The sequence below is a fragment of the Oryzias latipes genome, chromosome 6 (assembly GCF_002234675.1).
Source record: "Oryzias latipes chromosome 6, ASM223467v1".
NCBI lineage: Eukaryota > Metazoa > Chordata > Actinopteri > Beloniformes > Adrianichthyidae > Oryzias > Oryzias latipes.
In genome coordinates this window covers 13,450,838-13,520,329 of record NC_019864.2, presented here as the reverse complement: position 1 = coordinate 13,520,329, position 69,492 = coordinate 13,450,838, and the positions used below count along the sequence as shown (strand labels likewise).

Here is a 69,492-nt window from a genome sequence, read left to right as displayed (position 1 = left end):
TTGTTTTGCCGTCAAGGACCTAAGGCGTTTGTACGGATGCGTGTCCCGGAGCAGAGCTTCCTTTCCCAGAATACGTTCTTCTGAAGTGTGTCAGCTGACCACACAGTGACTCGCTTCATCACCTCCTTTCATCTGCCCGCTCTGAAGATGCCAAGAGGGAAGGCTGTGAAAGCTGAGTCATCTCAGCTCCTGAGCTCCACACCAAACTCCTCCTCTGGAGGATACTGGAAGTCTTTTCTGGGTTTGGACATTTTGCAGCTTTTCTAATAAAAATTAAAAAAATTTCAAGTTTGTCAACTTTTCTAAAAGTTTGAATTTTGCTTCATAACGAATAACAATTAACTGAGCTTCAATGTTTGTTTCTGGTTGAAAGACTATTTGTTTTTACTGGAATTAATGCAAGTCACACCAGGAAAAGGAACTTTCAGATTTTTAACTAAAATTTATGAGACAGAAAGACTGAAATGTCACAGTGAGGCAGCACCTTTTAACTACTACTGCTTCATGACAAAGCTAGATCACATTTCTTGCCAAAGCTTGTTGGACCACCAGATCTGTGCAAGCAACAAGAATTAAAAAAAGGGATGCAGTCAATTCACTCTTTGTAACTTAACCGACTGTGAAATGTGCAGCAAACAAGCTTCACAAATGTCAAACCCTGCCAACATAGAGGTTTAAGACAACAATCAGAACCACTGAAATCATTTGTAAAGCTGCTGGAGTCGTCTTTGTTTTTGTTCTCCGTCTAAAGACTATAACACACAAATTTATTGCTCAAAGAAACAGAGTGCTGTATCCTGATCATCATTCTGACATTAAAAGATGAAGATAGAAAAACTGATGTAAAAAGATCTAAATGAAGATGAAGATGTAAGATGTAAAAGAAACTAGAAATTGGAATTAAATTGAAAGATTTTAGGGAGATTCACAAGGAATGATTTGCAGCTGGAGACACAGATGTATTCAGGACATTGACTTTAACGCCCCCAAGGTTTATGTAAGCCACATTTCATTTAGAGACGCGGTCAGTAGCATTTTACCTGAACTGGAGACAAAGCAGTTCAACTGCTGATCTGTGGTCTGAATCGTAGACTCTGGAGGAGAAGCGTGCACACTCACTCAATCGCAAAAGGCAAACAAGAAAGTGCACACACGCACACACAAAGCGCTGTTATGTAACAACCACACTCCAGGACTATGAAGACTCAGATTTGTCCTTGGTGACGCTTTGTTATAGCAGAATCAATGAAAGGATTGATTGCATAACATCAAACGCATTGCCGTCCAAGTGCAGCTAAACTCGCATCATTCAGCACTGATGATATTCAGGGAACATGCAAATCTGCTTTGGAGGACAAGGATGCTCAACAAAACTGTCCTCTAAGAGGAAAATTCAAACTGTTTTTCTTTCAGGAGAAAAAAAAGAGACTTGAGTTTGTAACTTATATCAGCGGTGTGACGGTGTGGGATTTTTGATCACCGCGGTGATGAACCAGCAGGGGGCACGGTGTTCCCCCCCACCAAACAAAAACTCCCTCGTAGGCCACGTCATAAATGAATACAATTACAACGCAGTATTCTTTATTATCAAATAACAGTAAAAACTACCTATCTAACTAATGAACTAACAATATAGGTGTTGTAGAATGACTATGTGAATGTGTGTCAGCCGCTGCATGTGAAGGAGGAAGGAGCACACACAAGTGTGTTGGGGGTGCGTGTTGATTCTTCTGCAGCGGACCGCTCTGGAGCTGCACGTGAGTATCACCTGTGCTCTCTGGTACAGACATCTTCTCAGAATATTATATATTGCCCAGTAATAAACGAGACTACAGACACTTTGTCACCTTTCCGGTAGCCATGAAGCCTGACACCCATGAAGAACACGGGGCAGGAGGCTCCGCCTTTGTTTATACAGATACGTATCTTTGCGCTGCACAAAATAGTTCCCAAACAAAACATGTAGTGATATTCATCGAAATCTAACAGTGCGCATTCATGTTTGGTGTTATGAAGTGAAGGTGAACAGAAAATAAACAACTCCCCACAACACAAAATCCTCCGGCGGGCAGCCGTGTCGCGCACTCAAGAACGCACACAGCTTGTAATGGAAATGAATACAATGGAAATGAATACTTAGAACACAGTATTTCCTCGCGAGACGGAAACTTCTGTTGTAGAATGAGGATGTGTGTGTGTGTGTGTGTGCTTCTGAAACCGCGCACGTGCAGCGTAGAGGGTGTGAGAGCCGCGTGCAGGGAGTGAAGGAGAACAGTAATAAAAGGTTTACCCCAGAAACCCTAGACATCTGAACACAGGACTAGCAGAAAAAGTAAATTATCAGCAAAGATGAATGTGTTTCATGTGTTGATTATAGTTCCAATCACGCACCATATGCAGAACTTTCAACAACAATGAAAAACTTTCAACAAAAAAAATGTGCAGTGATGCGGTCATCGTCACATGCCTAGGTGTTTCTACTAGAGAATTCAAAGCAGATCCAATTGTTTGGGTGTTCAATGTAAAGCTATGTACAAAGCGCCCTCAGTAACTGGCGCTCAGGTGAGCACTTTGAATGACAAGTCTGTGTAAGGACCCGTAAACCTCAGTTTCAGGCCCCTGCGTTCATAACTCTTGTGTCCACTTAACGCTACGCAATTTTTAAAGTCTGCTCTATGCACAAACCGGGTATGAAAGCACAACTGGTTGAACTTCTGACTGCTTAACCCTTGTGACCCCACCTATGACCCTATGACCCCACTCTTACATTGACGTGTTCTCCCTACCATGACAAAGGTGGATAAAGGTGGAAAGATTTCATGTAATCCATGGACACCAGTGAAGATCACAAATCATTGAAGAAAAAAGGTTCAGAGCACTGTCTAGTGGGTCTAGATGACCCAACTCCCAATGGTAAAGTGCCTAGGATAGCACAAGGGTTACACGCCAAACAGCTATACCTTGATCAATCAGAGACTCCGTTTTGGTAGTGACATATGAGAAGCATGCTTTTTAAAACACGGAACTATCTGGCTCCAAAGTGTACGGCTGGATGGCTCCAATATTGCTACCATTTCTGTTGTTGTGTCTGTAATGTTTGTTTGAGGTTGTAAGGGACTGTAAGCTACCGGGAGAGCATGTAAACAGATGGATGATGGGAAGGGTCGCTCCACACCAACAGTTTCACCAACAACTCAGAGATGCAGAAACTATGTCCAAGAAAACAACACAGGTTTTTGGGTTTTGATAAAAAACGGCATTAACAGAATTAAAAGACCACTGGCAACACTTTGAAAATAGATAAAAGAAGATCATTGTAAATCTTTAAAGCTGTTTGGATAGACTTTCTATAATCATTTTTTCCTTTTTGTTGCTTCTTTTAATTGTCGGTTGATTCACTATAATTCTATCTGCTTTGATTCTATTTGATTCTAAATTCACCTAATTGAAAAAGGAGAATTTTCTTGAGCATTTCATTTGACTCGGGTAAAGTGTGAATCCTGACAAAAAAACCAACTCTATAAGTAAAAATAAAACCAAAACAGAAGTAAAAATTGTGGCTGTTCCTCTAAGCCACAAATGTGTACTCTGAGTTTGTTAGAAAGGAAAAAGCCACACAAAGTCAGGTCAAGTGGGGACTAATTCCTGTGTGGCTGACTGACGTTAGCTTTGGTCTGCCAAGTTCAGCTTCACTTCTGTTTTTCCTCGTCTAGGTTTTTCTGTCAGAGACTGCGCCTGCACTAACAGCACATATGCAGAAACAGACGAGTCCTTCTGAGACAAAGCAGAACACGGTGGACGAGAAATCACATGACAGCTACATTCACACTTCATCTGATGAAGCACTGCTGCGGTTTCAGTTAGCACAGTTTTAAGCATTTCTACTTTTGCAGTTTTCAAATTCAATTAAAAGTGCCCGGCAACAGTTAAAAGACAAAAGAAAGAAGGAACGTAGTGGAGATTTGAGCTTGTAGGGTCCAATTCGAGGACTTCCAAGGTCTGTCTTTTAGCAGGCGTTGCAAACTTTATAAAGCCGGTGGAGCCTGGACTACATGAAAATGTCGGTGGAGGAGAACTCAGGAGACATGAATAAGAACAGCCACCATCTGCACCTCCTCATATTAGAGGAGCTCTTTCAGTGACGGGCATCCGAAATGCAAGTGCTCCCCCAAGAGACTAAAAAACACACATTATTTCCATCAAGCAGTCCAGTAATTGTCAAAATAACATTTATTGATGTTTTCCATATGTGTCAAAACCTTTACACATATTTATGTTAACACTCAGGTGCCATTAAAGCATGTAAAATGTATTAAACAAATCTATGACAACCTTTATAGTGATCAATACGTAGTGTAACTATAACTTGAAGCTTTGTGACTCTAGCCATCCCCTTTACTACACCTACAATTAACTCTGGAAATATGGCACATTTTCAGGTATATCCCAGGTTAGATGTGACTCCTGGTTTTATTTCTTTAAAGTTGTGGCTCTCATCAAGCGGTCCACATTAGCCTCCAGGGACAAGTTTATCCTGCATTAGAGAAAAAAAACAGAATGGAATTCTTTTCTTACTGGTTAAGAGGAATGATGTACCATTACTGCTAAAAAAGTGAATTTTGTACCTTTTTGGCTTTGTTCACACACTGCATGTAGGCTGATGCGATGCTCGAACACATCAGGGTTCTTCCAGCGTTCTCCTTGTAGCACTTCAGTATCTGACTCTGCAGATCCCCACACACTGGCTGGATGTTGAAACGCCTAATGACAAAAGCCGAAAAACAAAACATAAAATAGATATAAATTTTTATTATAGCATTCAGTTTTTATTCTATTGTTTGTCAGTTGGAGTGTGCAGCATTCCAAGTCCTGTTTTTAAATCAATTATGTAAAATCACTTACAAAAAACGGCTTTCAGTCTCCTCTTTGCCTTTCTGGAAGCTCTCAGCTGACACTCTGTAAAACTGTGCACACTACCCGGAGGAAAACAATACAGATGAGATCAATATAACATCCAATTTGCCTCACAGGAATTCAGTGTGTGTTGCTGGCCTCTGGCGGCCAGAAATGGCAACAGCATTAGAAATTATGTTTTATTTCCTCCTGTTGCTGCTGGAGTGTAGCAAAAAAAATAAACAAATCAACAATTTTACATACATTACAAATAATAAATCAAATAAAAACTTGGGTTTTAAAGCGAAAAGATCCATCTTTAAACGTTAACTCACCTTTGCTTCAAGCTTTGCGACTTGTTTCTTTCGAAGCTCCTCCCTCTTCTTCAGCTCCTCCTCTTTCTCCTCAAGCTGGCGAGCCTGCATGCATTGGACATTTAGAGATTTGAGCACGGCTGCAAAACTCCATGTACTGCAGTGTAACCCACTTTTTAATGTGCTTCTGAGACCCCATTTTTGCCTTTCTTTAAAAAGAACTGAGAAGTGGTGATTGACACAAGTTTATGTGATTAGAAGAACAGTTAGACATGCACGGGAGGGAGAAATAAATCTGTTCAGACTCACCTTCAGCTCCATCCACTGAAACAAGGTAAGTGTAAGAAATGCAAAGAACAATAAGAGGATGAAACAATCCAGTCTACAGAGGAGAACGTGACACAAAAGCTGCATTTTTGTGTGTTTCTGCTCACATAAAGCTGTGCTGCCAGCTTCTCATCTTCGGACTTGATGCGCTCTTTTGCGATGGACTCTGTCAGCTTTTCCACATAGGCCGCCTTCTCCTCCTCCAGAGTCTTCTTCACCTGCTCCTCTACCCGAGCCCGGGATGCGGCCTTTGCCTCAGCTTCAGCTCGAGCCCTCATCTCCTCCAGCCTGCATGAAGAGCACAGAAGTGAGTTTATCGGCAGATGATTGTTACCAAATACGACTGTAACGTTAGCGTTCCTGCAGAGCTTTGAAAAAGACAAGAGCGCTTTTTCAAGACAGAGTCTACGGGATAATAAAGAGAATAATCAGATTCATAAATGCTGCAGGTGAAACAAACTATTACTGGCATACAAGTTAAACTAAATAAAGATCCACTTAAATAAAGATTGTGTTTAACATTTTTGGTGGCATTTTTCTAATGATTGATGACACATATAAAGAAAATTCAACTTAAAGTTGCATATCTGAGTATTTCTTTCTTCAAATCGTTGTGAATCGGGAGCAGATGAAAAAATGCCACGAGCAATGGGGAAGGGACGGGCGGTGGGCTTACTCCACACCAACAGTCCCACCCACAACTCAGAGGCAAATTTCTAATGTACTGCTGCTGCTCTGCAGAAAGTATGACCTAGAAAACCACTGATTCTTTTATTTTTTTTTGGACTAAAAATGGTAAAATCATAATTAAAAGAGCACTGGGAATGCTTTTATAATAGATCAAAAGATGACCAGAGTGGGACTTTCACCTATTTTAAATTTTAATGACAGTTGATGCTTAAATAAACAGCCTAATCAATTATCTATCACCAAACAGTCATGGCAGTATGTAGCGGATTCCCATAGCTGTGGTTTTCTGTCCTTACTGTCGCTCCAGTTCCTGCCTCCTCTGGTTCATCTCCTGCTGCAGATCTTTCTCCATCTCTGCCTTGATCCTTCGCCTCAGATCTTCTTCTACCTCTTCAGGAGAAATGGGCAGAGCTGCGTATGAAAATACATGTTTTAGATGAATTAATGAGGTGAATCATACAAATAGAATTTGTTTGTAATCATTTCTGTTAAAACTAGTTGCTTGATAAAGTTGGGGGGGAAAAATTCCTCTTCAGAGAAGTTTCTTACATAGTTTTTGTGTCCCTCATTCTGACTGAACGAACTGTCTTTAGATCAGCATCTTTTATCTCACAGCCACAGTAATATATGCATCAAAACTCCATGTCAAATTCAGAAATAGAGGTTAATAATCCCTTTGCCACCTGCAAAGTGACCCGACAGACTCTTTTTGGACCTGCTTGGGCTTAAATAGAGAGTCAAGTAGAAATTAAATGAATAAAACACTAAAAAAGGGAGTTGTGCATTGATGAAATGCTCAACGTTCACAAATGAAAGTGTATCCTATTGCATCTTCTTAAGTTTTCTAGTTATGAATTACTGATGAATCCAAGGGCCACCGTCCCACAAGTCTTCCGGATATCTCTGCTGTTCTGATTTCAAATGTATCAAGTGATGTGAGAGTAAAAAGCTGCAACATGGAGAGGAGCGGCTGGAAAATAATGAGGGCTTTGGCAGGTTCGGCACTGCTCCGGTTAAGAGCATTAGAGTCAACCAACCTGCTGTAGGAGGAGAAACTGGGCAAAAAGGTTCCTCATCCTCATCCTGAGGAGGCCCAGATGTGCTCATGGTGGATCCCCCAGCTGGAAGGGTTGGATCAGGAAGAGGTGATGCTGTAAACTTTCCAAAAGACTCTTCTGTGGGAACAGCAGATGGCTCATCATGGCAGGGAGGAGAGGTTTCCTCTAAAGAAGCAGGCGGTTGTGATGCAGGTCCAGCCGGTGGTTCCAGAACCGAAGGCACGTCTGTGACCACAGCAGGGGGGGCTGCACATGGAGTCGTCTCTGCAGCTTCACTGGGAGCCGAGGGAAGTAGGGATTCAACTTGTGCAGATTCAAGAGTGGGAGACAGAGAAGCTGGTTCTGCGGGTGACGGGGCAGCAGATTCCAGAGGCTCAGCAGCAGCAGCAGGTTGGATTGTCACAGCAGGGGTTTGGGACGAAGGCTCAAATGCAGGGGGGGTTTCCTCACCAGGAGAACGGTTAAGGAGTTCAGCCGTTTGCTCAAGCACCGGGGCAGGAGTTTGGGCCTCTAGCTTTGAATGAGTTGGTGTCACCGACTCCACAACAGAAACCGGATATTCAGGCACTGCTGGTGTTTTACTCTGTGCAGAAGAAACAAAAGGGCAAGTTTGGGCCTCTGCAGGTGAGGTGGACTCCACAGGCTCCACTGAAGAAGGAGGAAGGGAGTGAAACTTCACTGGAGGAGGGGCCAGTTTGGTAAGGAGAGGCTGTGAGGGTGGTGAGGCTTCCTGAGGAAGAGGAGGTGACAAACTTTGCACGGGCGATGCAGGACCTGGAGTGGTAGCTGATGTTTGAGGCTCAGAGAGGATCAGAGGAGTGGAACCTTTGGGGGAAAGCTTCATCCGGTTGATGACGTTGTCCGAGAGCTGACAAGAAAAATCCAGATTAATACCACTTTTGATCAAAATATTTGTATCTTTATCTTGGTGTTTGTTGTGTTGTTTCCCCAAAGACAGATCAACTTAAAAAAGTTATTTTAGGTTAGAAATACTGTTAAAAACCTGTATTATTAATCTTAAACCAGGTTAAATAAGATAACAGTTTAGATACTGTGTAAAAGTTTATTTAAATAAACCATACTTTTTTTTTACATCAGAACAAAAAATATTCAAAACTTTATTTGCTTGCTTTAAATATAAGAAAAAGTAATGCATATAATCTAAAAATTGATTTATAACATTAACTAATATCATGAAAAATGAATAACTTTTAGGTAGTTAATATTTTTTGCGATAAAATAAATAGAATTGCAGAAAAAAATAACCCTCTAGTAAAATTATACATTTTTATTATATATATATATTTTGTGAAATATTTACATAATTTAGTCACCGTTGGGATTTTGGAATCTGTCTACTTAAACAAACAATATTTTTTCCCCTTTTCTTTTCTTTTTCCTTTTTCTCTAGAACCAAACAGAATATTAAAACTTTATTTATACAGCCTTTAATATAAGAAAAACTAATGGAAATAAAAAAACATGGATTAAAAAGTAAAAGAAATAAATAAAAATTTAAAATAAAAAAAAACTTTAAGGTTGTTAAGAATTTTTTTTAAAGAAAATGATTATCTTACAAAGAAAATAGGGGAGTAATTGAAATAATGATCCTCTAATAAATTAATGCAAATGGCATAAAGATATTTAGTAACTTTTTTATTTGTGGATTAGCTTAATTGTACATTTTGTCTAAAAAAAATACTGGGCTACTAATTATTGAAAACACACGACATAAACTAGTTTATGAATCAAAAATTGTGAATTTGACTTGCTAAAAGACAAGCACAAAATAAACCACAAATCCTAGCTTGAAGTGTAAAATAACACCAGAAGTGACATGCTACTCCACGTTGTTGTGACATTTCACTCACCCGAATGCCCTTCACAAAAGTTACCCCCCTGCCTCTATTCTCTTCGGGGAGGTGGCTCGGGCTGTTGCCCCCCATCCCCTCTTGCAGCCGTGCAGCTCAGACGGGACAGCCGCGAAGACGGGACCACTTCGGTCCAGATTCACACGCTTGGATAGAACCTTAGGCGCATCAGCTCCACAAGCCACAACAAGCGGTCCCTCCCACCTCCTCCCTGAACCAACTCCAGCTGTGATTGGTTGAAGCTGAACAACGGCCCACCTGATTGGTCCGCTGGCTCAGCAACGCAGTAAACCGGATGAGAACAGGGCGTCCCAAAACGGTCATGCATTTGTTACACGAGGATTTATATGTAACGTGGATATAAATATTTTTTACTTATACTCGTCAATATTTATTGATATTTACTGGTGCCACACTTGAAAGACTAGGAGGGTGCAGTGCTGTTATCTCTACAAATGAGGCTTTTATAAAGGAAACAAGATCAAAACTCGGAGATTATTACATTATTTTCACGAGACCCACATGAAAATAATAGACCAAATATAAACAAACATATTACAATATTAATTTAAAGACCAATGCAAGTAATCCTGTGTATTAGTTGGGATGACAGGAAGTTAAGCAAATAAGTATATAAAAAAAAGCTGAATTGTTATATAAACTAAACACACCAACATTTAAAAAGAATATTGGCATTGTATAAATTCAACCAGGTGCAGTCCAACAAATACGGCTTAAAAAAGATCATATTTTTTATGTAGAAAATGTGCTGGGGGGTCCAAAAGCTCTGTGCTCTGCTCCATACTGATGCATCCACTTGCAGACAAATAGGTCCATGTACGTCTTTGTCCTGTCCGTGCTGGTATCTGGCACAAAAATGTACGGCTGGATAGCTCTGATATTGCTTGCCATTTCATTGCACCGATAAAGTTAGGTTGTGGGTATGAATGGCTGTAAGCCAGTGGGAGATTGTGTAAAGGGGAGCAGGGTTGCTCTTCACCAACGCCCCTGCTCACAACTTTGGGACAAATTTGCAACAAACTGCTACTTCTCTCCAGAAACTATGTAAATTACAGTTTTTTTATTTAAATTTTGACTAAAAACAGCATGATCATAATTAAAAGACTATTGGGAACGCTCAGACAGAAAAACAACAAACATGGCTGAAATTGTTTATACAGTTGGTTTGGTGAAATCCATATTGCACACAGTCATTTAAAAACTTTTTTTAAGATTTGGACTCAGGACAAACTGTCCACCTCTTTCATATCAGACACAGAGCTAAACAACACATACTTGAGCACATCTATTTTTATAAGGTTACAGAGGCACAGTAAAGGTCAAGAAATCCTTTTGCAAATGAAATAATACATAATTTACAGATACTTATGTACTTTTTGAGTTGGAGTGTCGACCACACAAAGAACATCCTAACACGTTCAGAATTATGAAAACTACAAACATGATTCAATCCATATTTATAAATGGAAAATATGACAATTTGTTTTTAGTGAAACCTTTTGACTGACTTGATTGAAGAACCACAGCAAAATAACTAATTTTATAAAAATAGCTGTGGGTGTATTAAAAAGCCCAACATGGGGAACATTTTCCCATCCTCCAGGCTTGCTGTATTACTCCGCCTTCTTCGTTCCGGTTCCCCGGAGAGCTGCCTGGATGCTGCTCAGCACCTCGGTGTAAAGCAGAGTCCCCACAAAGACCACGAACGTGCCCAACCAGTGCCACGCAGTGAAGGGGTTTTGGAAGTAAATGATGGAGAAAATGAGGCTGAGGAACTTTCGTAGCGTCACCACTAAGGTGACCGTCAGCGACGTGCACTCTGTGGTCAAGACAAAAACTCCCCGAATACAGACATATCTGGAGAAACGGTTAAAGTCTTTAGCAGTCATACGGAAGGAGAAAAAAGGATGGAAAATATGCAAAGATTGTATGTCATTATGTTTGTCTAGCGCGGGGTCTTTAATTTAAAATAAAGAGCTGACGATAAAAAATTAATAGAACTCTTAAGAGAAAGCCGTCATGATGTTTAAAGATTGAAATATTTTCCCCCAATCTAAAATTAAGTTGTTTTTAAAGAAAATTAAGAGGCAACAAACTACAAAATACATACATCTATGTATCTTTAAATAAGTTTTTTTTTTTTTTTTAGATGAAGTGAAGACAAAAACTTTATTTAAAGTGACTTTGTTCTTAGGACGTTTTAGTTGGGGCAGAAATACTCTATCAACCAAAAATACATACCGGTAAGTGAAATTATTATTATTTGCATTACCTATACATATACGGCAACTTCAAAGAAAATGTTTTACTGCGTGTACTTACAGACGCCTAAATAAATAATAAATAGGATGAACATTTCAACTTCAGTAAGGTATACAAACAAGGTTGAAAAAAGTACTTTTTTTGTTTTTCTGACGGATACTGTGTGATAACGTTGATTAGAAGGTAGATCCACATGATTGGTACGGTCAGTCCCACCACAGGAACGAGTACAGGAGCTGTCAGGAAACAATCACCACCAATTACATCTGATATAGTCCAAACCAAAAGCTCATCTGAACGGCTCAAAACACTCACTGCTCTGGCTAAAATGGTTGCAATAGTTGTAGATGTCTGTAGAAAGAAGCAGGAACCCCGGCAGGGGCAGGCAGTGCTGCAAACAGAAATGCAGATTTCTCCTGAATAAAGTTGTGTGGTCATTGTTACCTCGATGGTGGAAGGGAAAACTCACGTTATAGAAGAGGGCCTCTTTGGGGTGTTTTCCATATTGTTTGTACAGCGTCTCCTGGAAAATGCCCATCCGAGCCGACATCAGCAGAGCAAAGGTCAACATGGCGATGCCTGAAAGGAGAGCGGGCGCAAGTGTCAAGCGTTCATGAAGCTGCCATCATAGCCCAATTTGACAAATACAAGAGGCAGGTTGGGCATGGTTGCTAAAGTGAGTCAAGGCCCTTCTGTCCGAATTTGTAAGGCATTTTATATCATGTAAAATAGGACCCAATGTGGTAAAAGACAAAGCTACATAAAGTCATCCATCCTTGCAGTAGCTTTTTATTCTAGAGCAGAAAAATGACAGTAGAAAAGTATAAAGCCCCCTAAAACCTTAAAAAACACAAACTATGATCCCTTTTCCAGCAAAAATATGTAGCTAAAGGATGAGAGTAACAGTCTCCTGGCAAAAAAAACACAGACATGTTGACTGCCTGTCCACATAAGCCTGCGAAACAATGGCTATGTGCTTAAAATCAGTTTGGACATGAGGTTACACCGCCATCTGCATGGTGCGTTCAAGTGACCACTTCCCATGAAACTCTGTGTAAATGTCTGTTTTGGACTTCTGCGTTCAAAACTCTAACGTTCACGCGTAGCTACGCAAGTTTTTACAACCGTTTTCAGGATCTATGTACAAAACACGTGGTCACTGAACGTAAACCAGGTCAAACTGTGACCAATCAGGAATTCTGATTTGGTAGCGACTACTCAATACTCAAAATTTATGGTGTCAAAATAGAGCCTAAAGTATTGCGCATCAAAACAGTAAATTGACACCATATATTCCGCTAGAATTGCATTTCTCAAATTGTCTGATAGCAAAAAAAACAAAAAAAAAAGTAATCCCACCCCCTTTACTATGCATGAAGTGAGGGGGTTCTTCAAGCGAATGCATTTCTGTCATTCACTTTACTCTGGCCCGGTACTCACCTATCAACCAGTGCACAAAGACAGAAAAGCTTTCCTCCTCTGATCCCTCACTGGATGCACTCTGCAGAAGTAAACCGGTAGTTACTACAGCTGACATACGATCAACTTCACGACAACCACCAAAATAAAAATGTCCGACAGCTGCTCACCACTTGCTTGGCGGACATGATGGTGCAGATGAAGATGCCTGCTGAAACTAGAGCTATTGACAAATATTTCCCAGTTGAATACCTGAAATAACAGACAGTTAGAAGCCATCAATGAGCACAGAGATTAAGTAATAAGTGGAGGACGAGTTACCTCTTCTTGAGGATGATCACGCCTAAGATCATGTTGGCGATCAGCGACCCCTGCAGAGACATTGGACTGGTATGAACCCACACAGGTGCAGGAAATGTTATCATGCTTTCAGGAGCACTTACTGATCTGAAGATCATGTGCAACGGCATAGCTATGTTGAAGTTGAGAGCGTAATTATTGACCACACTAACGGTGAAGAACATGGTCACCATGATCATATAGTTCCTTTGGGGGGGGGGGGGGGGGGGGGGGGGTAGGGAGAGACGTAAGTTTAGCCTATTATCAGAATGTTAAGAGGGAAACTTCAGGTGGAAGACCTACCTGATGGGGATCACAGCTTTCTTCCTGCCAAAGTTCGTCTCGAAGATGAACCCTTCCAAGGCGATGAACAAAAACTGGGCAAACGTAACCAGGTTGCCACATCCTGGAAACTCTCTGACAAAGAAAAGGACACATCCAAATTAAACTTAAAAAAGAGGATAAAACAACAACAACAAAAATCTTACAACTTACAGTTAGAAAGACTTATATATATCAAAATGATAGGTTTTTTGCACATACATTTACACACATACAAACAGACAAAACAGAGGGTTTTCACGTGTTCTTAGCTATTTCAAGAAGATGAATTAATGCAGATATAATTGAAATATAAACATTCACCTCAAATCTAAATAAAATGCTAGATATTTTATTGGCTTTGCACTTGAATATATACCTCAGTGTCACACATACAAAAATAGTAAATATAGGAGTAAAAAGTGTTCTAACATATCTGATTACACAGCAGCAACATTTCATATTTTGATTTTCTACCTTGTTCAAAATAATTACTAATATTTTGATTCACTCCTGGGTGTTCTTTTTGAAATATTTATAAAAATGTCACCCTGTGAAAGTAAGGGAGCAGTTTTCCAATGAAAATTATCAATGAGAGAGCTTATTGTTGTGATTATGTGCTTTATAAATAGGCTTTTTTCAAAATTTTATATAATTCAATCGGTCTCCGTTTATGCAGGTACAATAAGGGACTCTAAGCACTAATTTGCTTTGCACGTCCACGTCATGAATGACATACGATCTTTATACCTCAGCATTTGAGATGAACACAGTGTACAAAGAAAACTGAGCTTCTCATTGCAAACTTCAGTCTAAACAAAGAAAACTGCGAGTGTTATTTTTTTGACAAATAATAACACTGTCGTCCTCTTTGGTTTGAACGGATTAAAAGCGAGTGGTGACAGAACAATTTCGCTGGTATTATTATCAGAACCTCCGCTCCAGTCCAACTAGCAGCAAAGTCCTCCGTCTCATACTGGAGTCTAAGTTTGTCACTGACCGTACAAGCAGCTCCAGAGTCACCACGTTACTACAACACCCGACAAAAACCAGGATGATGGCAAACGCGGTCCCCATGTTGTTCTGCAGTCAAACCAAAGCGCCACTATTTAAAACGAGTTAAGAAACGATGCATGTTTGGGAATGAGCCGGGCTGCGTTTCGGAGCCTGATTCTAAAATGTCACACTTCCTGTTCGCACAGCCTTGTGGGAGTTGCAGTTTGGTAATACTATGACAAAGATGGCATGAAGTTTGTTTGCCGTTGCTGGCCGAAAAAAAAAAAAAAAAAAAAGATAATAATAATGTTGACACAAAAATGAAACACTTATACTATATGTTTATGAGGTGGAAAAGGATGATTCGCTGTGGCGACCCCTGATGGGAAAAGCCAAAAGAGAAAGAAAATACTATATGTTTATGAATTATTTTCCTGTGGGTAAAAAAAAAAGTTTGGGATGCTTCAACTTCGACCACACTAAAGCTGACCTAAACAGTAACTATTTCCTCACACCCACACACACTTAGCTGTGAATGTGAGTGTGCATGGGTGTGTGATTGTGGCCCTGCGACAAACTGGCAACATGGACATCTAGGACGTCCCTTTCCTTTCCACGAGTGGACGGGATAGGCTCCAGCAGCCCCGTTTCCCCAAAAGGGACCAAACGGGTTTGGAAGATGAATAAATAAATGAATGAATGTTTGTTAAAGACCTAGCTGAATGAAAATGGCTTTCTTATTGTAAAAATAAATATGCACACATTTAAGCAAATGTAAAAAAAGAAAAAAAGCATGAAACAAATCTGCAGAAGTGTAACAAAATTCGTTCATATATATTTTTCATGGTTTGCTATAATCATACTGTTTTTATATTGTCAGTGGCTTGTTTAGCATAAAACTCTGATTTTTTCCATGTATAATTTTTTAGTTTTTTTTATAGTTATAATTATATAAAGTATATAAAAGTACAATTTGCATAGGTCAATGAAAAGCAAAGAAATGTAAAACTCAGGACATAGCTGTTCTAAACCACAAAGACTCATAAAAGGCAATACTTATACTAAACATGCAGCTTTTTTGACCAATGTTGTTTACACACAAATAGTGGTAAATAGGAAATATAGCTAAAAAAGTTAAAAATATTGCAAAAATGTGTGTTAAACTGCCTAAATCTAAAATGATCCAAGTAATGATCAGTGTAACGACTCATTTTATAGACGATCCTTGATGGATTGCGTGCCGACGTGGCTTCAGTTGACGTAGCGTCGTACACCGTACCGCTAGCGCAGCTTCCGCCGGTGCCACAGCTGCCTATTTGGCATCAGTTTTTCTGGTATTTTCTTATTCTGTTAGTTTGTAAGTGAACGGTGTTTTCAACGTCGTGTCAGCAGATTTATTTCAAAGCAGCTGTCAATATGATCTCCCTCACGGATTCACAAAGTAAGAACTATTTCTGTTTTTTGCCGCTGTTTATCATGGGGACATCAAATCTGGTTTAGCTAGTAGATGTATGAAGCTAACAGCTTTAACGTGATTGGATGGAAATAAATGTACGTCACTGTAGACATGTTTTTCCAAACAGGGTTTTTATTCAAAAAGAAAGAACAGCTTTTATTACACTGTATGCTATTTAAAAAAATTAATACAAAACTTCCACTAACTAAGTTTCAAGAATTCTATCTTTCTGTCTTCAGTAGGGAGTTCCTAAACGCACTTGACCATTTTTGACTTGGATTGATTGAGATTTTAATTAAATTTATTTTTTATAAGCAAAATTGTGCTTCAAGATATTAAAGTGCCTCCATTTGGGGCATAAAATCTCCACCTTCCAGGAGAGGTTTAAGCACGTATAATGACATTTTCATTCTTTGTATAATCTGTGTGCCGTTTAAATGATTTTCTAGGAATTGAAAGTGTATAAGTTGATTATTTGATTTAAACGTTTAAACTATAATTTTATTTCAAATTTTTGGTTCAGGCATTCACATTTTCGTTTTGTCTCCTTTTCTCTAAGTTCATAAACTCTCTTATGGCCATGATCATAGCTTTTTTTGTCAATGAAACTCAACAGAAATTGGAATGGGGCTGACGGGCTTTGGGGTGTTTTTCCTCTTCTTTGGAATGGTGCTGTTCTTCGATAAAGCGCTCCTTGCTATTGGCAACGTGAGTCATACAGCTGCAACACTTACTTATTTATAATTTTTTAACTCCATTGGATTAAAACAAAAAACTGTTCAGCCTTAAGCCTTCTGTGTCCCAATGCAGATCCTGTTTGTCTCAGGCCTGTCGTTTGTCATCGGCCTGGAGCGCACCTTCAGATTCTTCTTCCAGAGACACAAAGTAAAAGCCACCAGTTTCTTCCTTGGTGGAGTCCTTGTGGTTCTGATTGGCTGGCCCATCATCGGAGTTATCCTAGAAATTTACGGTTTCTTCCTTTTGTTTAGGTAACCTGAAAAAGATGGAAACACTGTTTTATCATCGTTAGAATTTGTGTTACTTAAGTAAGTCTCACTTTTCTCCTTTTCTCTGTTATTAGGGGCTTCTTCCCAGTGGCGGTCGGATTTATAAGACGGGTTCCTGTCCTCGGATCTTTGCTCCGTTTACCAGGGATTAGTGCAGTAAGTCAATGAGCCTCAAGCTCCAAAAGCATAAAGACCCACTCAAATCATCTTCTGATCTAGTGTTTAAGCGTTCCCAGTGTTCTTTTAATTATGATTATGCCATATTTAGCCAAAAAATTAATTTTGTCATTATCGAGGACATAGTTTTTGCAGAGCACTAGTAGTATATTAGAAATTCGCCTTTAAGTTGTGGACAGAATTGTTGGTGTGGAGCAACTCTGCCCCCCCTTCCCGTCACCTATTGCTAAACTATCTGTTTACGTGCTCTCTCGCCAACTTGCAGCCCGTCACTCCCCCAATCTAACATTAATTTTGTTACTTGTGTAACAAAAATTGGAGCTATTCAGCCGTGCAGTTTTGAGCCAGATGCCAGCTCAGACGAGGAAGACTTAGACGTACATGGATCTATTTGTCTGCAAGTGGATACATCAGAATGGATTGGAGCAGGGATTTTGTGTCCGACCCAGGAATTTTAAGCTTAATTTTTTCTTAATATTTGCCCTCCACCATGAGAAAAATGCTACAATAACAAGTTAAGAACACCCCAAACACCATTTTCATTTAACTAGATCTTTAAACAAAACATGGGGAAAAATGAAAAAATGTAACAAAAACGTTTGTGTGTGTGTGTGTGTGTGGGGGGGGGGGGCATTGTGGGTGGGTGTGTGTTAGGGTTGGGCGATGTCCCCTAATTTGGCCGTTGACGATGTTTGCTGTCAACCATCGGGATGGACGATGACATCGGCGGGGGGAGGGGGGGGGGTATTTTTACATTTTTCGTTCTTATATAACTGCTATTCGTTATTTTGCTTTTTTCATTTTATTTCCCAACTAATGGTTAATCCGCGATGATCCAGTATAAACTGAGGGAAGTGACTTTAACAAAAAAAGTAACAAGCAAGATAGAAAAGAAGTGTAGTCGCTCCCGCACTTAATTAGTGAAGTGTACCGGCGGAGCGCAGACTTAAAGCTTTGTGTTTGATGGGAAGGGGGGGGGGGGGTACATGAGCGGTATGTGTGGGAGATTTAAGACTGCGATCCGTCCCGCAGCTCTAGGGGTACAAGCAACCGAACTCAGAACCGGGTCTAAAAGTGTGTCTGAGCACAGCTCGGATCGTCAGCACACACAGCGGTTTGAGCTTCAAAGCAGAAATGTCGCTCAGTCCTTAGAAAACATTCAAACAATCACGCGGATTTGTGTTTCCAGTCGTGTCCCGACTAAATAAAGGCTGATGTTATTCTTTCACGTTTACGTGCAGCGCCACCCAAAGCTAATGTTGTTAGCCCGTGTTAGCATACTGCTAATCCTGGCTCCGTTCAGAAAAAGCACTGACCACACGGATTAAAATTCAAATGATGAGCGAACAGGTGTTTGATAATAACCGTAACATTATTAAAAGCACGCTTAGAAGATCGTCTCGTATTTTACCGAGCTTACATGTCAATATATATAGCCGCTCGGTGCTGTTATCGTTTTGTATTGAATTGTTACATTCAATAAAGTTTGGAAAAAAAGCCGCTCGGCGGAAGTTGTATCCCCTTCCGGTTTTCAAACTGCGCATGTGCGAATACTGCGCATGTGCGAATGATTTATTCCGACCGAAATTGTGACCTTAGTGAACGTTTTTATATTCTGAAAACATTTTTCTGGGCCCATGTACACGGTTGGATTCTAATCCGACCATTGATCCCATCAAGATATTTTGTACATGTAACCGCGGCTTATGGTGTTGACGCGCAACGTGGCGGGGGCGTGGCATCACGATGGTGGTCTCTCCATCGGGATGTCAGTCACCCATCACGATGGACGATGATATCGTCCATCGGCACAACCCTAGTGTGTGTGTGTAGGTATGTGATGAAATAGTTACTGTGTAGGTTAGCGTAATGTTTTCAAAGGTGCAACATCCCAAACTTAAAACCAAGATATTTTTTTAGGGAGCTAGAAAAGGTTACAGATGATTTAAGGAAGACACTAATGCAGGATTTTAGATCAAACTAAGTTTATTCTTACACATTTATGTCCTTTATTTATGCTTACTAATTGAACATGTATTTTTAAACGATCTTGTTAGTGGACTCAATTTAGCCTGGATGACTCAAATACTTCACTGGAAGATGAAAAAACCCGACTACCTAGATATTTTCCAGAAGAACTCTGGTGTTAGAAACTTACTTTTTATTTAAGTGGAGTTTCGTTTATTTAAAATGATTTTTCTTTTGCTCTGTTTCAGCTGGTGGACAAAATCGGTGAGAGCAACACGATGGTATAACTTGGAGCGGTTTCTGCTGCTAAGGACAGATTTGGTTACTGATCAACACTCCTGACAGTGACTGTGTTTGGGTCAGTGACACGTCACAAATTCCCCGAAAAAGCCACAAATGGAAGCTTGGAGGCTCCACTGACATCCTGGGGATTTTTCTGTCTGAATGCCATCAGACAGGAGATGATTGTTTATGTTTTCTCTTTTGATTTTTAAAAAAAATCTTTTATGTGTGATATTTATGAACTGAATTCCTGGGACCACTGGACCAAATCAGAAGATCATGTTCTGTCGACAGCATCGTCCTCTCCAGACTGAGATCTGGACAGTGTTTTTTTTTTTTTTTACTGTAACTAAAAAAATGAATCATTTAAATACATTTAAGAAAGCATCTGAATGAAACTTGACCTGTTTGTAAAAAACGTTTTGGATAAGTTTAACATACTTTTTTAAAGTGCATATGAGAAAATGTGTTTTTTTTTAAAAATCAAATACTCTGATATTTTTTGCTTTTCCAGTGAATTGATCTCTTGATTCTGACAGAAGGAAGTTTTCAAAATAAGGAGCAAAATCCTCCACGGCTGCACTGATGTGCAACACCTAAAGTTACACCGATGCCTTTATGGTTGTAATGTTACAATGGATGTGCGTAAATATGTCTTTTCAAATTTGTACTTAATGTTTCTAGTGGCTAAAACAAAAAAAAGTATTTGTTACATTTTCAAAAAGACTATTACAGGTAAATCTTTTCTATTGTTGACCTTTGAAAAAAAGTTTAGGTTTCAAAGTCTGTTTTGTGTCAGTTATAACATGTCTTTCATAGTTGGCGTTGAGTTGGGTTTAAAAAAACTGCCAACGCAGACGGCGATGTTACAGGAGACTCACCATGACTTTTGTTCTTTTTTTTTTAGCTATATATCTTGCTACAATGTTATATATTTACAATAAACATGGACTAAAGAACCAACAAGTTTGCTGTTTGTGAGAATGACTTTGCAACAGTTATTTTCAGCTTCACCGCCCTGGTAACCCAGTTTAATTGGCCACAATTCCTCCAAAGGTGCTTGAACGCCTTGGGTGGCTGTAGTGGAGCGATCGACCTCCGATCAAAAGGTTGCAGGTTCGGTTCAAAGCTTCACAGCTTGACTGGTGAAAATAAAGTTTTTGTTTTTTCTGAATTTGCTTTTTATTTTTATTTAGTTGCCTTTTTTTTATTTTTTTAAGGGTGTGAATGGTAGTGTGTGAGCAAGTTCAGCCCTGCAACAGACTGGCAACCTGTTCAGTGTACCATCCCTTTCAACAGTAGCAGGGATAGCCTTGTGATCCCAAAAGGGATCTAGTGTATTTGGGAAAATGGATGGGTTTGTCATAAATCCACAGATTTTGTGTTTTTGACTTTGAATGACAGCAGGGACATTTTTCTGTAGTAAATAACTTTTTTTTTTTTAAACAATGCAGCAGTGGATGCAGTTCATGTTTTCCTGCTCAGAAACTCAGCTGTTGATGTTTCTCTGTTCTCTGTGAAACCGGGTGGAAAGCAGAAGAAATCTTCATCTGAAATCTGCAGGGAACATTTCTATCAGTCAAGGATCGGCAGAAAACCCCCAAAACACTTTAATATGTGGAACAACAGAAAACAAAAAAAGAATAAAATCAACTTTTGTTTTCTAAATAAAAAAATGTATGATTCATTTTTGGCGTAGTGGTCAGCGCTCTTGCCTCACAGCAAAAAAGGACCCAGTTCAAGTCCTGGCTGGGGAACCTGAAACAGCAAACTCACCATTCTGTTTGGAGTTTCATGTTCTCCAGCTTTGAGAAAAAACTATCAAATGGTAAATTGAAGATTAAAAATATGAGTCACGGGGTCATGCAGCTTTTTCTGGAGCCATCATCACAAGGATGCCCACACTCCGGCCTCATGGAGGTGTCTGCACCCACACACCCACTCACGCGCTGTCATAACATGACACTCATTGATAAAAGCTCAGTGGCATAGTCATTCTGAGGTGATCTCTCTGAAGACGTCGCTGCTTATGAATCGGGTAAAAGTTGAAACTTCTGCCGCTGGCGCCTATGATTGATGTGCAGCGACGGCTACAGCAGCACCTGTCACTCTGTCATGGTCTAAGGTGTGAAGGAACTCAACTACTTTACAGCACTGAGGCTTTATAAATGACACGCGCGTGATGACACAGGCTGTGAACTGACCTGGCATCTACACAAGTCTGAACCACTGACAAAACGGTAAGACACTCTTAGTATTAGTATTTTTGCCAAAATTATAATAATGCAGTTGTGTGAGGTGAAATAATTCATAAAAACCTCAAAATGATCGGAACAATGTTTTTTTTTTAAAAGAAATCTATAGCTGACAGATCTTTCTGTTAGCTATAGAACGCCTCATAGACACTGGACAATAATTATTGTTATTATTTATTTAATAGTTGTTATTTATTTAAGTCTATTTTTACTGTTATTTCTTATCTAGCTGCTGTTTTTGATAGAACAATGGTAACAAGGTTTTCTCCTTTGTGTGATCAAAAAGCTTCTGTTCCATTCTAGTCTAGTCTAATCCAATTCTGTCGTTTAGAGGAAACAGTTTCCCATTAAAATGTTATAAAAACCCTGATGTCTCTCAGAGCTTTTATTAGAACATTTTGGTGCATTTGTTCTGTTTCTGTGTTGGTCTGTTTGAAGACATTAAAAGATGAATTGTGGTCTGTTGTATTTGTAGAATTCAACGATGTCTCTAACGGTAACTCTGCTTGTGGTGACTTTGGTATCTCAGTGTTGGACTGCCCCACAGGTGAGGGCAATCTTTTATTTTTAATTAATTCATTTTTTTATGTTTTTGTATTTCTTGCTTCCAAATTTAACCAAATCTTTCCGTTCGCTTTTTCCAGAGAAGAAACTGGACTCCTCAGGCAATTTTATACCTGAAAGGAGCACGTAAGAGCATGATCATAGGAGCAGAAAACTCATTTTAGGCTGCTTTGTTTTAAAGCTAAAATAAATGCTGTTCTATGTTGATGCAGAGGGACACCGCTCTCTGTTGGAACATAGCAGCAGAGAAGAGAGAGGCATCTCACGCTCAGGTTTGTCTTCATTTTTTCCCAGCTAATAGATGTAATATTTATTAGAACTATTTATAAGGTTAAGTAAATTCTCAGCACTGCTCGTAATTTTTATCAAGTTTATTTCCTGTCTCTATAAATTGTGATATTAAGTCTAGGATACCCAAAGACGTGTTTAGATCTGTTGGTCAGAGCAGGATGATCATTTGGTTTGTTAAAAAAAAACAAAAACAAGATTACCCTATGGAGACTTTGCTCTTTGTACATTTTTTTTTTTTTACAGCTTTTGCACTTTGCATTTTTTTGTTTTTTTTTCTTTCTAAAGAAAATGAGGAGATATAGTGGGTGCTCAGTATTATAAAGAGCATAAAATCGTTGCAGATCAAATCATTCAATTATTAAAAGTTTTTTTCCAAAATCAGTTTTACAAAAGTAACAGTTTGTCAGCAGAGTGAGCAGATTTTTCTTTGAGTGTGTTTTTTTTAAATGTTTAACTTTTTTATGCATCTCACAGCCATTCTTTTTCTGTTCTTCTACACAAAAGGGAATAAATGCACATAGGCGAGCACATACAAGTAAACATGGCTATTGAAATTAGGAACAAAATCACTATGGTCAGGATGAACAATTCATCCTGTCTTTCTATAGTGACCATTTAGATTTCACAACAACAGTTTTAAATTGCAAATTAAGATTTTATCACTACTTTTCTGTTTTATGCACTTTATTTTCAATATCATTTATGTCAATACACATCAGGCTAAAGTCCAGTATTATCATACAATCTCATAAAATCTACAATTATTTTGTTTTTGTAACTTTTCAAAAATATAACCATAAATCACGTGGAACCCTTTTTGTTCATGCAAGTTGTTCATGCATCAGGCTGAAAACATTGATTTCAGCAGTCAGTCTTCAGATGGGTTTATTATGTTGCAGCTGATGTGAAAAAGTCCGGCTTCATCTTAAATATTCCACGTCACATTTCACCTTGCGAATGATTGGCGAGCTGTTCAGGGTGTGGCGCCCCTTCGCCCTGAAGTGGGTGGAATAGGCTCCAGCAACTCCTGTGAGCCTGCACAGGAAGAAGCAGGAACAGACGCAGACGATGGATGGAAGTCTCTTTCTGGGTGCTCTTTGCTTGCTTTCAGGTATTTTTGCTCTTTTTTTTTAGTAAACTTCAAGCAGATCAGTGATGAACGGGGATCATTCTTACCCTCGGTCATGTTTCTGGGGCTTCTGCGGCGAGCTATGGAAGAAGGCAAGTCTGGAAAAGTCATCAATGTCAACATCTTTTAAAGTGACACCTGAACTTATCTTCCCCCCCCCCTCCCCTCCCCTCCCCAGGTGGACAGAAATGGGGTCACAGCAAACAACAGGAAGATATCAAAAGGAACAAGTTGTGATGAACGTCATTCCAAAGTTGACGCCCCCCCCCCCCCACATTATAGTTGGAATACTCTGTTTTGTATATTTTTTGTCATACTTGAAAAATAATAAAGATCTAGAGTAGAAAGTACATTGTAAAAACGTGTTCTTCTAATTATGGTTGCCCAAATCCAGGCCTGGAGGGCCGGTGTCCTAGACGTTTTCCAACCAAGCTCCCATTGAAGCTTCTTATTGGCTAAACACACCTGAGCCAGGTAATCAGCAGCAGATCAGAGAGGACCTCTGGAAAACAGGCAGTGGGGCGGCCCTCGAGGCCTAGATTTAGGCACCCCTGGGGTGACAAAGTAGGAAAAAATAGAAAAAGGTGGGGAAAAAAAAAAAGACACCTCCGAGCAACAATTATCCTTGACTCATTTGCACCATCCGGTGATTGACACAATCAAGGAAAACAGAGTTTTGACACGGTGGGTTTCATTTTTATTTTATTGTGACATTTTTGCTTAAACTGCCAGTAGAACTGATTCTTTTGCAGAGCTGGACAGACGTAATTAAAATGAGCCAGAGCTTATCACCCACTTCCTGTCATTTATGCCCATCCTTGAAAAAAAGGAGAAAAAAAAAGCAGCAAACTGATGTCTACACCTAAACCAAGATGGGATTAAAGTCCCAACATCATCGATCTACAGGAGGGATGCGGGTGAGGGGGTGAAAGATGATCGGATGTTTGGTGGTTGCATTGTGGCGATGCTGAAAAAAAAGAACAAGTAGAAGCGTCCCTCTGGTGGTCAGTTAGATGTCCTGCAGGTCTTTTTGGATGTCCCACAGAGTGTTTGCACTGGCCTGGAGCTGGGCCACCTCGTCGTCCGTTAGAGTCATGTTGATCACGCTGGCCACGCCCCCTCCATTCAACACGCAAGGTAGACTCAGGTAGACCTCCTCACTGATCCCATACATACCCTGTTGATGCAGAAGCAGGTAGGCAGCGGGGGAAACACTGAGTCATGTGAATCAGAAGAAAAGTCACTTTTTCTCATTAAGTTACCGGGAAACATTTTATACAGTAAAAATTGTCCAATGGCCTTCAAATGTTTGCGAGTTAAATACAAATCACTTTGTACTAAAATTCATCAAATATGTGGCATTGTTACAGGAAATTGCAAGAGTTGAACTTGAGAAAATAAAGTCAAAAACCTTAAATTTAAAATCCAATTTTAATTTTCATTGAATTCACTAAAGTGTCATACTTATGGCATTTGGTTTACTGGCAAAACTACCGTGATGCAGTAGAGCGGTCGACCTCTGATCGATTCCCACCTTGCCTGCCCATGTGTCAGTGTCGTTGGGCAAGACTGAACCCCACCTTGCCTCTGGGGGAAGGTTGGCGCCATCGGTGTGTGAATATGTGTGAATGGGACTGTAAAGCGCTTTGGGCCTTCGAGGAAGGTGGAAAAGCACTGTACATGTGTACGCCATTTACCCTTTACCGAGCTACACACTAAAGCAGCCAGCTTTCATCACGGTCCTGACACTGTTGTCAGCAGAGAGGGGCCAAGAGAAACTGTGAAAATAATCCCGTCCCCTCGAGCGTCACGTTTTTAGCTCCTCTTACTGAGCTGCTAAGACAATGTAAAAAAAAAAAGAAATGAAAAAAGGGTTTTGAGTCACTTCAGATTCTGTTTGCTCCATAAATGACTTCAGAAAAGTCAGGGTTTCAAACTGTCAGGTCAGATTTGGAGGCAAATCAGTATCCACTGAATGTTTACACTGCAAACTGTCATAATAGCATAGATTTCAAACCTTGTTTTTGGACACTCACTCTTATTTGTCTTGGTTTAAATTGTTGTAACTTATCTTTGTTCTCCACCTTTCCCAGCTTTTCTCTAATTCAGCACAGTAGAGAATTCTTGATTACAAGTCCAAAGCCTTTGGCTCCATAATATTGATGATAGTAAAACTATATTCAAAAACTCAAGTTGCACTGTCATTTTTGGTTCATTTTTAAGTATTTAGTTATTAGAATTAGTTATTTTAAAGTTCTATTGTAGACAAGTTAGACTGGTAGTCATTGTCCTTATTTTGGAACCATAAAATTAGATTGATGATCTAGGAATAAGTGCTAGTTTTAGATTTAGTTTAAATAAGGATTTATTCAGATGGACCACATTATACTAAGATTACATGCTTTTTTTTGTTCACATTTTGTTATAAAATTAATCATTTCCACTCATTACATAATCCATATAAAGTAATTCCATCTGACGATTAAATTTTTAGCTTGTTTTTCCTTTTTGTAGACTTGTGTGGAACTCCTTGTTTCTAGATTTCTTGTTATATTCAAATGACTTGCTGCATCAACAGATAATTCTACATCTTTTTAGTGTTTTTTCTTCTTAAGATCAGTGATCTTTCTTATTTTTAGGCTATCTCATTTTGCAGTGTAATTATGAACTTTAAATTTTAATCAAATTGATTGTGTAGTGTTTAACTGTTGCAGCCATTTTCTTGTTTATGTGTTTTCCCCACATTGACACACAGCTTACCCTTGTTTAGCAGTGTGTACTCTACATACACTCTAAATGAGATTTCTGTCTTTTGTCATGACCTGAAAGAAAACTGGAAAATAAAAAAGGAGAAAAGTCTCTGGAGTTCTGATGCTTTGCCTTTTCCAGAAATATTTGGACATAAATGGTGTTTCAACCATCTAAGACAATCCATTCTAATTGAATCTCAATCTTCTCTTTTATGTTTTGATTCTGTTTCTTGAAAACAGAATCCTGGAATAATCTGTACATAGACGTCTTTCCAAGCAGCATATCTTGAGAACAAAAAAAAAGATTTTTTGCTCATAGAAGCCTGAGATTAATGCAGAGAACAGAACACGACATGATGATATGCTAACCCCCTTTTTTCTCTGTATGTATGTAAGAAGAAAGAAGAAACCTTATTTAAAAGCGTTTTTCCCCCCAGGAATTTGAAATTAAAGCCAGTAATGTAAAAGCTGTGACCGGCTTCCTAATGATGAACAAACGGGAGTTTGTTACGCTGTGAGCTCCCACTGAAGGAGCGAGAGAGTGTTCATGTGATCTCAGTTTACCTTCACCATGGTGGAGACAGGATGGATCCTGTTCAAGTTCTTCATCAGGCTCTCTATCAGGTCAGCCACGCTCAGACCGATGGCCCAGTTGGTGTAACCCTTCAGCCGGATCACCTCGTAGGCACTGAGAGACCAAATACAGCTTTTAAAACCACTTCAGTTTTTGATTTTGAATGTAACATAAAAATACAAAAATATTTTAAAGTAATAAGTGTTATCTTTAAAAATAGACTTCAAAGAAAGTTTATTGAACGCTGTTTATGTTTCCTATTTTGATCTCAATCAGAAGCAGAGTAAACTCAAAGAAATATACATTTTACTTGTCACAGGTAAGTTAATTCTCAACTTGAAAACAGCAGTGAGCATTTTAACAAAGCTTATAATACAAATAGATGTTTTCCTCCTCAGAGCATGTTCTCACTCAGTTTCCTGAAGAATCTTCCAGGTTTCTTGGATTACAGTGAAACCTTTTTTTAAAAATTCTCTGAGCTGTTTTGAGTTTACTCTCTCTGGATTTAAGTCCTGCCTTGAAATATTCACACAGAACATAAAAAAAATGTGGTGCTGGGTGGATGATAGAAAACTTAACCCACTCGACTTGAACCAGGAAAAGACTTGAATTTAATTTGAAAACAGTTCATTTTTGTCACATTTTTTCAAGAATCCCCATTACTAGCTATAACAGACTTCCAGTTCAATAAGACACTTTCAAATCCTTTATAATTCACTAAAGAAACTTTGAGAAATATTTCAATGCTGTTTTTGCTTTTTCAACATGCTGTTTGCATGCCAAATCTTTAAAACGTTATTATTTTATTAGCTTGATGATTTGATATAGAACTTGGATTGTGAATAAGACCAGTAGAATTTGGGGTAAACCCTAAAACAGGGCTGACCAAACTTTTTCCCTAAAAAGGGCCAAAATCTAAATGTGATCCCGGTCCGTGGGCCAAAGACAATCATTTTTTCCATGTCATGAAATAAAAGCAGAGAATAAAGAATATAGTTTAGTTTATTTATTTGTATTTGGTACTTTTCAAAGTAACACACATTAGTGACACTAAAAAGTTAGTAACATTTTTCTTTGAATCTCTCTCGATCTCCCACTCTCTGTAATTAATGCTGAACTTTCGTAGCTAGCCGGTGTGGCGCTGTCCTGTGCTGCCGAGGGCATCAAGGGTGGCTTGCTGTGAAAGAAGTTTAGATTGGAACTCCCTAGAATTTGTCTTTTGCGCCTCACCTTTGTGTTTGGATAAAACTGCGTGTTTAGCCTCGTAGTGGCGGCGTATTTTGTACTCTTCAAGTACAGCCCCGGACAAAAAAGACAAACAGCCTGAGAAGAGATTCCTGGAGAAAAATAATCCTCCTCCCATATTTGTTTAAAATGCCTCTTATCTGTTTGCTACTGCCGTTGTCGCTCCATGAATGAATGGGAAAGGTTAAGGGATTTTAACTAAACACTCCGCTGCCTCTACAAGCACGACTTGGTGGGCCGAAAGACAACCATTGGTGGGTCAAATTTGGCCCACGGGCCCTACTTTGGGCACCCATGCCCTAAAACAGGGGTGGCGAACACACGGCTCTTGAGCCGCATGCGGCTCTTGGCCAATGAGCGTGCGGCTCTTTACGTCTCATCATATTTTCTGTATACTGTGCCTCATTTCATTATTTTTTTCCCTCTTAAACCACACTTAAACCATCAGAGGGTATTAAAAATAAATAATAATAAAAGTGATTTGGCAGTGTGTGTGTTTTGCTCCCGACACATACGTGACGGCCAATTGCACAGGTTACAACCAATGCCGGAACACATAGATAAACATTTCATGTGCGTGCAGACTGTTACCCTCATGGTCTAAATGGCTTAATTCAGAGTATAAAGATAAACACAGGACTTTTCTGGAAGAACAGGAAGATTCTTACTTTTTTACTGAACAGAATGGGACGTCACTATGTTCATTATTATGAGCTTTGGAAGCAGTAAAATTGTTCATGGCAGAAAAGAACAAAACGTATCCCGGAGAAAATTAAAAACTCTTCCTGATCTGACACAAATTGTCTCCTTTATTAACAAGTTGAAGCTAAAGAGTGAAGCAACAACATATACATTAAAGAAACATCCTGCATTTAAACATAAATTGGTCAAGCTTAGGATAAATAATGCAGAATCACGAAATGACTCGTATAAATAAAATAAAATAAAATAGAAGCTCTAAATTGACTCTACCTGTTCACCACCATCTTGTGGGTCTCTTGCCAGTTCTCTTTGTCACAGTCAGTGCCAATTTCTGGATTTAATGTCTGCAGGTTGACTCCAGCCACATTTGTTCCACTCCACACAGGCACTGGCACACATCAAGGAGAAAAAAAATAATTCAATGACTGTACGGCTGCACGAGTATCAGTTTCACATCAGTTTCTGGAAAACTCTTCTTGGCCTTGCTTATAGGCTGTTGAGAGAGTCATAAATCTTCACCACTGGTGTCTCCATGCTCTCCCAGGATCCATCCATTGAAGCTGCTGGCATGGATCCCAAGCTTGTCGGCCATCAGAAAGCGGAAGCGGGCGGAGTCTAGGTTGGTGCCACTTCCAATGACGCGGTGCTTGGGAAGGCCACTCAGCTTCCAGGTCACATAGGTCAGAACGTCGACTATTGGAAAGACATTTTACCAGCACGTCATCACAGGTACACATCTTTGGGCGATGGGGAAACAACGCACCTGGGTTGGAAACGACAATAATGGTGCAGTCGGGGCTGTATCTAACAATCTGGGGAACAATGTGTTTAAAGATGTTGACGTTTCTCTGAACGAGGTTCAGCCGGCTCTCCCCTTCCTGCTGACGGACTCCAGCGGTCACCACCACAATCCGGGAATTTGCTGTGACTGAGTAGTCTGAGAAATCCAAAAGACAAAAGTAATAAATAAAGTTGAGGTATTTTACAGTTTGGATTCTCACAAATTTCTCATCTTAAACACTAGGAGAGTTGAGTACATTTTCATTTTGAGGAAAAGCAATTACAATCCCGTCAGTTTCTCATTTTCATCCTTTTTGAGGTAACATCTCACCTTTGCTTGCTACTATTTTGGGGGTTTTAAGAAAGAGACTTCCGTGCTGCAGGTCCATCATCTCCCCTTTCAGCTTGTCCTCCACCACATCCACCAGGGCCAGCTCGTCCGCCAGCTCCTGCATCAGATGCCAAGTTGCACACCACATTCAAAATTACAAAGAGCTTTCATGATTGAAAAACACTGCAGGCTTGACCAGATTTGTATAGTGGGGTCAGAAGGAACAAACGTAACAAGAAATCAAGCCGAAGCTGAAGTGCTGCTGCAGAAAATCAGTATGTCTTCCCTTTAATTATCTCAGTTACGTGTATCTTCCTTTGCATAAAGCAGAGGATAAGATCAGGAACTGATGCCAAAACGTCTGTAATCTGGTGTCTGTCCAGAAGGATCATGGGTTTTACCCCATGCTGTGACAGCAGCAGGGTAATCTGTGCAAAGGCATGAACTGCTCGGACTCTCACCTTGAGCAGGATGCTGACTGCACAGGCCATGCCAACCTGACCCACGCCCACGACTGTCACTTTATTCCTTGGGGGTTCAGGAGGACCGCTAAACAGGGGAGTGATCAACTTCTGCAGGATTGATGCCATTTTCAGCGCTGAAGGGCACAAAGAAGAACACAATTCACACAGGAGACTGGCGATCTGTCCTCCACACAGCCTCTCAGCCTGCAAGGATGCATGCTCAAACTTTGTGAATATTGCAGCATTTCGGTGTGTAGTTGGATCCAAAATCACCCACTTTTTTTTAACCTCATCATTGCATGTCTAAGCCTATAACAGCAATTAAAAATACCACTAAATGAACTCCATCACCCACACGATCACTCTGCAGAGTTCACCTTGAAATGACAAGCAACCAGACAGACTGAAACACCAGCAATACTTGCTTTGATCGGCGAAGCTCCGGGCTGCAAGGTAAAAATACCACCATGTGATCAGCATGGCAGGCAAAAAGGAGAGCGAAGGTGTTCCCCACAGAACGACGTACCCTCTGTACTGACAGCACCACCCCTCCCACTGTTACTGTTCAGGCAGGTATCCGGTCAGCTGCAGCAGCTCATGTGACTGCAGGGCCAGACATGGGAGCTGTGAGCTGGTAGGCTGCGCTGCACTCCTCCCCGAAGAGAGGACAGAGCACCGTAATCGGATGTCATACTGGTCTAGCTGGCTGTTTAAAGGGTTACTCTAAGCTCTTAAGGCTGCTCCCATCTGCTGCACCTGCATCACAAGTCTGCTTCTGCAGGTAACAGCAAACTCTATCACATCATCCAACAAATACATGTTTGGAAATAATGATGTGTTGTAAATAAAAAAAAAATAAAAATTAAAAAAAAAAAGTAAAAGTGCTGTTCACAATAAGAAAGTACTTTCCATATTTGGACTCCATCCACTACCTCTTGAAAAAATTGGATTATCAACAGTTAGTGCGCCACGCTTAAAGCACGTAGACAAAAGCATGGCATTTTCGAAGGAACTGTTGTTTTCCTAAGGTTCTCCACAAAAATAAATAAATAAATAAAAACAACTGCAGAACCTTTAATATCTAAAGAACCAAATATTTCCTATAATATAAGATGTGCTGCAGAAAAATACTAGGCACATATAAAATAGATAGAAAGATCCACTAATGTGAAATAATATTAATAATTAAGATGGGCATCACAATATAAACATTCTGTGGAAAAACACTACTAAGGTGAAACATGTTAAACCTAACTTTACTAACATCAAAAACAGTCATATTACAGATATACCAGTGTTAATGTCAGATAAACACCTCTTTTCTAAATTAAAACATAAAATAAATACATTTTCAGTTAAATTATGTCACCATACTCAGATGTCATTTCTTGTAGAAATGCAGAAAAATCCTTTCAGTCAGACAGAGGCTTTTGTGTTAGTGCCTGCACAAAAACGGTTCTGCTTTCGTTTCAATTTGCAGATGCCTCAAGTAAAATGTGGCTTCCATGCACATCTGTGGAGAACCTCCAAACAAGCACAAACACTGAATAGAATGAAACCCGGTGAATGCAATGCAGGCCTGAGCTTGTTTTTTTGTTACAAGAAAACAAGTGAACTTTTTTTGTTTTAAATAAAGGTTGTCACTTCAGTCAAAAACATAATAGATGGAAACCAGAGGTTTCATTTTGAACTAACCTGTCTGATACCTCTATATAGACAACATAAAAACCGTTCACCTGTTGTCGTCAAGCTGGGGCGGCTTTAAGAGTGGTTTGCCCTTTCTCCAAAGCTGCAGGGTGCGCGGTTGGCGTGCCGCTGTCTGTGCGCTCCTCTTCCTGTTGTCCTGTCAGCTTACAGCCTATGGATTTAATTAAGTAAGCCTCTCCATCCCATGAAGTCTCATACGGACTCTCCAATGAGGCACTGTCGGTGCTCGTCACACTGACACTCAACCATTTACCCTCAAAGAACGTGGAAAAAAACCTAAGAGGAAAGCTGATAAAAAAAACACAGGGGTTTTGAAAGAAAGGTTTCGGTAACAACCAATTTTATTTCATGATACACAGGCTATAATTTCATAAATAAACAGATTCAGAATCCTTACCCACATAACCCTTGTCATTTGTTGGAGCTGCCGAATAACAAAATGGTTCAGGTGAAATGATGGTGTAATCCTGCGAGTATTACCTATTGCTTCCAAATGTTACCTTTAAAACATGATACAAAAAGTTGAGCACACAGCTTTAGAAAAATATCAAAATAGAAACAAAACCCCCTCAAAAATGGTTGCAGCCCAACATCACCTCTGCTGAATCCTCCTTGCTTCCGGCAGGTTACGCAGCTCCATCTGCTAAAACTACAATGCCTTTTTGTATTCAAAGGCAGAACTTTATTGACAAGAATCAATTAATTTCACTTAAATGGTCTGGATTCTGTCTTCTTTGGAGCTTTTTAATGTCTGCACATACATGAAGTGGGCTATGTGGGTGCAGTGCAACCGCCAGTCCAATATGGAGGACCGAAGGATCAGAAATCTTACAAAAGATAAAAACTGAAAACCTAAATGAGAAGCACAGCAGATACCTAAACCCTAGCATACGTAAAAGCAAATAGGCAAATGTTATGAATGGAAATAAAGAAAACTATTATAAAAACACTGCAATTTTACTTTCCTTGTGGAATCTTTGTCAAATACATGACATAATACTTCATTTTTATTTTGCCATTAAAGATTTTATGTTGAGAAATTTATGTTTTTGACTTCTTAGTAAACTAAAATTACCTGTAGTTTGGGTCACGTTGTGCGAATATGAACAAATCAGCCACAAGAATAAAGAAGAAAAAAAAAGTTTAACATAATCTTTTTCATGCTGTGACCTGATTACAACATGCCCCTCCCCATCAACAAATCAGAACCTGAGCACCATAGACAGAAATGACCCACTACACTACAGCTACAAAGCAAAAGTGTATAGAACTCATACAGAACATGGGAGGGGCAGTGGGAGTAGAAATGCAGCGTTGTGCGAGAAAACAGGAACATGGGAGGGCACTAAGTGCTAACGAGTGTCCAGGCACTTCACCGTCAGAAAAACACCTAGCACAGAGCGCGAGATAAAAACTACAGTATGACTGTCAAAACTACCACCATGCATGGTTCGAGTGGCCTCTCCACACCGCACTCATTTTCTACGTGGAAGAGTTAAAACACACAAAGACACAAACGATTCACATATTAAAACCATTAAAATTAGTCTCTTTTGACTGCCACAGAACAGTGTTATCCAAAAGCTACTGCTGGAGTACACCTCCCTCTTGTGGTGGGAGGAACGCTTGAGTCTGGCAAGAAAAATAAAAAATTAAAAGAAAGTTCATTAATCCAATTACATTTTTGTCCTTTGTCCAAACTTGTAGGAAAAAGAAGAGGTCTGCAAAGTTTGCTGCTTAAGTTGTGGTGCTCTGAGGCAGGGAGGAGGATGTGGACACGACGACGAGCGGCTGAGGGTCTTTACTTGCCGGCGCCCTCTGTGGCACCGCTGCTGCCAATGCCCAGGTAGGTGGCGGCAGTCTCCACGGCGCCTTGGACTGGGACAATCACGCTGTCCAGGAGGCCTCTGAGGGTGCGAACCTGATCAGAATCCAGGTTCTGGTAGACGTAGTAGAGTGAACCCACCACCACGGCAAGGAGGAGGAGCTTGAGCAAAAGGGACAGAAAGCCTCGCCGGACCGGTGCTTTGCTTGAGGGAACGGAGGCGATGGGTCGGGAGACGGTCTCGGAGTATGTGCGGGTCTCAGTGCTGATGCTGCGCTGTACACGGGATTCATCCAGCCAGTACTCACTTGGTTTTAATGGTCGACCAGCTGCTCCTTTGATTGGGCGTCTGCAGGTTGCACTGAAGGACAAACAATATATATATATAAATTTTTTTAAATGGTAAATGGACCAGGAATGAACTTTTTCTTTAGTTTTTTAAAATGCTGTGAAATAACTGTGATAAAAACCCAGGGGAACAAAGGCCTCCATTGCAATCTATTAAAACAGATTTTTTCACACTAAAGGTTGTTTGATTAAGAAATTTTCATGACTGAAATGACTTCTCTCTCCTAATTATCTGCACGCGCCAACTTAGCTTGTCCGTGGACCATATTTTTATGATTAGAATTGAAGCAACATTTCCAAAAGAAGTATTAGCCACCTTCCAATATCTTTTCACTATGTGGTAACAACACCAAACATGATGACTTAAAAAACAAAAACAAGGTTACCTGATGCCTGTTGGAGTGCTTATCTCGTTGGCAAGGATGTCTTCAATCACATTCTTGCTGGTCTTTTTTGGGGTTTCTTCGTTTAAAATCTCCTCCACAACCTGCCAATGGATTGCAAATAAATTTATGCAAAACCTCACAACTCTTTTGGAGCGTGGAGAGAGAATAGTGGCTCTTACCTTTACTTGCCGCCTGCTGCTGGTCCTGCCGGTGACAGGAGTTTTTCCTCTGCTCCTCACAGGCTTCTCCACCACAGGGACCTGCTCTGGTTCAGGGGGAGCAGTCTCCTCTGCAGGAAAAAACAACCATAAAAAGGCAAAAAAACAAATGTGAAGCTTTCTGTCATAAAAGACCTGGACAGAAAGGTTAAGTTTGAGTGTACCGTCTTCTTTGTCACTGTACTGGTCGGAATTTGTGTTGCCATTCTGGCTACTGTCTGCCTTTGGGAGCGTTGTAACATCTGGAGCTTCACCCTCATCTGCAACCTCATCCCGAAGCTTCTGCAGCTTATCCTCATACACCTTACGGGTAGTAGCTGAGAAGACGAGCGTAAGTGGGAAAAAAACCCAATAAATATACTGTAATTTGACTGTTTCATGCTAGTTTACACATGTGAATCAAGACTACCTAGAGCTAAAGGTTCCGCTATATGCAGTCTCAGTTGCACAATGACCTATTAACACTGAAAATGTTTAAACGTGTAAACAAATTACTCCATGGAAATCGTGAGATCAACTCTAAATTTAAATGTTTCACATGCACATAGAAGTTATGAGAAATGTTTCTGAGAGATCTCAGCTATTATCAATTTAAAAAACAAAAAACGCAGAAGTTATGAGCAGCCTCAATAAAACACGCCTCACAAAGTTAAGTACTTGTGGATTTGTAAACCATGTCCAAAGATAAACAACTGAATGAAATAGTTTACAAAGTACTTGATTGTGTCAGAAAGCGTGCCAGAGTAAACTTGATTTTAGCGTTGCATTACACATACAAACGGCATGATTCAACACACACACAGTCACGCGCGCAGAGAGAGACACACACAGGATCCACGCCCGTTTTCTTTCATTACAGGTTTAGCTCAGATAGAACTTGCTTACAAATGGGCGTTGAAATCACGCAGATAACCAAAGAAAAAGTGATGCAGAAGAGCTAAAGACGTTTTTTTTAATCAACCTCAAAGCAAAGATGAATGACAACATTAATTTGTAAATAAAAATAAGTAATTTTTTATTTAAATTATAGACTTAGGTTTAATACAATTATTTTAAAATGTGTGGATTATTATTTTTAGGTGGTACATGATTATTTTGAAAAAACACCTTAGTCTTAAAGTTTTAAGACGCGCTAATCTCACCAAGAATGGGTCCTGGGTTCACGCCATACTTTGCCAGCTGCTGTTTCAAATCTTCATCTGTTAGCTCTGTCACCTCCACGTCCTCTAAGCGGGGTTTATCCGTCTTTTTTGTTGCTTTCTGCAAAGGAAAAAATAATATCGATGCATCGAGGGAAAAACTAGTTCAAACTCGAACCAAAATGACGGCTAAATCAATTTCAATCAAGCTAGGAAATCAATGATCAGAACTGACTTTTCCCGAGCGGCTTTTATTGGACACCACGGGAGTGGGTAACTCCTCGTCGCTGGAAAAAGTGTCTGCAGGCAGACTCTTCTTGTTGTTTTGTGCGGTCAGGTTCTTCTTATAGAGCTGAACGTACACTTCTTTTTTGTGGTCTCCGCTCGGCAGCGGCACATTGTTTGCTGCAAGCTCGCTTTTCAGTCTCTCTTTCGTGAGAACTGACGGATTTTCGTGAAATTCGGCCATGCTAACTTGCTTTTTTAGTTTCGTTTACTCCGTATGAAAACGTATCTAATTGCTGCTAACAGCTAATAGAAACTAGGTGGCTCAGTAAGCCGCAACAAACAACAACAGCCGGAACGTGAGCGAATTACGCTGTTGTCAAACAGAAAGTGGCGCCTATCCGCTGCCTCTTAGCTAGCAGCACGGAAGCCGTTTACCCAAATATTCGTGCAATTCCGCTCGTTAGCCCAAACCCCAAAATACGAAAAGATATGTTAGATTTTTTTGAAAAAATATCGATGCATTTACGGAGACTAAAGTCGGTGGAAAAAATCCCAAAGCGGCTGCAATTTGACTTGAATTAGCTTAGCTTAAAACCAGTCCACTTGCTTCTGTCTGTCGGCGGTCGCGACAGGGCAAGGAAGAAGTCAAGCCGTTATTGGTCGGAGGAGGCCAGTAAGCTCCACACTGATTGGACAGCTATGAATGGACCGCTGGCAGTTAGCCGCCACAAAGAAACTGGAGCGTTTTGCATAAATCCCGGCAATTAAACGCGCAGTATCTTCAGTTTTTGTAATTTTAAACGAACCAAACAAGACATCATAGTTTTAATTAAGCATTCTCGACGAAATAAAGTACAGTATTTCTATTTAATCACGCTTTAACGAAGATGTTCGCATGGAGGTTCCGTTTTAATCTAAATTTTGTGTATTTCGCCGAATTTAGAAAAATATTTTCAGGTCTTAATAAAAAATCTAAATATTATTGATATATGCAATGGCATTGAAGGTTTCATATTACATAATGTGGCAACGGTCAAGTTTGGAGCCGCAGACAGTTAATATGGCTTTGTGACAGCAGGGGGCAGCATAACCACATATTCTAATTAAACACATTCATAAAAACAAAGTTGCCTTTTTAAAACTGTGACGTAATAAAACGTGGTCACATCTTAAAGTATGTGGACATAATCACTCACTGACAGACTAATAAAACTAAACCTAAAAAGACACAAGAATTTTGCTGGAGGGGAAAGAATCTACCTTTGAAATTTCACAAATCTGGGGTTACAAAATTGCATTACAAAAAATAAAAACACTTTTTAGAAAAATGACTTATGTCAAAGAGCAGATGTTTGGCTATAATACAGATGAATTTATATGTCTTAAAGTAAACACATGATATTTGCATAAACACTACATCTCAGATGTAAAGCATGATTGGTAGAAAATAATTATACTTCTATAAATCCTTAATACCTTAAAGTCTCCATTAATCAGTTTTGAAGTAAACAAATAGTCCTGTATTATAATAATATCTTGAAGCAAACACCTAATAATAATATAAACACATTACATCAGCTGTCAATCATGATTGAAAGTAATCTGGGATTATTAATCTTCCATAAATCCTGTTTTCCAATCTGTAATTTCTCAATTTGAACATATATTTTTCTTAACTTGTAATTTTAGTAAAATAAACTATTAAATAAAACCAAATGGGAAAGGAGAGGAATTACTTTATCTGTCTATGATTTAGCAACCCACTAAACTCTGTTGTTGTTCTGTAGCAAAAAAATCGACAAAACAGGCTGAAAATTCAGAAACAGGGACCGATTTGGTCGTATTGATGGTGTCTGAGATGTTTCCCAGATTTTTTGAGACAACGTCAACACAAAGGTTCATCTTTTAGTCCTGCTCAGTACTGGCAGCTGAACTTGGAAAGCTTGACATACCCGCTGTCTTTTCCAGTTGCTCTCTAACAGTTCACTTCATGGTTTCCCAAAATGAGGATTTGTGTCTTTTTTCTAAATTTTTATGGATAAATCAGTGCCTTCTATGCTATGGGATGTCAAAATAAAAGAGCCATTTACTTTACCTATTGTTAAAACTGATTAATCCATTTAAGATGGTAATTCACATGAAATTATAATAATTGTAAACATTTTGCAGACTGACAGATTAATGCAAATGCATGAATTTAGAAGTTTATCCAATAAAGGCGTGACAGCCCTGGTCCCTCAAGCAAGCCCTCCCTCTCTGTCTGATCTGGTTTTCAGGATATGCAGGTGTTTTGGTTAAAACCCTTTCTTTTCTCTGGGGTCAGTGGTTAGAGGTGATACAATGCAGCTCCCCAATCTCTTTCAGTCACTCTCTGCATCAGCCTTAAACCACACTAGTATGCTGCACTCCAAGTATGGTTAATCTTTTCCATGGTGCGTATGCCAATGGAGTGTGAGCGTAAAACATTTTAAGCCCTTGAGAAACACCTCTTAAGCTTTCTTTGTATGCAATTTACACAGAAAATACAACCCAAGCCAACGATCATAGAAAGTGCCTTTTAAGCATAACAGTCGTGGCCTCTGAAATTTGATCAAAGCGTTCTCAGTAATCGCCAACATGCACATTTTTAGAATGAGTTCATTTAAATGGAAATGCTCTATCTGATGTCACCCACTTGGCAGACTTGATGTAATTTTTTGAAAGACAATTAAAAAGCCGGTTTATTTGTATGCAAAAAACAGGGATCAGTTTTAGAAAGCTGACAACTGAATGATTAAAGGCTGTGTTGTGTTTGGAAAGGAAGGCGCATCTCGAATGAACACCAGGGCACACATCCACAGCGAAAGGAGGATTTCTGATCATTTATAAAATTTTGAACGCAGACTCCTGACTTGAGTTTACCTTGGAATTTTTTTGCCATTTCTAAATCCCAATTGTGCTAACCACAGAAGTACCTGAAGAAAAGTTCACCTTTACCACCCAAAGATTGCACGATCCAATTCCACTGACACAAGAAATTAAACCAATGCCACAGTTTCTGCACCCCATGGGTTAAATATGTCTTCTAAACCTATATGTAATCACAACAATCTATATTTTTTATATTTACGCCTTTTTTATTGCTTATACCTTGACGTAATCAGAGCAATTGTGTGAATATACACTGTTGAAAAACATGGTTTTCTGGCTCCAATCTATCAAAGAAATCTCTAATCCTTCAAAGATGTTATAACTCACTGCCAAACTAATTAAGATCAAGTCCTGAGCAGTTTCCCGTGCAAAAAAAGCTTGTAGGATGCGGGCAGTAGGTGCTGTGTATTTCACAGGATCTGAGATTTGTGTGTCCTGGCCTTGGAACAACCACCTAGTTAGGCTCACACAGTATATTTTCATCTGTTGACAATCCAAACTCTACTTAAAGGACACACACTTAGTTGTAGAAGTTTCTGTCAGGAGGAAAAATGAGACTGCCTCTCTGGCCCTGTTGATGCCCAGTTGGCGACCTGCCTGTTTGTATCATAAGCGCTCCGACATTTATTTGTAATACTATTATGATTTGGGCTTTTCCCGTTTTATTTGGCCATGGAGCACAGAGACACACTTGCCCATGTCCTCACTGAACTGAAGGTAAACATTATTGTGTGAGAAGTGAACCAGGAAGTCTGTACTCAGACACCCATGGATCATGCAACCATGCTGGATCTTGTGGTGGAAAACTAACTATAAGCCATCCATCTCCATTACACTGTATGTAGGGTATTGACGGACATGGATAGACACAAACTGTATCTGTTTTAGAGAAAATAGTTCAGATATTATATAGTAAATTTTTCCAGTCTTTTAAAAAATGTTACTTATCTGAATTTAAGTCAGAAAGATAAATATTTTTTCTGTATGGAAAGGAAAATAAACTAAAAGAAAATGTAAATGAACAGTTGAGGTTTTATTGGTTACTGATTGAATTGACAGTTTTAATTCCACAACTATCAAGACTTTTGTTCACATCCTGAGTTGTATTCATACATCCATATGTCATATTTTCCTCCTGAATTATGTTCACAAGCAACGTCTTCAAATGCCAAATATACAGATGGTGAATGTAAGAATGCAGAAAAGACAAGCTGAGATGTGGATAGTTCTTTTACTGTAGGACAGCTTTGTGGCCAAATCATTTAGAGGAATGGCTTTTTTTTTAACTGAGTTTAACTTTACTCAGCTTTATCTCAAACATTTTAACACACTCTGCAATTTCTTACCTACAGTTATCACAACCTCACTCTTACCAGATAAAGATTTTAATGCTCTTCAGTTGGATAGGCGATTATCATCCGTTGATTGTGTGTGAGGGCTGGACAGAGTGACCCCTGTCGCGTTCCAAATGAGAAGTGGGTTCAAGAAGCCAAAATCCCATAGACTTCTATAGAGAAATCAACAGCTACTACTCAGTCAGTATTTGTCAGAATAACCATCAATTGCTCTACTACCTGTTTTTAACATGTTCTTGTTAATCTTAATTTTTTCTATGATATTTCTTTTGTAAACATTAGCCTGAATAAATACATTCCAAACACTGAAAATACATGTATCAAAAATGATGCTTCTCACATGATCTGATTATCAGAAATGATGATCATGAAAGACTTGAGAAATGCTTAGAGCTAAAAAAGATGCAGAGAAAAAGGTTGTCTCCATGGAGCGTTTGAGTCTGTGATCCTCAGACTGGGTAAGTTTGCAGATTCCATAAACAGCATCCATAATCTTGGGTTTATAAGGGTGGAATATTAGAAATGGCTCAGATGCTACACAGGATCATCATGTTCATGGGACACAAGGAACCAAAATAAATAAAGACCACCCTGAAGGTCAACTGTGTTAAAGTTGGCTTCATGGGCATTTTTTCTAACTATTCTAAAAGACAGGGCGAGACAGAGCGACCTCATGCAGGTGACTGCCAGACTTTTGAGTTAACGGCAAAGAAATATTTCTGTGCTTAGCTTGGCTAATGCTCTGAACAGACCTGCCCTGCTTAGCTTTTCTGTCTCCGGGGCTGAACGCCGGTACCAGACCACGAAAAGGAAGAGCCAAAGACTTCTGAAAAAGATTTCTGTGAACAGTCAGCTGTGACACAACTATCCCCATCCCGTGTCTCTTCTATGGATACTTGGCCTCTAAGATAGCCAGCCCCTTTGCTTGTTCTCTTAAAAATATTCAACGGAAATGCTACAACTACTAAAAAAAATTCCTTGTAGCACATTGGACATTTTTTCATATTAATGAAATACTTAACCTATAAATATAATCTGATGTGCTGCACTGACAGGAGAATGGCAGCATTAAGATCCACCTCATTCTGTGTGCTTTATGAATCCACAGTTCTTCATTAGATGACGTTATAGGGTTCTTAAGTGGGACTAACTTTGTTAAATTAACTTCATGACTTAGTTTCTCTCCACCTGAGTCTGGGATTTTATGTCTCAGTTTTTCCTCTCACTGAGGTGCATGTGAAGTTCAAACTGCGAGGTTTTTGAGGCACAGCATGTTTTTCCTTTTTATTCACATTTAAATCATACAAAAGTAATGACGCCTACGTTTTATCTGCTTAACAATTGGTTTTATAGGTTAGTCTGTTGGAAACAGCTAAAGTTGGTATTGCGTTTACCTTTCCCCCCCTTTTTTTCTTCCTTTTTGTTTAACTAAGGAAAATATATGGTTACATTTGTTCTTTGCTGTGGAAGAAGGCTATCATTATCAGCTGCTAGTGGAAATATCAGGTTGCTGTAAAATGATCAGTTTTTGACAGGACCAGTAAAAGTAGAATGTCTGGTTCTCGTCCTTGCCTTTAAGGTTTATTGAGAGCACGATCTTGAACATGTAAGGAAATTGGCTCAACAGCACCCCGTGTATGACAATGTTGCAAATAACTTGGGGGGCACTTGAACATCTTGGCGCTAACAGTAAGAAGTGATCTCCTGCTGTTGAAGTGACTCTGTCCCCATCAACTGTTACAACATGACATGACCAGAAAAATTGAAAATGTGGCCATAGGCATGATATGGAATAAAAAAAAAACCCTGAATATAGTTTTGAGAAAGAATATAACATTTGTGAATAACATCAGTGGTTGTATAGTTTGCTTAAATTTTTATACAAATTGGAAATGAAGGTTATGGATGTCTGAAAGAGGACAAAAGCCTAAATTCACTTTACTGACTTATTACTGATTGTCTTAAGTTGATATATGTACAAAAGAAAAGAGTGATAAGATTAATAGATAGTGATAAGTCACAAGAGGGATAAGAGTAATAGAGTAAAATAACTTCCCACTTTATTGTGCATGCTAACATGATTGATTTACTTTGCAGTTTCCTGCATCTGAATTAAAACTATTTGTACTATAAGATTGTTTTTTTCCAAAAAATGTTAAATCCTTGAGTCTTTGCTACATATGTGCTACGTTGTTGTTGTTTCAAGGTGTAGGCTGTGTAAAGAGGTGCCTGAAAGCATCCAGCACATAACAGCAGGATGCAAGATGCTGGCAGGTAAAGCATACATGGAGCGCCACAATCAAGTGGCTGGAATAATATACAGGAACATGTGTGCAGAATATGAACTGGAAACCCCCAGGTCAAAATGGGAAACACCTCTGAAGGTGGTAGAGAATGAGAGAGCAAAGATCCTGTGGGACTTCCAGATCCAGACTGATAGGATGGTAATGGCGAACCAACCAGACATTGTAGTGTTGGATAAAGAACAGAGGAAAGCCGTTGTGGTGGATGTGGCAGTGCCAAGCAATGGGAACATCAGGAAGAAGGAACATGGGAAACTGGATAAATACCAGGGACTCAGAGAAGAACTGGAGAAAGCATGGAAAGTGAAGGTGACAGTGGTGCCTGTGGTTATTGGAGCACTCGGGGCAGTAACCCCCGAGCTGGAAGAGTGGCTACAACAGTTACCTGGAAAGACCTCAGACCTCTCAGTCCAGAAAGGTGCAGTGCTAGGAACAGCTAAGATACTACAGGACCCTCTAGCTCCCAGGCCTCTGGTAGAGGACCCAAGCACGGAGGAGAAACCACCCGCGGAGGATGAGAGGGGCATTTTTTGCTTGGTCTACAATCTGTTTTTAGAATGTAGAAGTCACCATTTAGGCAGATCAAGTGATAGTAAAGCACAAGAAAAGGACAATAACCACAAATTTAAGTAAGCTTAATGCTTAAGCCCTGGATCAGGGGGGCACAGAACCTTTTGCTGATTTTTGTGTGAGCAGCTTCTTCTGACTTGACTGCTTACCTTGCTGATCAATATGGGCTTTCTGGTGTTAAGTTGTTGTAAGTAATAGTTCTCAGCTCTGTATCCACAGCAGCCAAGACAAACAGTACTACAACTGATATCTATTCAATCTTGAAAACAAAAACCTTTGGGCCTCAGTGTCTGACTTGCAGAGTGAACTCCTCTTTAGCTGGCTCTTCAGCTGTGCAGTGCCATGAAAAACATTTACGTCCTTGATTTTTTTCTCTAGTAATGCTTTTCACACTTACAGGACTTTGAATATCACCCAGGTTGATTTAAAAAAAAAATAATTTGCCATTTGAAAGGGGAGTTATTGCATGTGTTGGGATTTTATCCTGTAAAACCTTAGCTGCTTATCTACTTTCTGTTCTGAAGTAGAATACACTTTCATCAGAAATAGAAAGTTTTGTATGTCTGAAACAGCAAACTAGGGCCAGCTATCATATTACCTACCAGTCCCACTTTTGATGGTTTTCTTTGGTTTATGGTGCTCTTTTAATGAAACAGTCTTACTTTTTTGTAATGTATAATGGACACAAAACAACGCAGTTTTAATCAGAAATGGATATTAGTCTAAAAGTATTTCTTTTATGTATTTTTTCGGTCTTCAGAGATAGTATCCTATTTTCTTATTCTTAAACCATTTGTCCTGATTTATCATGTGGCCGATGAGGTCTGCAGTTTCTCCATTTTTTTCTTGTCTCTGAGGATTCTTTCAATCATGACTTTCATGACATCAGTGAGTTTCTTGGAGCTGCACAGTCCCTGAAAAGATCATCGCTGCTTCACGTTCTCTCTGTTTGTGTTTGTCATTGTTGTTCTCTGGAGTCCTAAAACTGTTCAAATTACTTTCCAAACAAATGTCAGTTTCTTTTAACTAAGTTCTTACAGTCCCACTTTGATCTATTGTAAAAGTTTTCCCAGTGGTCTATTAATTATAATTATGTCATTTTCTAGGACATAGTTACTGCAGAGCGGCAGTAGTTCATTAAAAATTCACCTCTGAGTTGTGTGTGTGTATGTGTGTGGGGGGGTGCTGGCTTGGAGTAACCCCATCCCCTTCCCATTATCCATCTGTTTACATGTTCTCCCACTAGCTTACAGCCCTCACAACTCCAACCTAACATTACTGGTGCAACAAAAACAGCGAGCAATAGTAGATCCAACCCTACAGTTTTGAGCCAGATGCCAGCTCAGACGAGGAAAACAATGACGTTCATGGATCTATATGTCTGCTAGTGGATGCATCCGAATGGAGCGGAGCAGGAAGCTTGTGGCTTGCTGTATTAGCTTCTACATAACAAATTTGATCTTTTTCAAATGGCAATTTTTGCCTTCTCCTGATTCATCACAATTTGAATAACGAAATACACAGAAATGGAATCTTAAGCTTAATTATCTTTGTAGATGTCCTCCATCATGAGAAAAAGGCCACGAACAAACACCAAAAACACAATTTTCATCGGAGTGGGACTTTAATATCTTTTATACTGGCATGGTTCACTTTGTCACACAGTTTTTATTAAAAATGATTTTGTACTTTAGCCAGCCTGAAAGTAGTTTGGTGTGGGAAATGTAAATTAAAATGAATCATGCATAATACTTTTCTATACAGGACCAGATAGGTTGAAACAACTATTTTCCTCCTAATAAATAAAATCCTAATTTAAAAACTTTTTTTTTTTTGCTAAGCTGTAAGTTGTAACAATAATAAATTAAATGTCTTAAATATTAGAGTTTAAAAAAAATACAAAAAAAGAAAATCAAAGGTAAGCATTATGTCAAAACACAACACTGCACTAGAGGGTGCATTCTGTGTTGAAACACACTTGCCCTCATGTTTACCATTCTTCCAGTGTTGAAGGCTGGTATCTTGTAGCAGCTCATAGTTTCAGGTAGTAAAACACCAGGGGCCTATCGATGCTTCTGAAACCCCACAGTGGGGCTGGCCCATGCCAGTGGTAAAGGACAAATGTGCCAAAGTCTGCAGGGTTTGGCTCTTCTCTCACCCCCTGGCGTCTGACACTGATGTATCCAGCTGAGGTACAATAATTTGACACCTCTCAAGCAGCTGGACCCTTTAGCATGACAACCCCTGCTTTGTTTTATACTCCTGCCTATATTTTGAACGCAATAAAAATTGCAGTCAGCAACATCTAAACTATGTTTTTTATCCACTTTGGACCTCTGCCCCTCCCCGTCCGCTTCAGTCTCCTTTATTCCTCCCTTTCCTATGTGGGATTTAACGTACACTTTGTGGTAGCCTTGCTAAGTTATCCGTTTTTTTCTTCTTCTGTGTCCTCTCACACTGAATAAAGGCTTGTTTCTCTGTGCCTGCTTGTTAAAACTTCAAGGACAGCTCCCTCCATCTGGTATTAAGTATTGCTGGTGCCAGCGTCGGGTTAACTGACACTCCTGCACTTAAACTAATGGCAGCGAATAGTCATCTCCCATGAGGTGTTCACCTTGGAAAAAAAAATCGCCCGGCTCCCCCATCCCCAATCACAGTTGGTGCTCCCACCACCCACCGAAGGAGACCGTGGGCATGAAAAGGGGGGATTGTTTCCAATTCAGGCATATGTACGTAGGCAAAAGAAATACTCATGTCCTGCTTTGGATTTGCTCTCCTTCCAAGTTCAATGAGACGTGGCGATGTAGGGCAAAAAGAAAGAACTCTCGAGTCATCACATTATGGACTGTCAGAGACTTTTTTTTTCTGTGTTGAATATTTTTCATCTGCAGTCAAAAATAAAGCAAAATTTGCAAAATTTTTTGGTTCATTGGAATTCATCAGTTTTAATAGAGGATACTGTTAAGTAGATCTGAAATGTCAACAAAATAAAAATAACTGTAGGTATTGTTTTACTTGTTACAGATCACACCTTTCCCCCCTTTTTTGATATACATCTTCCAGTTACCTTACAGTTGTAAATTGATTTTCTATCTCCCAGCCAAATGATTCCTCATCTGAGCTGAGCCGGAACATGGCCGTCACGCACAGGTGAGCCCAGAGTGAAGATAATCTCCTCTCAGACCACAGCTTGGTCCCCACCCGTCCTGCTCTGAACCCTCTTCTCACTGGAAACCTAAACAGCTTTTTAAGAATGAAGTTTTTTAGTTTGTTGCTAAATATAGACCACCTAGTGGGAGGTGGCAGGTTCCAGAGCCATATCCAACAAAGATGAGCCCCAGGTCCTGCCCAGGGCCCGGCGGGTGGTGGCTGCCGGTGGTCCACTTTTCTCTTATGCACTGGCTCTTAAGTAAACATTGCAATCCTGCGGTCAGCTGCAGCATGGCAGCGAGCGAAAGGACTCACTGTGCAGTCACACACAGCTACGGTGTGTTGTCTTCGCTTGCCCACTCAGGCTCGGCCCCTCCCTGTCACAGGGGCCTGGGCAGGGGTCGAGGGGCCAGGGACGAGCCTTGATGTGTGATTCCAGGATCCTGCTGGGAACTCCTGGCAGGACCAGTGTCGGACTTGACCTCCTGGATTTCTTTTACTGAAATGTTTTTAGGTAAAATAAAGAAACCTAGATTGAGAACATTGTCATGTTCACAAATAAATCATGATTATTTTTAACTGGTATTTAAAAACTCAAGGAAGTTGAACTGTGACGAAGATTAATCATAAATCAATTATAAATACATGGGCTTTCAGAGAAAACTGTCAATCACATATTATGTTGAAAAGCTGCCTTTAGGTTTTGCAATTTTGCCTCCTTTTATTTGAGATTGCTTTCTTTTTATATTATCAAATCGTTATCAATTAGGAAACATATTAATCAAGTGAGTTTTTTTCATGGTGGAACATAAAGGGCAAAAGGTAAGCCTTTATCCATTGAGCTCTGTTCTTGCATTGCTCTCCTATACACGCAGATTGTAATTTAGAGAGTCTCAGTGGGTACCTGTAAGGACCACAGGGGTGGCCAAATAGCAAGGCTGTGGCTTTCAGGGCTTCTTAGTGGTGCAGGCAGAAGGATTTACAGTAACTCTCAGACAAGCGTTCACAGCTTGGACTTTTGGCATCAATTCAATATTGTCTCTGGCTTAGCATCAAACCCACTGAACCTGAGGTCCAAAAGTACCTATACAAAACCCGAGGATGTTTGAATGATAAATCGCCGACATTTAGTGGCAGAACAAAAAACACTAGCCTTGCTGGGGATATCAATTTTAATCTTAATTTACTGTGAGAGCGCATGCTGGGTGGCTTGATTGACCAGGGTTCAGCTTCTGGTTTAATTGACACGCTCTTCTGTTTGGGGCAAGGATATGAGTTTTCCTGCAAATTCAGCCCAGGTGTAATCGTAGAAAGCATCTGTGCCGCGCAAGACGTGCCACAGCGGCCAGTAGGGGTGATATTGAATGTCGGCTATGAGTTAAAGTATGCTCACCAATTTATCTTTCAGTTAATATGCTATCCTTTCCGCACACACAATTTATTTCTCAGTGAAACTGGACCTTCTCTCTGTGCCTGCATGATCCTCAAGTGAGCGACTTATGGTTTTGATAAAAACCATAAGTAGAAACTAGCTTCGTGAGATTTCTTGAGCAACGTTCAATGAGTAAACCATATGGCTACAATAGCTCAAGATGTTAATATATTTGACATGTGAAGCAAGGAGACAGATTTGCTCTGTTAAAAGGGATTGTCAGCATCAGGATGTTTTTGAAATCATTTTCAGACATAAACTATAAATACGAAGATGATTACCGGTATGTCTTTTATTTTATTTTTTAAGTTGCTACACAAACAAGTTAAGTTAAGGTCAGAGGGATCTCTCCAAGCCAAAATCACCAACTACCACCCAGGAGAAAAAAAGCTTGGTGCTAATATTAGGGAAAAGAGTGATTGTATTGCTACTATTTGGGCTTTGGCATCCATATTGGTCCAAAAGTAGGAACGCCCTTTCTTTGGTGTTTCTGCCCTCATTGCTCTATGGCACACTACATAATATTTTGAGGAGCCAGATCAAACATGCCAAAGCCGACCACAGAGTCACTCACAAGCCCTGCACATTCTTTTCAGGCTGTAATGCAACCTGGTCCTATTTTTCATCAGCTTGTCAGACCTGGGTTGGCATAATGGGTAAACTAGGAAGAAAAACTGTTGACGCCTTTCTATTGCTCTTTCGTTTTAAGACGCATGCCGGTATGTCTACCTCGGTTGTCAAAAAAGGGAGAGCTGCCACAGGAGTGGAAACAAAAGATGTGCTTCCAACAGAAAATGGAAATGAGTTTATTGGTGAAGCTTTGCATTTGATGGACCCACTCCGGTACAGCAATAATAGAAACCACATGCATCTAGACGCACAATGCCATATGTGAGGCTGAAACTGAAGTGACAACATAATGATTTGAGGCAAATTCAATAAAAATCCTTGCAGCAGCTTAAGAACTTCATGTCCAGCTGTGTTTGTGATGCTAAAAACATTGCTTTCCTGGATTATGTCAACTCTGTTTCCAAGAACATCTTTTCCTATTTCCTCCCTATAATGTGGGAGAAAGCACTTTTGCTGGACAGCATATTCAGAGAGACTTGGAGTAGAAACACTGTCAGGCATTCAATATGTCCAAGCTTGTCAACAGATGAAGCTTATTTTGAAAAATGCGTGTTATGACTGCTGCTAACCATATCCGTTCTTGTGAGAGGGGACAGAGGAGAGGAAGGCTTTCAATCCGTCGGGTCATACTAAATCAAATTGGGCTTTTAAACGGCTGGATAAAGTACAGGTTAACACAAGGCACAGAAGACCTGCAAGTAAACTCCTTCTTGAAAACATTTTGGATAAGGTGGGAAAGAGCCGTGACAAAAAAATTCACCCTGAAGCAGGAGGAAACATCCAACCAGGATTTTTAAGAGTGTTGATCTGAGCCTTGATGAACAACAAAACAACGCCAATTTGCCACAAACATTTAGCCACCCTAATATGTGAGGGACATTTTATTTTTCGAGAGCTTGCCTTTGGTCATCTAAGCCAAACTGCTTCTGCTGATAAACTACCTTGCCCCTCTCTCAACCGGTCCAGCACACATAAACTAAAGTGTGTGTTTGTAAGGAGTGTGAGAAGTGGAACACTATTGTTTTTTCTTTAATTTTGTTGTCGCTGTGGTTTTAAACTCTTGTATCTTGTGTTGGGTTATTCTAATTTGATTTTGATTTGATTTTATTGATTTATTTCAAGCATTGTAGTCAAAGCAATAAAGAATTTACACATATTTATCAAACTCATTACAGAAATGATGAAATGCATAGATTAAAAAGACAGAAAACAAAACAAAAATGTCACTTAAATCATATATGCTTGATTAAATACAGTGATAATTAACTGAGGTATAAGTAGAGTTTGATTTATTGCTTGAGAAGGAGTGGGAAGAAGCAAGCTTATATAATCCCACCCCTACTGAGTTCATTCATTTGATAGTTTAACAGTGTTTTTAAATCCGGTTCTGATCAGATAGATTCTCTTCAAGTAACAAAATCCAGTGCCTAAAAATGATTGATGATCTTCAGAAAACATTCATTCATGAATGAAAATTTATTCTACTTAGTTGTTTGGGATTTAGCTTCCAATGACAACAGCTATTTGCTTCAGTTTATCATGTTCTTAGTAGAATTTAATGACAAAGAAAGTGGTGTTGTTAACATGCTCTTGTAACATTTTTTTCATGATGGAGAACATATATATATATAGACAATTAAGATTAAAATTTCACTTCTGAGTGTTTTGTTTTTCAAAAAATTTTTTCAGGCGCAGACAAAAAAATCTGTTGGAAAAAGCTTGTAGCAGTGGCGTAGGTGTTAGAGTCAGCAGGCCACAAGCTCTCTGCTTGGGTCCATTCTGATGCATCCACTTGCAGACAAATAGATCCATGTACGTCTTTGTTTTCTTCGTCTGAGCTGGTATCGGGCTCAAAACTGTAGGGTTGGATCTACTATTGCTCGCTGTTTTTGTTGCACCAGTAATGTTAGGTTGGAGTTGTGAGGGCTGTAAGCTAGTGGGCGGTACGGCTGGGTAACTCCAGTACTGCTTGCCATTTTTGTCGCACAAGTATAGGTTGGGAGTATGTTCATCATGTTGACATGATTTACACATTGCACCCACACTTTTGTGTTCATTTTTTTGTAACTTGACATCCTCTGGTGGCTTAAACAGCTTGTCAGGGGGCAGCTGTCGCAGATCACCACAGTGCCGGAAAGCCTGTAAAAACATGGTTGTTGCTGCATGCCACACAGTTTATTGCAATGCCTAATGTTGAAGTGCATTTACTACTCATGAACTTCAGTACTTGTCACTCACCTGCTTTGTCCTCTCCAGGGTGTTTTGGCAAACCTGTTTCCGCTTTTGGGAAATTCCATTTGAGCTAAGGGGTGTTTATGTTCCTGGTACTGTTCTATTTAAAAGAAGTCCATTGATAATAAATATTTTTAGATATAAACGGAAGCTATAACTGTCTGCTTTTTTCTGTTCCATTGATGTCCAACTGGGGATAAAAACCCCCTCTAACTGGCAAATTGTTTGTGCTCAATAGACATAAGGCAGCGAGTCATGATGCTAAACCCTGAGTTGGGGCTTGGATCGTGTCTGCATGGGGAAAACCTATATGGGGCACACAGGTGACCTGCATGAAATGACAAGTTTGCAGACCGTTTGATGAGCCCTCCAAGCAAAATTGTTCATGCACATTTTTTTCTACTGGCATGCTGAGATCAACAAAGGAGCCAGTTTAGCTCGTGCTGGTTTGCGGCGCCTTCCATCTGTGAAACCAGGGTTCGAATCCGAGCTGCTCCCTATTCCCTTCTCTACGTCTGTGCCTGTCCCAAGCCTGGATAAATTGAGAGGGTTGCATCAGGAAGAGCATCTGGCATAAAACATTGCCAAGTTAACCATACGACTCGTCCTTGAAAGAGAGGTTGTTTCACTGTGGCAACCCCTGATGGATATAGAGAAAGAAGAATGCTGAGATCAACAGGTTGTGGCAAATACTTATGAAACACATCTTCTGATCACATCGATACCACATTTAGTTTCACCCTCTGGTTAAAATGACAATGATTCTTGAAATCGTTGAAACACCAGCGTGTCATATAGATTATTGATTTTTTTGACAACCCCCCCCAAAAATCCTGTGTACAGTGCAAGGACCTGTATGTGATACAGGTTTGTCCATTTTTTGCCTGTAGACAACCTGTATCTAGCCACAAGGGCAGTTTTGACCAATACCTTACCAATGATTAGAATGTGGCGTGAGGGCGCTGTATGAGAGCATCAACCGTACGTCATGTGCGTGTAACTTACCGTAGTTATACGTTTACTTCTGTTCCATTTTTAGCCTGAAAGGAACTTCATCTGTACTCCTCTTAAGATGCATCTTGAACTGGATGGTCCTCTCTATGACCCTCCAAGGGCCCGGACAAGCACAAACCCACCAGAACCTTCCCAAAAGAGGGATCACATTTTTCTCAACTTTTCTCAGCTTCTCTCTTTTCATTACTTGGTCTAAATAAAAAAAACGTGTTAACAAATCTATCACTCATGAAGTCAAATTGTCCAGTGCTTTGAGTTGGGCCAGTTCAACGTTAACTTTTGATCCCATATGGCTTTTGCCACCTTTGCTGGGTTTAAAGTCCTCAATTGTGACCTTCGATTCTTTACCAATAGGCAAACTACCAATTTGAGGGAACACCTGTCAACCCAATGACTCCACTCTTATGTGTGGGTATTTTCACTGTCAATATCAAAACATGATGAAACATTTTATAACATTTCCACCTACTAGCTGCTAATAACGTTAAATCAAACCAAAGAGGAAAAAAAAGTTTCAAAAGTATTTTCACGTCTGATGTCTAGTTGGCCTATTGTAAATTGTAATGAATAAGGACTGTATTGCTTGTGCAACAAACCACCTAGAGGTGACCTGACCTGACCTCTTCAAATGATTCCCAACCTCCCAAAGCAAACCAGTAAACTGACATCCTCCCTAATCTTGTTCTGCCTCCTCCACACTCACCTTGCTAGAGAAGTACTGAATCAGTGTGATGTATTGCTGACCACTTACCTTCAAGAATGAAATTCTCAGTGTTTTCATGTTAAATGTTAAAGACTGCTGATGAGTCTATATTTTGTCTCTAGCATGCCAGTTCTACCATTTCCTCTAAACGCTGGTTTCCATTGGCCACAAAACCTACACATTCCTCTACTGGGTCCGACCACAAAAACAGCTCACCTCCTCATTGACCAAAACTCACTGTGAAAGTTTAAAAAGGAATTGACTGTCCAAGAAACACAGCCAGCTTCACCACTGAAATAGATTTCAATAAATTTTAATTTCCGCAGCCACTTTTCCCAGTCTTGAGAAGGTAATGAATTAGCAAACAAGGGCCTCAAAAGAATTCCCTCCCATTTCTCTTTACTCAATGAATTACAGTTGACCACACAAGGAAAACAATAGATGTGGAGTTTATTTTTCTGTGGTGGGCTGTTTCAACATAGCAATTATTCACTGACACCACCTTCAAAGGTTCTTTAGTCAAAAACATTACTGTACTGTGTAATACATTGTCACATTATGATTTGTTAAAAATAGAACAGGATCTTTTGATTGAGAAGAAACATCTGTGTTATATCTGCGTGGGAAAAATCTAAGTGCTGCAAAGTGGACTTTCATGCTGTAAAATAATCCTTTTAAGTCACATGCCAGTTTGGATTTTCATTGAATTGGTTTCTTCATGGGGAAAATGAACAAAGTATTGATCAACACTCTTGTAACTAGTGTGTTGTTTTTGCTAATTTAAATAATGTCCTTACTTCAGCTGAGTGGCCCAAACCATGAAATTATGTTTGTAGGACAACTATCAAAAGAGAAAACGTCAAACATTAATTAAACTAAATCAAATGAACAGTTTTCTGCATTCCCAACATAAACTTACAAATCCCACAAAAAATCCTGTTACAAAAAAAAAGTGCTATAATTAAAACACCAGATTCAAAAAATCTGGTGTATCTGAGTGTATGTTTTTGGTAGTTGCCTGTAGGACAAAATTAAAACTGTTATAAATGTATTGAACAGTTTTCCGAATTTCCCAAATAAATTGGAAAATCAAATCACATAAAAATGCTTATTGCATATAAAATGTAGTGCTATGTGTAAAACAGCCATGTTTTATGAACATAAACAGACATACAGATTAAAAAAAATCTTACAGAAAATATTTGGTCTTGGCGAATTGTGTTGCTTTTAATGCTGGAAACTGTGCTTGCGTGTGTCTGTACATGTGTCTGTAGGTATTTGTGTGTGTGCTTAAGTGGCCTGTGTGTGGCCAGACTGGGCTGATTTTGGCCCCTGGCTCTTGCTTGCATTCAGCATGTCTGTAAAGAAACAGCTGGAGGCAAAGGCAACACCAGTCCCGCTCTGAAGCTCGGCCCTGCCAGCAGCGACAGATTCCAGAACTTTCCACGGTCCCAGATTGCCATGCCAACTGGTCTTGGCCCACCTCTGTTGTCCTGATCTGCACACCTGGCCCACCAAGAGCCCAGAATCACCTCTCCTGTCACTGTGTGATGAACAGGTCATTTACAACCCAAGTGTTTGTGTGTTTTTAAGAGTTATGGGCCCAGGTAATGAAAACAGCGTGGCAGTGGACCTCCTGTGTGTTGCTCTAATCAAACAGAACTGAGAACCTTAGCACTGTAGCATAACTGGGCTTAAATTAGTTCAGACTTCTGCAGTGAAAATCTTTCACAGATGGCTATTTAGGAAGAAACTGGAGAATAACAAGGCACTTTAGTAAAGATTTGTTTTGTGTTGAGTTTAAAAAAAAAGAAGCAAATCTTAAGAAAATTGTTTAGAAAAATTCTAAAATAAAACAAGGATTTAATAAACAACATTTGATAGTTTCAGAAATAGATTCATGATGTAATAACTCATGCAGTAGAGAATGCCAAAGACTTTTCACTGATTGTTTGAGGGTGTGACCTCCCAAAAAAGAAGTTACCGCTCTTTCTTCAACACATAAAATATGTCATATAGCTTTGTAATTTTATACATATTGCTGTTTCACATGTGTGTTTTACCTCTGTCTTCAGTTTTTAGTCTAAACTTTGTAAGTGTTTTAATGCAGCCACTTAGGTGGCATTCATTGCTGTTTATTGTTCTCTACTTGGTAGAAATTTTACAAACCCTTACACTTTACATTTTTACTAAAAATCTGAAGAAATTTGCAGCCCATTGTAATGGCAGAATAGTTCATGAAGGTTTAAAGTGTCAAGTCTCTGAGAGTTAACTTTTTGTTTATTCACAGTTCAACGGGTTAATTGATACTGGGTTAACTAGGAGAAAATAAGACCGAAACCGTTAGAGGATGAAGATTTAGTTTTCTGTCACTGACCAGTTTTTTATGGGATTTTTATGGAAACAATTAAATACCGTATTTTACGCCGTCTTTTTTTGAATTTACATCATCTACAAGGCGCAACGAATTATAGGGCGCATTAAGTCAGACAAAGGAGTAAGAGATAAGTCGGTCAGTTAGATTTTTATAACTGCGTTAACCATAAAAGTTGTTAATTGCATGCTACACGTTAGAAGTGTTAGCCGCATGGGCTTGTTTACATTAAGCCTACCTGTGACTCCCAGCCTTCTTAATAAATGATAAAAAAATAAATAAATACACAGTTCGACACTACTACATGTTAGCCGTGTTAGCATATTCACAATAACACCAAACCTTGTTTGGAACTTGTGAAAAAAACAGGCTGACATTTTTACAGAGCGCCGTGTACCTCTCAAATTGCTTCAATATAAGTAAACACACACAAGTGTGGAAAATACGGCAGTATTTGCATTACCTAGCTGCATGGAAATCTGCTGCAATACTTGTCCTGCCACTGCTTCAGGCTATACTTGAGTTGAATGTGTTGCAGCTTGTTATGAATACAACAAACTGTTCTACAACAGCTGACTTGTCTATCTAACTTTTATTTGTGGTTACAATTTTACTATGATTAAAGTACAAGAAAATAAAAAGACATTAAGAAATAAACCTTATACCACACGTGGTAATATTTGGCAGTAATTGTATGTATACAAGAACTGCCAATTGTAAGCTAAAGCTTTGTCAAGCGTTTTCTATTAGCTTTAATTTGCATAGGGTTTGTTTCTTCACATATTCGCTTCTTTTGGTTGGTGTGAAAGCTCACCTGAACTTTGGTACAAACCAAACAAGTGATTCCTGGTCTGTTGAGGCTGAACCAAAGCTGTTGTTCACTTTTCAGCATGCCACTTCAGGGGTCGTCACAGCGAATCAGCTTTCATTGATTCACACAGGTGGTTTGACAGAACTTTTTCCACCAGATGTCCTTCCTGACTCAACCCTGTAGTTTATCTGGGCAGGGGACTGGCACAGGGAGAACCAGACTTGGGCTCCCTTGTGGCTACATGGTTGGGCAGTAGCCCAATTGGTCTTGCCCAAGGATGAAGCTCATTGCACCCCCTGGGAATCTAATCCTGACCAAACTGAATCCTACACTCAACCAACTGAGCTATGCAGCCGCCAGGAACCATAGAGTGGAAATGAACTAAATGAATGACACAAGTGCCTTGTATTACTGGTTTTGGAAAAAAAAAAAGTTTTCATGTTCTTATATAATTAATGGTATGAAGCCCATTGAGACAACTATGCTGTAATATTGGGCTATATAGATAAAATTGAATTGAATTGAATTAAACCAGACAAAAGTAGAAACATGATTAGTGTTCACAGCCCACTTAAACCCCATTTTTAAGGCTTGTTAAGAGGCATTTTGCTCCCAAGTCGCTGGAATTTCTTGTCATCTTTTAAAGAGCCTTAGACCTGTATACTTGCTGAGAGACTTCACTACCTTCCCTGTCAATCATTCTCAACACCGTTTACCCAATCCTTTTCAGAAACATTTTTTTTTCTGTGTATGCTTGTTGAGCTGTCTTTCACTACCTCATAAATGGTTTAAGTATAAAAAAGTGAAGAAATTAACAAGTGTTATTCAAAATAGAAACATTGGCATAAAGTTTGTTTTTTGTTTCCCTGAGTAGGAAAACGAGACGGTGTAAAAGGCCTTCACCCACCTGATAAACTATTGCTTAAAGCCACTTTAAAACAGTGCTCATTGGAAGCAAAATATAATAAATATGGGGTATCTAAGCCTACTTTGTAACTTTCCCTCAGAGCATCATTTCTTTGACAGCATCTGGGATTCAAACTGTTGGTTAAGTCTGTCTGTATTTACAACAGTCACTTGAATTTAATTAGTTACTTATGGAAAAGCCATTTAAAAAACATCACATTTAAGGAGGAGAACTACTAGGTTATGCACATCATAAAAAAGCACATTTAAGCGTGGTGTGTTTTGGCTCAAAGAGGAGAAGTTTTAAGTCAGTGTTATATGACAGGGGTTATTTCTCTCAGGACTCGCCACCCATGGTATCCATGTCTGAACCTACACCAGCTCTCTCTCTCACTTTACGGGTGGAGGACAGAGAGAAAAACAGGATTTGTTTATGGATGTCCGGTATGTGAACAGTTTGACTGATGGGCAGCTAAATAACACAGGCGGATCCTTATTAGAGGCTGAGGGCTGCCAGCTCTGACGGATGCGTGGGCATGTCCTCCTTAGTAAATGATCAGGTGTTAGACTGTCTGCTAGGAAGGAAGTCCCTATTAACTTTGAGAAGCCTGGGGCTCAGCAACCTCAGGCATGCTTGCTCCCACTCATGCATTTTCCCATTCAAGCAGCAAAGGCCTCACTAAGGTTCAATACTGCTCAGGAGAGCTGGTGTGCTTCTGCAAAAAAGCCTGATTGGGACGAAGTATCTGCAGCTGTGGAGGTGTTAAAATAAATCTATCAACATCTTTTATGCTTGTGCTTCCCAAGAGGGTGATGTCTTAATTTTCCGACTTTTGTTTATTCAAACCGTTCATTTTTGTGGCAAAAGGTCAATTTTGTTAGAAATGGATCAGGGTTTTACATGTGGTTGCACAGTACCCGGTCAGAGCTTTTTCTTCTTTTTTTGGGGGGGAAAAAAGTTAGGGAAGTCATCAGGGAAAAGTCCATGGAGCTACTGCCCAAATGAGAAGTTCCAGCAAATCTGACTTTAATAAATTATCATAACTATTAAATAAAAAAATGAAAAAACTATTTTTGCACAACCTAAGATAAAAGAAAACCAAATCAGGCTGTTAAACTATATCTCTCCTTGTTAGAATTTTCATATTGTTGCAGATCATTATGAAACTATGTGGACACAGTTATTTTTTCTTTAATAAAGTACAATGGAAGTTAATCCTTTTTTTATTTATTTTTTTATTTTCTAACTTGTACTGTCCAACAGCTGAGCAAGCAGATCAGCGCTGAGTGCCTCTTGTATTGGATAGATTTTATTGTTACAATTAGGGTTCGTGGATCTTCAGACAGACTGAGTGTATATTTGAATAAACCCCTCTTGTATTTGAGGCTAAGCTTTATTTATGAAAATTATTTTTGTTTGCATTCCTTGTCGGACCGGACAGAAAAAAGAAACAAAAGAGGAGAGAAAGAAACAGAGTGGGATGTCAGAGATGGGGGATGAGGGGTTAAAGGTGGGGGATAGTCGATATTAAAAAGTTAGAACATTAAAGTGTTGTAAGTAAATTAGATTACATAACTTAGTTCACACAGCCAAAAAAAAAAAAAAAAAGTCTGCTCACAACTATTTACAGGTTAGAAGTATAATCATGCAGTAATCATTAATGATTTTTCTCCCAAGATTTCTAAACATAGACAGGTACACACAATATTCACATTGCCGATATTCATGAAGAGTGGTGTAGAAAAAGAGAAAAAACAAGAAGAAGAGGAAGACGCCCCTTCCTGCTTATCCAAAGTGAACACCATGGGCTAAAATGCGCATTTAGTGCATTCTTTAATGCACGTCAAATGCGCAGTGTGTGTTCACGCGATCAACGTGACTCAGCTGATTCCGACATGGAGATCTGCGGTTTTTCATATCAACCTTACACCAATATGCAACACACTACTAACATGAAGTGTAGCGCAAAGTTGCTTTTTTTCCCCAAGTCCGAATCAGTTGATTTATGTCTATTGCGTAAGCACTTCACTGCGGCACAAGGCTGCGTTTCTCCGCTTCAGAGTCCGCTGGAATAAGGTTATTTGCGTAAATGATTGAAGAGTAACTGTTGTCAAAAGAATGCAAACACAAGAGGAGAAGCTAGTGTCATAGGGTTAACTAGACCAATAACCAGAAGAATGTGTTACATTCTCTATGATAAGAACACAAGATACATTTAAAAATGGGGAAAGCGAACGTTAGCCAAGAAGTTAACATATTTTTATGACAGAGATCAACATGGAGAGCAGCACAATGTTTTCTGCTCAGGATTTTCAATAGCTAACTGATCGGTATTGGAAAAAATTCTTCCGGTCTTGAAAGTTGCATTTTCTTTTGAATCCGAATACACAAACAAATGTGTGCTTAACTTCTCAAATGTATTTTAACTACGCAACTTGTAAAAATTAGCTAGCAAACAGTAACCAGGGAACACACTTCCAAACCAAAGCATGCTGGTTGAGAAAATTAGTAACCTTGGCTTAGCATTACAATCTCTGTCCCGACTTTCAGCATAAGAGCTTATTTTGGGAATCTCCCTCTCCCTTCAATGACGTGAACAGAAATGGCCCGTGAAACGAACATATCACACCTACACAGCCACTTCACTCCCATCATTAACACCAAACTTTAGCGTCTAGAACAGCTCTTTTTCCTCGTAATCCATCTGCACCACAAAGCTCAGCTTTCCCTGGGGACCGTATTATATAAACATGTTCAGCTTGCCTCAGTATTTCCAAAGCCACCCATGTGAGCCATACCCCATCAGAGCGAAAGAGGATCTTGCTCTGAATTTCTGCTGCTATATTTACAGATCCTACAAAACAAACTTTAAAAAACTGATTCCCTTTTGCTCATGAAGCAGAGAAGCAATGAAAGGCTGGCTTTATATGCTTGAGGGTAGGCACAGGTAGCTAAAAACAAACAGCTGCAAGCTTTCCTTGCCGTACTTTACAAGGGACACCAGATTGGAGAAGTATGTTGGCTGTTGTAAGCAAATCCGACTGGTGGAAATGATGGAAAAATACAGTTGGGCGGAGAACAAGCTGACTGGCCAAACCCAAGTCTGATTAATGTTTCACACAGAAACAGTTTCTGTAATGGATTCACTGTTCATTAGTAAATTGACATTACACAGGTTGTCGGCAACTCCAGATTAATACATGCCAAAAACATTCAAATAAGACAGTATCTACAGCACATTTTGTATTAAAAAGGAACATTTTTCAATGCTATTACTGTCAGAATGGGGAAAATGTCAGAATAATAAAAGAATAATAAGAATAATAAACTAATAAAATTCCTCATAAGTATATGACAGTGAAGGGTAAAAAATGAATGACTTTCAAAAAAATTTTGTCATTGTCATGCAGCTTTTGACCAATTATTTTGCTTCACAGAGGTTTGCATCATATTATAACACTGTGTTTTTAATTTTCTTTTACCATTTTTTTTTAAAGGTGCCTTTTACTCCACTACTATTATTATACTCAAACATAATGTAAGTGTAATGGTTTGGGTTTCTTTGTATTGGTTTTTGCTTTCCACTTTGTTTTTGTCATGTTTGAATTCTGTTTCCTGTTTTATTTTGAAAGATTTACTGTTATGTCATGGTTTTGAGTTCTACTTCCCTAGTCCCAATCTCTCCTGATCATGTTCATTTGTGTCTTGTCAGTGCCGTTTGTATTTAAGTCTTGTCTCTGCCTTCCTCTTGTGCTGGTCCCGTTTCTGCATTTTTAGGTCCTTCACGCTCCCCAGACCTCCCTACCTGCTCCCTACCTGATAGTAAATGGTACTGCAGAGTTTTTAAATTGGGGGTTTTGTTCTCTAATATGCAACCATCAAACCACAAATATCTGCAAGGTCAAAACTATACTGAGAGTGTCAGGTTCAAAGGTTTTGAATATTAATCACGATGCAATAATGACTAGATTTTTTTTTGGTTGCCACCAGTAATAAAACGTGAATTAAAACCATATTTTGATTGTACTTTTTAAAAAAGTATTTAAACATGTAAAATTAGTCTTAGTTTTTTTCCATATCAACAACAGCCTGCATTTTAGCTTTTGAAAAAGCTTTATTGTATAAAAATATCAATGTCAATTCATTTCAATACAAACGTTTCCAGTTTTGTTTTTGTTCCTGTCTTTAATGACATTTTTCTCACACATGAGCTCAACACAATTAGGACTCCACACATTACCCAATTAAGACTTAGGATCTACACATTTGAAACAGACTCCTCCTTTAATCAGCTGTACAGTTTTACTTGTTAGGTTTGTTATCGGAGATGAAATCGTGACTGTTATGTTATAATTCATACAGAAAAAAATCAATTGGTTTTTGCTGCAAATAGTACGTTTTAAATGCTATTTTGTAATCCGATCATCCTACACTTTGTTTTTCTTGAAAAAACTTTTCACTGTATTTTCTAATCAGATTTAAGTGGGACATTTCAGTTAAATAAAATCCTAAAATAAATAGTGAATGTTTTCCAGTTCAATAATGAACTCATTAAAATGTTTTTCTTAAGTTAAACCTTTTAAATGTTATTTTTCAGTTCAAATCAGCCTTCCTATTCTCTAGTTTTGTATCGACATCTTCTTATAGTGTCAGGGTTGTGAAAAGTGCTCAGTAGTCTCCAGTACTCTCTGAGTAGCACAAAATTGAGAGGTGAAAACTGAGGCTTGGGAGTGCCGTGCCAGTCAGTGTTCTCCGGTGAGAACGAAGCGGGTGGGCTCGCTTGATACAGGATAAAGCTGTCCAGAGGCTGCCTTCAGCATCCCCGTCTGTCTGCCAAGCACTGCTAGCAGGCGGAGAGGACAAGACCGTTCAACAAGACCTCTGCATTGAATGCAGTCCATTTAAAATAACTTATGGATAAATAAATACAAGCCCGAACTTCACTGTACAGTAATTGGACAGGAAACCAATAGAGACAAGCTCATTTACAGTAAATGGATCAGCTTTGAGTTGGTGAAGTGTACTTGGCTAACACTCTGCATTAAAACCATTTGGAAATTTCAAGCAAAGCAATTTTTTTTTTCAGCGTTGAAATATTTTGCAAGAAGACAAAACTGTGTTTGTGTGTGTGGGTGAATGTTAAGCATTGATACATTCTTTTAAAGCAATGGACCAGTCCAAGAAAGTAAAGGCAAGAGGAACGCATTCTCACACAAGATTGCTTCATTTTCTGCATTAAGAAAAATATTACCAAATCATGAACACATAATCTCCCTCTTACTTTCAGTGTCAGACAAACACACACCGTTACACACACACATGAACACACAGAAATGTATAGTGGTTAGTCTGGCCAACCTTGTTGACCCACCGGCTTAGCTGTGGTTGCACGCTGAACGCAAAGCACTCATTAACAATTTGAGTCTGCTCTTCGCTTAAGCAAACAAACAGCCTCAGCACTCATTACCATAACACAGTGCGTGTGGTCTTCTCAGTCAGACTTCTATTGATTCTTTAATTTCGCAGAGTCCGGGCGAAATGGCAGCATTTGTCAGACGAGTTAAGGACACGGAGCGGGCCTGCATGCAGCGTGTTCCAAAGTGCTTCAAACAGCTGTGGACACATTTTTCATCGGGGCAGCGGCTGCGGCCGGGAGTGTGCTCCAGAGTCGGTCCCACCACATCATCCCAAGCCACAAAACAGAAAACACCACAGTTGGTTTCATGTCGTGTGTAAAATGCCATCTTAACTTAGAGTGTTTGCTCCATCTCAAACAGGTCCATTTTCTGCCTTCAGACAGAACTATCCTTGCACGGTCAGGCTTGACTGTGAGCACTCCTGTGTGTGTGTGTGTGTGTGTGTGTGTGTGTGTGGTTTGGCTGCTGGGCAGACGTTTATGGTAATGGTTTGGGTGATAGGTCAGGGGCAGGAGGGTGGCGGTCAGCTGTGATGAGAGCTGCGTCTGGGGTCGCGAAAGTGTGTTTGTGTGTGTTTTCAGGGGTGGGGGGGTGGGGGTGGGGGGGGGGTCAGACATTAAACAACTTATGGGTTTATGGGACAAGTGCGTGGAAAAGACCCCACACCCACTCCTTAAAGAGCCTGGAGCACAGGGCCACTGCAGAGAGTACGGCACCCCACTGCCAGCAGCTGCCAAAAGAGAAATGCTAATGTGGTGGGCACCTCATGAGGCCAGGTCAGAGACTCAAGCTGTGGACTTGTTTTTCTACTTTTTGAGTCACTCTGAATCACTTGTACGCCATGATTGAAGACACGTTTTAATGATACGCTGAATAACATTTGGAAACTTTTTTTTTGTGTGAAGTTAAACAGATGAGTGCAAAAACACAAGCCAGATGAGAGCAGAGCTGTGTCAAGCGTGAATCATTTCATCTTAGAAATACATTTTACAGGCTAAATGTCCAATGGCAGATATTTCCTGTCTGAAAAATTATGATTTAATGTACCTGTGCTCCAGCCTGAGCCTGGACAACATGCTTTTGTACTGGCAGGACCTCCCCGACTCACTGTCTCCAGGAGCTTGACATTTATGGTTAACATAAAAACAACATCTAGTTGTAAATATGAAATCAGCCCAAAAGCACTACCTGAGAAGGATTATCATATATCAAGCGGCTGCAACAGAAACAGACAAATCTTGCAGCAACTTTCAGATCAAATAAATGCATGACGAACGAGGCTGTGTTTTGCTAACCCTGAGCAGGAATTAGGTAATGTTCAGGATGTGTGCCTCTTAAATTGTGGAGTAGTGACCCTTCTCCGACACTTTGACTAAACAGTCCATTGTGCATTGTGGGTTAAAAGCTCATTTGAACTGGAAACAGAGGAAAAAGCTGACAAGCAGGTGGTATATTATAGAAACTCAAATACAGGTAAAGTAGCATTAGATGCAAAGATAAAGTATCAGAATGTCTCATTTTTTGGCCTGACCTCTTGCCAAGACTTAAAACTTTTTGCATATGTGAAAAATATTGGATGAAGTTGGAGATTTAGGATACTCAAATCAGTATTAGTCCTAATGCAACTTATAAATTATGAGCAAAATGTTGCAGGTTGTGTTTTTAATGGAAAGCAAACACTTTAAGTCTCCACCACTCTGCTATGTTTACACAAGTTTAAGTTTACATGAGTTTTCGCCACCCGTTTAAACTCTCTAAAGTGGAGTCAGCTTATGGGGACACAGACCCAAATCAGGGCAGGACCAGCTAGATCCAAATGATCATCAGTGTAAATTTGGTGACAAATGAAATGAAGTGTAAAGCTTGGTTTTCAACTGGCTGCTAATTGATTTGAGGAAGATCACTCTGCTGCCAGTGTTGGACTGGACTCTGTTTGGGTTGGTTCAGATTTTGGGTCTGAATGTCTGAACTGAAATTTGGTTTTGGCTGATCTTTCTGGAGAATAAATTGCGAGTGCTGAGATTCCTGTTCCCTGTTGATTTAACAGGAATTATAATTTAGGGCAGCGTTGAAGTGAGAGCGTTCAGAGAACTGATACAGTGGAACAAGGTTTAAATGATAGTTGTTCATTATTATTTCATTTTCAAAGCACCTTCTGTTTACTTTAGAGTATGCACATAAAAAGTGGCAGGAAGGGGTATCTGTAATTTGGCTGACAGACTGTTCCAACAGCTCTCATGGGGGAGTTTCAAAATGTCTAAAAGACCTATCTGGAGGTTCTCATTGCTGTTGTTTTGCATACACTTAAAGCACTTTTTTCAAAAATATGCAACAAACTTTCCCAAATAACAACTAGAGAGTCTTTGCTGAAGTTATAACACGGATAGAGTAAAATATGTCCCACAAAAAATCAGGAAAATTGTTAATTTGATGGCATTCTGACGTTTTATTTGACAAACATCCCATAAATTATTGATTATAATCAATTTCTATCATTTTGAAAAGACTTTATAATGGTATAGGCCAAATTGATTTGATGCAATTAACAACTTGCCTCAGACTGATCGATGTGGTTGGATCATAGCAATATAAATTGAATATTTGTTACACCATACTCAGTAAAATACACTTTTGTCTGCAAAAGTAAACATAAATTCCTTTATTAACTCTATTCATAATGTCGAAATTTCCTTTAAACAAACTCTGTTGGCAACAAGGTATTTACAAAAACGATGCCCATTAAATTCTAGTAAAATACTGATTGGTTCTTCTGGAAACATTTTCTGACATTTTTTAAACTCACTTTGTTAGATTTTACATCGTATGGGAGAAAATTACAATAATGAGGAGCAAAAAACATGAATAAGATGCATTGGTGTTGTGCGCATATAAACCTCAGGTGATTGAAAGAGCAATAAAAGCAAAAGATTGTTAATTTTAACTCTAAAGAATGGAGTTTTAACACCATAAATGACATGTAAATTTGTGCAGAAAGCCAAAGCATTTGCAGCACAGTTTTGTAGTAATTATTATTTTTGTGTGCATTTCCTGAATTTTTTCCCTTTTAATTAGGCATAACTTAGTAGACTGCATCAACTTACTTCAAAAGGAAGCTTTTTTTTGTGTGGATAGCTTCCATTTTCATTTCTGCTTCAACTCCGGGGAATAATCCTGAAAATCATGCTGCACAATCAGTCTGCACAAAAGTCTCAAACTAAAAATCTGACGTAACCAGTTAACTCAGTTCAAGACACATTAAAGAAATCCTTAACACCCAGAAATAATAAGCAGCAGTTTAGCCGTTTGAAAAAAAAAATAAAAAGCGGGCAGCAAAGTTTTAGCTTCAGAACAAAAATTTAATGACATTAATAACTTAAATAAAAATTTTGGAAGTAAAAAGCATCTGTGAATGAGTGTGTTTTTTAAGCAAATTGATGCTATCTGAGAGATCTGCCAACTTTTCTTTAAAAACACATTCACAAAATGTTAACACATTCAAGTTAACTGCATTTAATGCTAAGATCATGGTGAACCCACTTTTATGTCACTCCTAATAAAGCAAAACCCGCAGTTAAAAACTCTTGCACAATTTAAGCACCAGAAAACCCCCAACTGAGGGAAAGCCTGTGAATAAACGTAGTGTTCAGTCTGCTGGTCATTTCTGAGTAAAACAATGCATGCCTGCTGAAAGTAGTTGAGGCACTGGGAGGTAAGAGGGAATCAAGAGCATTCCTCACATGACAGTTATGATTGGTAGGTGTGAACTGAGTTGCAGAAAACTCCTCCAACGGCCCACAATACGACATTATGAGATATGCCTCAAATGAACTACGTGAAATGGTGCGTACAGTAACTCGCAGTTAAAAAACCATTAAGAAGGAAAAGTAACTCTCCAAAAGTCATTTTTCATGTGAGGTTTTCCAGGATAACAAACCTGAAGTTCCCATGTGAACAAATCAAAGTTGTGAATGCAGAATAAAGAGGCCATTATCGAATAGGCTTTGGAAGCTCTGATTTTCTTCAGCAATTATGCTTTAATTAACTTTTTTGATTTTTGTGCCTGCTTGTAAGTTAGCTTACTCTCATAAAAATACAATAAATAACCCCATCATTTGTTTTAAATCACGCGGATTTTTCATTTAATGGCAGACAAGGGGGAAAAAGTGGTAAATATGCATTAGGATTTGCATTTTTAGAGGATCGTGACATGATGCACCTTCACAAGAGCAATGACTGTGGCCATAACATGAGCCAAAGTTTATGACATAACAGGGCGGACCAACAGAGTGAGAAAGTAAAACCTGTCTAAAAATAGGTACTTAACTCTATATGAGAAATGACTAGAAATGAGTTGTGTTTGTAACTGTGTGGTAGAAAAGCGTTTTCAACCAGAGTGGGTGAGTGGGTGGGTACACATAAAGCCGAATGTGAAGTAGGTGCAATATAAAAATGAAAAGGTGAAAAAAAATGGGTAAGAATACAGTTCTGTGTTGGGAGTGCAATTTAGCACGAACCCAAAGCTGCTTTCCTGGCTCACATTCTGTATCCATTTGTCAGCCAGGAAAGGGGATTTTTTTTTCTTCTTGTTTTTTTTTCTTTCTCGCAGGTAAAGTTCCTGCTGAACAGAATCAGATGAGGTATTTTTTTCCCTGACCGAATGTTAAAGTGCTTGACGTTCAGGGCACACTCTGGGGAAAAAGGAAGAAAGCTGAATTGTGGATACATCAGGGGGGTCTCCCAGCCTCAAACCCTTTCTGGACCCCTTTGCTTAATTGTATTACGAGTGCTTGTTAAATATTTCCCCTTGTTAAATCATCAACCACTAACTAATGTCCTCACTGATCAGAAGGGATTTTAGTAATCACTGCTTCACATAGACGTTCTTTGTTTCATTCATGAAATAAAAAAAGAAGTACTGCAGCCTCACAGTAGAAATGGGTTAAAATGACCTCGAAATAAAACTTTTTGACAGTGTGTGCAATAAAATAACTTTTTTTGTGAACATAGTGTATCAGATACCAGTGGAAGACATTTTGGGAAAAGAGAATGGCAACATTGTTACAAACAAATTGCTATGTGTTAATACTTGGGGCTATGTACAGTACCTACCAGATAATATTAAGTTTTGTTTACACATGCATATTATGTAGATGTCTCATGTGACTTAAAGAGAGCCGCTCGTCAATTTTAGATGCTCTGATCTGCGTTCCCATCTGAATACTTCTGTAAACTTTCTCTGCGACGGACCGGCATCCTCTCTGGGGGGTACCCTGCCATCCCCCAACAACCTCTTGACCCCAAAAAAGATTAAGCAGGTTCAGAAAATGGTTGGATGGATCAATGGATAGATTTTTTGTCAACCCAACTCTTACACTGTTTGCCTAATTAACGCAATACCAGTAGATTCAGATGTGGAGAAATGCAGCCTTGTGCAGATATGCAACACTTTAAAGTAGTGAGGTGCTTTTACAATCAACATAAATCAGGTAATTCTGTCTCGAAGAAAAACGACTTTTTGCTGTTATCTAACACTTCACGTTTGTAATTTGTTGCCTATAGGTGCAAAGCCGATTTAAAAAGAAGATTTTCCTTGCGTGAGAATCGGCTGATTCCCGTTGATCATGTTAACAAAGAGTTACGGTACGTTCAAGAGCGTATGTTAGGTATCGCCAGCCAAATCTCCAATGTTAAAGCGTTAAAGACTTTGTTTATTTCATTTGCATTTAGAACTTAAGTCTTCTGCTTTACAGGACTATTCAACTTCAACATCACATTTAAAGTTCTACTTCAATCATCTTTTGACCTGTTGTCAAAGCATTCACATTGGTCTTTTAATTATTTTGCCGCTTTTAGCTAAAATAAAAAAACCTACATATTTCAACCCTTGTGCTAACTTAGATGGCCCCACCCTTACATTGACGTGTTATTCCTACCATGACAAAGATGGATAAGGGTGGAAAGATTTCATGTAATCCATGGACACAGTGAGGTTCACAAATCATTGAAAAAAAAGGTTCAGCGCACTGTCTAGTGGGTCTAGATGACCCAACTCCCAATGTTAAAGTGCCTAGGAGAGCACAAGGGTTACATAACGAGAACTATTGGAGCTATCTAGCCAAACAGCTTTGAGCCAGATACCAGCTCAGACGAGGAAAACGAATATGTATGTGGATCTGTTCATCTGCAAGTAGATGCATCAGAATGGAGCAGAGCAGGTAGCTTGTGGTCCACTGATTGTAACGTCTACGTAAAATCTACAATCTTTTTCAAACAGTATTTTTTGTCTGCTCCTGATTTACAACAAGTTGAATAAATAAATACTCAGAAATGCAGTTTTAAGCTTAATTTTCAGAAAAATGCTACAAGAATGTTAACCCCCCCCCCAAAACACCATTTTCATCAGAGTAGGTCTTTAAGGATTATGACTCAAAATTAAATTACATTTATTTTTATTGTTAAAACACAGAAAATATCAGCAAAGTCTACAAAAATAATAATACAGAGGTATTTCTCATGATTTTAGAATCCACAGTTCAGAAGTCACAATTTACCCTTTAAAAATAAATTGTAATTCATTTATTATTTTATCTTTTTACAAGAATTTTTCTTATCTTTTTATCAGTGGAACCATTTTGGTCATTACTTTCCATTGACTTCCAAACTTTGGAGTGAGTTTCTACAGCACTCCCTGCTTGTTTGGCCCCAGATGCACCAATACAAATGTTGTAGCTTTAACGTTACACCGTTAACACCATGATGAATATTTAGGGTTTTGTTTAGGATCCAAACACTGAATTGGAGATTGAGTACTGCACTTTGAGGACCAAGCTCCCTAATTTTCTTGTTAGCTGAGAACCAGGGATCCCTCAGAAGCCACTGTGACCATCCGGTGGTGAGCTGAGGAGGAGTGGAGGTGAGCTGAATAGTCTGCAGTGAAGGGTTGTGGGTTGGGTTTCTCTGAGGTTATGGTCATTCTCCCATGGGAAAGTGGTTAGGCCAGGCTGTTTACCTTGGACTAAGTCTGGCCCTATCCTTAAACCGTTCATGCTTTACTTGGTAACTTTTGATTACTCAAAGTGAATGCACGGCTGAAATTGTAGTGCTTTTCGCTCTCATAAATGGAGTTAATTTTGAAAGTGCATTAATTATTTTTATATATAACACAAAATGTGCCTGTTTCATGGTATTATTCATGAGCGGTGATTTGTGTTTTGCGTAGATACCACCTTTGAGTCACAGCAGGTGTGTGTGAAGGTTGGGGGAGGGAGGTAGGTAGAAGGTTGGGCCGGGTGTTCGCGCTGGATAGGGGCAGAGGTAGAGCTTGCATCTTCACCAAAGTGGATTTTC

The 69,492-nt window shown here is 39.3% G+C and overlaps 6 protein-coding genes and 1 non-coding gene across 12 annotated transcripts in view; 3 read left to right on the top strand and 4 right to left on the bottom strand.

Annotated features, from left to right (window-relative positions):
• Nucleotides 1–4,210: 4,210 nt before the first annotated feature.
• On the bottom strand, nucleotides 4,211–9,368 carry LOC101163077 (vegetative cell wall protein gp1). Of its 2 annotated transcripts, XM_004069531.4 has the most exons (9): nucleotides 9,154–9,368; nucleotides 7,262–8,150; nucleotides 6,521–6,635; nucleotides 5,642–5,822; nucleotides 5,517–5,531; nucleotides 5,229–5,312; nucleotides 4,903–4,973; nucleotides 4,626–4,761; nucleotides 4,211–4,534 (listed from the first exon to the last, which is right to left on the bottom strand). In XM_004069531.4, exons 1-9 carry the CDS (start codon nucleotides 9,226–9,228, stop codon nucleotides 4,511–4,513), a joined length of 1,590 nt encoding a protein of 529 aa, XP_004069579.1. In that variant the 5' UTR covers nucleotides 9,229–9,368; the 3' UTR covers nucleotides 4,211–4,510. The 2 variants fall into 2 exon arrangements, with proteins under 2 accessions (XP_004069579.1, XP_011474252.1); XM_011475950.3 differs by lacking the exon at nucleotides 5,517–5,531.
• Nucleotides 9,369–10,249: 881 nt separating this feature from the next.
• Nucleotides 10,250–14,712, bottom strand: slc35b4 (solute carrier family 35 member B4). Of its 2 annotated transcripts, XM_023955682.1 has the most exons (10): nucleotides 14,516–14,711; nucleotides 13,498–13,611; nucleotides 13,299–13,401; nucleotides 13,177–13,226; nucleotides 13,026–13,107; nucleotides 12,877–12,937; nucleotides 11,906–12,015; nucleotides 11,752–11,827; nucleotides 11,597–11,672; nucleotides 10,250–11,031 (listed from the first exon to the last, which is right to left on the bottom strand). In XM_023955682.1, the coding sequence occupies exons 1-10, from the start codon at nucleotides 14,590–14,592 to the stop codon at nucleotides 10,788–10,790; spliced, it is 993 nt and encodes a 330-aa protein (XP_023811450.1). In that variant the 5' UTR covers nucleotides 14,593–14,711; the 3' UTR covers nucleotides 10,250–10,787. The 2 variants fall into 2 exon arrangements, with proteins under 2 accessions (XP_023811450.1, XP_023811449.1); XM_023955681.1 differs by having other exon boundaries at nucleotides 13,177–13,401; nucleotides 14,516–14,712.
• A 1,054-nt stretch (nucleotides 14,713–15,766) lies between these two features.
• Nucleotides 15,767–20,367, top strand: LOC101162835 (vesicle transport protein GOT1B). The gene is made up of 5 exons (XM_004069530.4): nucleotides 15,767–15,952; nucleotides 16,584–16,675; nucleotides 16,778–16,956; nucleotides 17,049–17,130; nucleotides 19,368–20,367. Exons 1-5 carry the CDS (start codon nucleotides 15,928–15,930, stop codon nucleotides 19,404–19,406), a joined length of 417 nt encoding a protein of 138 aa, XP_004069578.1. The 5' UTR covers nucleotides 15,767–15,927; the 3' UTR covers nucleotides 19,407–20,367.
• Nucleotides 20,368–21,982: 1,615 nt separating this feature from the next.
• On the top strand, nucleotides 21,983–22,492 carry LOC101173862. The gene is made up of 3 exons (XR_002873400.1): nucleotides 21,983–22,203; nucleotides 22,301–22,346; nucleotides 22,433–22,492. It is a non-coding gene; the product is annotated as an uncharacterized LOC101173862 (transcript).
• A 1,832-nt stretch (nucleotides 22,493–24,324) lies between these two features.
• Nucleotides 24,325–32,405, bottom strand: LOC101162597 (L-lactate dehydrogenase C chain). 4 transcript variants are annotated; one of them, XM_020703888.2, is made up of 8 exons: nucleotides 32,182–32,405; nucleotides 30,484–30,620; nucleotides 30,023–30,140; nucleotides 29,675–29,848; nucleotides 29,431–29,604; nucleotides 29,182–29,299; nucleotides 26,955–27,078; nucleotides 24,325–24,817 (listed from the first exon to the last, which is right to left on the bottom strand). In XM_020703888.2, the coding sequence occupies exons 2-8, from the start codon at nucleotides 30,610–30,612 to the stop codon at nucleotides 24,650–24,652; spliced, it is 1,005 nt and encodes a 334-aa protein (XP_020559547.1). In that variant the 5' UTR covers nucleotides 30,613–30,620; nucleotides 32,182–32,405; the 3' UTR covers nucleotides 24,325–24,649. The 4 variants fall into 4 exon arrangements, with proteins under 4 accessions (XP_020559547.1, XP_011474251.1, XP_004069577.1 ...); XM_011475949.3 differs by having other exon boundaries at nucleotides 32,223–32,403; XM_004069529.4 differs by lacking the exon at nucleotides 32,182–32,405 and adding an exon at nucleotides 30,912–31,248.
• Nucleotides 32,406–32,502: 97 nt separating this feature from the next.
• Nucleotides 32,503–36,985, bottom strand: LOC101162206 (lamina-associated polypeptide 2-like). Its single transcript, XM_004069527.4, has 6 exons — nucleotides 36,345–36,985; nucleotides 36,113–36,230; nucleotides 35,135–35,287; nucleotides 34,932–35,041; nucleotides 34,753–34,853; nucleotides 32,503–34,379 (listed from the first exon to the last, which is right to left on the bottom strand). Exons 1-6 carry the CDS (start codon nucleotides 36,576–36,578, stop codon nucleotides 33,995–33,997), a joined length of 1,101 nt encoding a protein of 366 aa, XP_004069575.1. The 5' UTR covers nucleotides 36,579–36,985; the 3' UTR covers nucleotides 32,503–33,994.
• A 32,475-nt stretch (nucleotides 36,986–69,460) lies between these two features.
• LOC101161969 (parathyroid hormone-related protein-like) overlaps nucleotides 69,461–69,492 on the top strand; it is a 2,359-nt gene continuing 2,327 nt past the window's right edge. The window contains exon 1 of the mRNA XM_004069526.4: nucleotides 69,461–69,492. This exon is cut by the window's right edge and continues 422 nt beyond it. The gene's annotated coding sequence lies outside the window, so the exon portion shown is untranslated.

Excerpts from the sequence above, each read along its gene's own strand:
- LOC101162597 (XM_004069529.4), bottom strand. The coding sequence starts at position 30,966 with ATGCTGATCACATGGTGGTATTTTTACCTTGCAGCCCGGAGCTTCGCC. Across the intron at positions 29,605-29,674 it reads TATTGTCGTTTCCAACCCAG|TCGACGTTCTGACCTATGTG; the intron begins GTGCGTTGTTTC and ends TCTTTCCAATAG. Across the intron at positions 29,300-29,430 it reads AGAGCATGGAGACACCAGTG|TGCCTGTGTGGAGTGGAACA; the intron begins GTGAAGATTTAT and ends GATGTGTGCCAG.
- slc35b4 (XM_023955681.1), bottom strand. The coding sequence starts at position 14,592 with ATGGGGACCGCGTTTGCCATCATCCTGGTTTTTGTCGGGTGTTGTAGT. Across the intron at positions 12,016-12,876 it reads CTTTGTGCACTGGTTGATAG|GCATCGCCATGTTGACCTTT; the intron begins GTGAGTACCGGG and ends CTCTCCTTTCAG. Across the intron at positions 11,673-11,751 it reads CAACCATTTTAGCCAGAGCA|CTCCTGTACTCGTTCCTGTG; the intron begins GTGAGTGTTTTG and ends GTTTCCTGACAG.
- LOC101163077 (XM_004069531.4), bottom strand. The coding sequence starts at position 9,228 with ATGGGGGGCAACAGCCCGAGCCACCTCCCCGAAGAGAATAGAGGCAGG. Across the intron at positions 8,151-9,153 it reads CTTTTGTGAAGGGCATTCGG|CTCTCGGACAACGTCATCAA; the intron begins GTGAGTGAAATG and ends TTTTCTTGTCAG. Across the intron at positions 4,535-4,625 it reads GTGTGAACAAAGCCAAAAAG|GATAAACTTGTCCCTGGAGG; the intron begins GTACAAAATTCA and ends TCTCTAATGCAG.
- LOC101162206 (XM_004069527.4), bottom strand. The coding sequence starts at position 36,578 with ATGGCCGAATTTCACGAAAATCCGTCAGTTCTCACGAAAGAGAGACTG. Across the intron at positions 36,231-36,344 it reads ATAAAAGCCGCTCGGGAAAA|AAAGCAACAAAAAAGACGGA; the intron begins GTCAGTTCTGAT and ends TTTCCTTTGCAG. Across the intron at positions 35,042-35,134 it reads GTACAGTGACAAAGAAGACG|AGGAGACTGCTCCCCCTGAA; the intron begins GTACACTCAAAC and ends TTTTTCCTGCAG.
- LOC101162835 (XM_004069530.4), top strand. The coding sequence starts at position 15,928 with ATGATCTCCCTCACGGATTCACAAA. Across the intron at positions 15,953-16,583 it reads CTCCCTCACGGATTCACAAA|AAATTGGAATGGGGCTGACG; the intron begins GTAAGAACTATT and ends GAAACTCAACAG. Across the intron at positions 17,131-19,367 it reads GTTTACCAGGGATTAGTGCA|CTGGTGGACAAAATCGGTGA; the intron begins GTAAGTCAATGA and ends GCTCTGTTTCAG.